Source organism: Chelonia mydas, chromosome 3, assembly GCF_015237465.2.
Source record: "Chelonia mydas isolate rCheMyd1 chromosome 3, rCheMyd1.pri.v2, whole genome shotgun sequence".
Taxonomy (NCBI): Eukaryota; Metazoa; Chordata; order Testudines; family Cheloniidae; genus Chelonia; species Chelonia mydas.
The window spans coordinates 24099858-24171946 of NC_057851.1; positions in this window are offsets into that span (position 1 = coordinate 24099858).

Genomic DNA, 72089 nt, shown 5'->3' on the forward strand with positions numbered 1-72089 from the left:
GCAGTGAAAGGTTTGGAAGGAAGACTGACACAAAGGGCTTACAGAGAATGAAATGCAGACCCATAGAGAGTAGAGCAGATGCTTTATTTCTGGAGCTGAATCAGCATTTCCTAGGCTTGATGTAATTGACAAAGAAGGTCCTCTAAGACCATCACTTTTTAAAGATGTTTGTGCTCACTCCCAAGATTATTCTATTGCCAGCAGCAGACCAGATTGTGCCCCAGAGACTTTCCATACATGAATTTCACCTCTCACTTGGAAAGGGGCCTATGTTACTTATACAGCATCATTCCTCTGTAATGGTGTTGTCTTCCCCATCACTTTTTAAAGATGTTTGTGCTCACTCCAAAGATTATTCTATTGCCAGCAGCAGACCAGATTGTGCCCCAGAGACTTTCCATACATGGATTTCACCTCTCACTTGGAAAGGGGCCTATGTTACTTATACAGCATCATTCCTCTGTAATGGTGTTGTCTCCCTTTGGTCCCTTCTCAACACGAAAGAAAGTCAACTTTCAAGCCAACCTGTGCTTTACAGTTCCAATCTGAGGCTCTGTATTCTGGGTTGGTGGCCTTCTTTCCCGAGGTTGCTTTCCTCTAGTGATGTGGCTATTGTGGGACAGAAAAGGCAAAGTTTCTAACAGTGTTGCACAAACTTAGTTCCTGCATCTTTTCTTTTCAGATGGAGAGTAAAGAACCCTTACAATCATCCCATTTTAAGAGGGAAAGTAAAGATCACTCAGACAGTCTGAATAGAAAAAGTAAATGGTTTCTAAATCACTTCCTGCTGCAGAAAGGTAACAAAACAGAGTATGTAGACCCCATTTTCATGAAAAGGAGAAACAGACTGTGGTCTTTAAGCAAAACAAAGCTCAAAGAGGCACCTCAAAGAGGTACTTGCTTCCTTGTGTGTAGCAGGTTGACTGGGATTAGGCCCTATCACATCAGCCACACTATCAGAGGCTCGTTCACCTGCACATCCAGCAATGCCCCTCTGCCATGTACATTGGCCAAACCGGACAGTCTCTACGTAAAAGAATAAATGGACACAAATCAGACGTCAAGAAATATAACATTCAAAAACCAGTTGGAGAACACTTCAATCTCTCTGGTCACTCGATTAGAGACTTAAAAGTGACAATTTTTCAACAAAAAAACTTCAAAAACAGACTCCAATGAGAGACTGCTGAATTGGAATTAATTTGCAAACTGGATACAATTAACTTAGGCTTGAATAGAGACTGGGAGTGGATGGGTCATTACACAAAGTAAAACTATTCCCCCATGTTTATTCCCCCACCCCCCACTGTTCCTCAGACGTTCTTCTCAACTGTGGAAATGGCCCACCTTGATTATCACTACAAAAGGTTTCCCCCCCGGCCCCCGCCCCCCGCTCTCCTGCTGGTATTAGCTCATCTTAAGTGATCACTCTCCTTACAGTGTGTATGGTAACACCCATTGTTTCATTTTCTCTGTGTATATAAATCTCACCACTGTATTTTCCATTGCATGCATCTGATGAAGTGAGCTGTAGCTCACAAAAGCTTATGCTCAAATAAATTTGTTAGTCTCTAAGGTGCCACAAGTACTCCTTTTCTTTTTGCGAATACAGACTAACACGGCTGCTACTCTGAAACCTACATTATTTATAGGTTATCTCCATATGCAACGTAACACAAGTACAGTTAACAATACAAAATCCACAGCAACACCGAGTCCTGACCACTGCAGTATGGTCCAACATCTGAGCCACCACCAAAATACTGCCTCTCCTCCTTCGACAGGGTCACGATCTTATGTATCCAGGTGCTGGCAGTTGCAACAAGCTGCCCCTGCAGGTTTTGTGTGCTTTTGTCCATATCATAAGTCCATTGAACGTTCACAGAGAAATGCGATATTGTCCAAACCAGCTTAACCACTTGGTATGGAATCAGGCAGTATGCCCTAGTTTGATTATTCACAGCAATAAGATTTACAGATCCATTTGTGCACCAAAGTCCAGATAGCAGCTTGTAGGTGTGTGTAGTTTGGTTATGGGCTGGTGTAATTGTGTCCCCAGTAATATGTACATTACTAGCAAAACACCTTATACACAGTACACCCAATTGTCCATCCCTTGCATAGGCCATTGATCCTGGTCCTCCATAGCCATAGGAGAGGGGCACATCCAAACATCTTCTCTTGATTTACACTATTTTACACACCCCTCCATTGATTCCCAGTGAGCTCCTCCCCTTCTCATTATTTCCATAGGGCTTGTGGGGACCACCTTAGTTGTCATTCCATTTCCAGGTACCATGGTAGCTATTACACAGGTGCTGGCCTCCTAGTTGAGCATTTTGCATTCCCATACACATCTCCCCACCAAGGTCAGCCTTTTGAAGCCATCCCCCACCCATGTCATGAGGTTTTCTGTTCATTGAAACACAACAATTCTAGCAACAAGACAAACACCACAGACAAACACAAAACGTAGATCCATGGTATTCTGGGTTATTCTTCTGCTGGTGCCAGCTTGCTTGTAGAGTGTCTGAAAAACAAAAGAAACAATTTCCACCACCCCCTAGTGGGGACAGATTATTGCTTAATAATAATAATACCACTTTCTTTTACAAATGTCCCTGCTAATTGCAGGAAAAACAGAAGAATTACCTCCAGGCTGTCCTTATTTTGTTCTATAGTCAAGCTAGTGAATTACCCCACTCACTTGTCATTTATGAAATTCATGAGGTGGTGTACCTCAGTTTCCCCTCTTGTACAACTGACCAGGTTTGCAATAGTTTCTCTGCTGTACCAAGCATTAAGTTTATTCTCAGGTAATAGCTGAGACACAGCTTCAAATTTTAGCACTGTACGTACACACATTTTAGGGTTAACCTGTTCCCCTTATTTTCAAGCTTGACTTGGTTTTTTCACCTCCCTTTCCTGGAGGGCCATAATCTGAGTCTTCTAGTAGCTTGTTTGCTGATCAGATGTATTCATTATTTGCAGCTCCTTTGTGCCCATCAGCTAGGTAATTTGCATTTACACAGAGGCTTTCTAGCTTGCTTTTGGATCCAAAGCTATTAACAGCCCAGAGACTGTCTTAAAATGGACACATTCCACTTCCTCTAGAATTCTGATTAGTTTCCACTTTTGTCTCCTGCTCTGAAACACACACAGATCTGAAAAAGAAAGCACAACCTATTTTGGCTCCTTTTAGAGCCCTAATAGGATTTTAAATAAGTACCATGTTTTGTTTGCTTTTTTTTTTTTTTTTACCCCTTCTCCAATATACACTGCACACGTCCTGGGAAAATGCACATTCCTTCCATAGTTTAACCTCCATAACATTATATTAGCCATATTAATTTTGCACAAGGTGTAACTGCCTCCCCTGTGCCCACAGAGTTTTCATGCACACCCACCAAAAAGACAACCTTTACAGACAGGTCTGAATGTCTATATCCTAACAAGAGTTAATTTAGGACCTGATCTAAGTCCCATTAAAGTGAGTGGAAGCTTTTCCATTGACTTAACTGGGAGTGGGATCAAGTCTGTAAGGTAAAATTTCTCTCTCCTTCTCATTTTCTGCATTCTAATTTATATAATAATGTTGAAGTACACGGGGCGATAGACAAACTGATTGTTGAATCTTCTTTACCACAGGCTGGCTTTATGGTATCAGTGGGTCTGACCTGTAAACCATTCACTCTATGTGATGAATGATGCATACCAGAGACACAGAGTGCTTAAGGAACAGGGCTCAACATACAATTTCCTTAGCAGCTCACTAAGGATTATTCAGAGTAATTAACACACTTTGGTCCAGATTCTGATCTTAGTTATGCTGCTGCAGATCCATTCACTTGCAGAGCTCCATTCACTGGTCCAATTGAGATCAGAATGTGGTCCAACTTACTGAACAAACATACATGAAACAGCATGTCAAATCAGCATTAGAAAAAAATGATTTTTAAATAAATGTATCTTGATATAGCGGGGTTCTTTGACATGAGTGGCTCATTCCTCTCTCAGGCATAGCAGCTAACATGGGTCAGGCCACCTGGGGAACAGTTCTCAGCTTAGATCCTCAAAGGTATTTAAGAGTCTAAGGGAATTAGGCTCCTAAATACCTTTGAGGATCTGGGCCCTTCTGGTTGTCATGCAGAGGGATGCCTGTGCATGACAGAGGACACCAATTCACCACTCCTTTATTCTTCTGTCCTGGTCTACAAGATGGAAGCCAGCAGCAGCACTGCACAAGGGAAAATCTGCTGCTCAGCCTGGGGAGGGCCAATGTCGAACTGCTCTCTTGCCCATTAGAGTGAAGTAAGTCACACTAGGTGATCGCAATGGACTTGTCTAGCCTGATTATTTATGAAATGCCATCACTTTTACCTCTGTGTGTTTCTATTCATGCTACTTTTTATTTAATTTCTTTAATTAAATTTTACATTACATTTAATATAATAAAAAAATTTAAACTGTTTGGAAAATGGAATTTTCACTGAGGAAAAAAATTGACATTTCTTAAGTCCATTTCTGTTTGGAATCAGAACAGAAAGCCAGAATATCAAAAAACATTGATAAAAAATACCAAAGAGTTTTCATTCAGAAATGTCAAAACAAAACAAGGTCAGCGTTTTTGCTGAAAATGAAATGACTCAGCATGCTGAAATGACACCTTTTTGTATTGAAATGTCATTATAAAATGGAACTTTTTTGTTTAGATTCTCCTAAGTAGAAAAAAAATCAAAAAGTTTCCTTAAACTCACCATTTTGGATGGCAATTTGGATGGCATGAAAATTTTGGATGGCAATTATACCACATTTTCTAAGAAGAAAATTTTTCATGCAAAAAATATCAGATATCTTTAATAGTAATAATTTATTTACTTAGATTTAAAATAAAAATGCCCATTCAAGGTTCTAAACACCTTAACATAATTAGTTAGACAATAAATCTAATGAAATTGCACCTCAGTAGCATTAAAGTCATTGGTTCCATAGGAACTCAGCCAGCCAACCACCTATCCCAATCATCATCATCATTACTCTCTCAAACTGATGTATTTTTCATTATACACTGAAAGTCACCAAAATCAGGCCATTTCAGACAAAGGCCACAGCAAGCTCCAGAATCTTGGAGCCTTGATTGAGAAAGCCCTGTCTTCTGCCACTTCTGTTTTTTAATTCAGGGATCCAGTTCAGGTTCTCCTGCTAACTGCACCTGTGGCATTAATTTGTGGGAAGAGAGACAATCTCTCACAATACTTTGCAATTTAAAGGAAGTTTCAGTTCATCTAAAGATTTCAAAGCACTTTACAAGTGTAGTGTCCCTATTTTATAAAGGGAGAAATTGAGGCACAGAAAAGTTGAGTGATTTACCCAAAGTTACGGAAAAAGCCAACTAAGCCAGGAACAGAATCCAGAACTTTCCAACCCAATGCTTTAGTCATGCATTGATAATGCTGCCCAAACTTTACCTGCCATAACTTGGATTTAAACGTGAGCTGTGAAAAAACATGTTAATACCAGATTGCTAATTAGGAAGGCTGAGAACATGCAGATGTGATTATCACCAATTCAACAGTGATTGCAAATATGATCATTAAGAACTGTGTTCATGTGAGTGTCTGTCTATCTTCTTTGCCACCCGGATCAAATTGTTTCCAGAATTGCTCTAACCCAATTAAAACTCAGCAACGGGTCGTTCAAAAAGTATGCTTCACTGGTGCCAGCCCTGATGGGCATTAAAAGGGATGTGTAGCTAGGACCCTTCCAGTGGGAGAAGTTGCCCTCAGCAGGAAGATCTCAGGTTTCTAAATTCAATTGTTTGATACTATAGTGATTTAAGTAACACAAAACTGTAACTCAGTGTATAGGGAATTTAGAGAGTATGTAATACTGCTAAGCAGTCAAGGATAATTATGGTCAGTGAAGGTCAGTATATATGGTAGGTGAGAGATCAGCGTAAGAGGAAACTAACCTTTGTGGTTTTGTAGCTGACGTGCTACTTAAACCTTGCTCTGGTTATTGTTTGGATCCCAAATAAATATATTGCTTTGTATTATCTAAGGCTTTAAACTGACTTTTACAGATTGTCGGTTGGAGTCTGAATATTTTGTCAAGGATACTTTAAGAAAGAGTCATTGTGGAAAGGGCACAAATTCATGTAAATACAGGAAACAGATGTTCAAGTCACAGAACATTTTAAACTCCAACATTGTACTGTAAAATATCAAAGAACTGTAACCTTTCTGCCAGGTAATATGGGCAGCAACAAGGGTGAGGTTCACAGTTTCTTGAGGTCCACTTTAAGAATAATGGTTTGAGCCCCCATGCAGAGTACCACTGGTACTGCTGCTCTGGGAAACGTAATCAAACAAGGCCTTGCTCCGGTCACCCTGACTGGGCAGTTCTTCCCCGCTCACAAGTACAGCTAGGCAAAATTTTTCAGTGAAAAACATGATTCGGGTTGACCAAAATTTTTTGGTGAGTTTGTGTTGAGTTTGGTAAATTGCTTTGGGTGTAAAACAAAACAAAACAAAAATCCAAGAAAGCTGAAATGTTTTGTTTCCATTTTTTTATTTGAAATTATTTTTATCATTACATTTTATGAAAAAAAATAAGGAAAAAAATCTAAGAATAAAAAAAAATGTCTGTTTTGAGTCAAACAAGATGTTTCATTCTATCCAAAATTATTTGGTTTTGAGTGGCTGAATTTTTTTAAGAAAAGTTCATTTTTGGGTTGACACAAGATAATTATTAATTTTTATTTATTTAATTTTTGGAATTGCCAGTGACTGAAAAATCCATTATTCGCACATCTGTATTCACAATCGCTCTTGACATGTTGGAACAACAAACTTGACTGAAGGGAAAAGGAAGTTAGACAATATCAGGGTTGGAAGGGACCTCAGGAGGTCATCTAATCCAACCCCCTGCTCAAAGCAGGACCAATCCCTAAATGGCCCTCTCAAGATTTGAACTCACAACCCTGAGTTTAGCAGGCCAATACTCAAACGACAGTGGGAGCGATAGCACAGTGGTTTGAGCGTTGGCCTGCTAAATCCAGAGTTGTGAGTTCAATCCTAGAGGGGGCCATTTAGGGATTGGTCCTGCTTTGAGCAGGGGGTTGGACTAGATGACCTCCTGAGGTCCCTTCCAACCCTGATATTCTAAGAGACTATGAGGAGCTCAACATTAAGAAAACTCACTTGCAAGGAATCTATTTAACTTCCCTCCTCTCAGTCTCCAGATGTGTTGAGTGTTCAGTTCTACACTGCCGCTGCTGTTGTAGCTAATCAAGGGGATCTGCTTTGCAGGTCTGGTTGGGACCTCTCAAAAGAGAAGCTCTACTTTGCTCCTGGTCCACTTTAGGGTGACCAAACAGCAAATGTGAAAAATCGGGATGGGGGTGGGGGGGTAATAGGAGCCTATGTAAGAAAAAGACCCCAGTATCAGGACTCTCCCTATAAAATCAGGACATCTGTTCACCCTAGTCCACTTTGCCTTCTTCAAGATGCTGGCTCTTGTAGTTGTGAACCGAAAAATACCAGGGCCCTGGTCAAAGTCCTTTCCTTTTGGAGTCAGAGCTCTTGCCATAAAGTAAGAAAGCCTTTTCCTCCTCTAGGCTCCTGCCTTTGTCCATTCTCCACTATGCAGCTGTGTGCAAAACTAGGGTCTTGGTTAGGGTGACCCATCACCCAGGGCATATTTAACATGGTTCTTTTTTACACAATATGGATAACTATCTTTCATTGTCCCTACACTCAAAACTTCAATAAATTTTAACCAGAATGATCAATTTCACGGTAAAATGTGTAGCAAAATATAGATGCAGCATGTCTCACTCTATCCTTTTCCCTTGACACCAACAGAGGGGGATACAGAGCTCTATCTCTCAGAGCCTCCACCATCAGGCTTATATTGGGCATGAATTTCATTTACACTAAGATCCTTTTACATTGTTCTGACAGACTAAAGGCACCTGAGATTCCATTTAATGGTAGCTGATGCCCGTTTTAAAGTTCCTTAACTCTGCCAGAATGGTGCAAAGTGGTCCTAGAGTAAGTGAGAATCAGGACCAGAGTATATGTTATGAAAACTGGTTTGAAGGCTTGACACATGTCCAACTATCTCTCCAATGGTTTTGACTGGGATGCTGAGTGGTTCCCTATTTTTTTCTAATTGTTTTATATTTTAAATAACTGCCAAGAAACATAGGCACTTACCTGCATCTTCAGGTGCTTAAATGCCTTTAAAAATCTGGTCCTTAAAGCCTGGGCCAGGCCTCTTTATAGGTTTAAATAAACTGGAAAGGGCGCTTGTCTCTAACTACAGCCCTTCCAGAAGTGGCACACAAACCACAAAGACCTGATCATATAGAACTGCCATAGAAGAGCCAACACCTCTCCACTCCTTGCTTTTGCTGCCTTTGGGGCTTCCCCATCCCACTTAACTTTCATTTGGTTCCTTCCATGTTCCTCAGCAGGGAGCATCAGGTACTATGATCTTACAAGCAAACAGAGTGGCTGTTTCTGAAAGTGCTAGTAAGCAGCCAGCTCATTAGCACTTTTAGGGGAGGCCTGACCTCAGATAAGATTGGAATAACTTGCCTTTTGACCGTTTTCCAGAAAACTTTAAAGCTGGTGTGGGGTTTGTCTGTGGGGAATGGAAATTTCATGTTGCGTCTTCCAAAATGACACATGGACAAGAAGATGACTGAGGTTGCTAGTGCTGCTGGTACTCTAACCAAAGGGGATGGGGGAAACTAGACAAGATCACTCTTCCTTCCAAGCCTGGGGCCCTGTAGGTATCCTAGGAATGTTGGTTTCCTTCCAGAGAAGCTGGTTCAGTTTCACTTATGGTGGTTTAGTTCCCACTGTCATCACTCTCCCAGTGACAGTTGCTATAGTGAGTGAGAAAGTACCTTGCCTGGTTTTGCTTACTAACACAAAAGGCTGTCTGTCTCCTCTGCAATTTGGCAGGAAGCCCTTCAGCACAGGATGATGTGTAGCTGCGTGCTCAGCTCACTCCGGACCTCACTGAGCTTACTGGCACATTCCTGGAGTAAATGAGCAAGTACAAGCGATGCTGATTGGTCATTTTCCTTAGAGGAAACCTACAGCAATAGCTGCACTTGGCCCATGTGTTTTACCAGCTGTCCTCCAAACAGTTTATAGACTTCACACCTGCTGAACAACAACAGCAACAAACTCCATTCATTCAAGCCATGTTTAAAACAACTCAATGGACTACCAAAGATCCCTTTTAGAATCCCTTATAAAAGTTACAAATACAAACAGGTAAAATTTTCTGACGTGACTTCAGGCCCAGATCCTCAAAGGCATTTACCTGTATCTCAAAGATACTCAAAGGCATTCAAGTGCCTACCTCCCTAAATATCTTTGAGAAATTGGGTTTTAGGAGTCTAACTCCTACTGACTTTCAGAGACACTTAGGTTTCTAGGGGCCTACATCAATTTTGAAAATCCAGTGTAGGCTCCTAAATCACTTAAGTACTTTTGAAAATGTCCTACCTTTCAGTCTGTGTAGATTGTTTCAAAGAAAAAAACAAATCTAATGAAGAAGAAGGAAGTTTTTCCTTCACATTATGAAGGACTTGAATTCATTAGTACTATAATACTTAGCTTTTATATAGCACTTTGCATTCATAGATCTCAAAGCACTTTACAAAGGAGGTCAGTATCATTATCCCCATTTTACAGAGTGGGAAACTGAGGCACAGGGAGGGGAAGTGACATGCCCAATGTCACCCAGCAAATCGGTGGCAGAGTCAAGAATTGAACCCAGGTCTCTCAGGCCACACTGCCTTTTTTTAAGTAGTTTAATTTGCAATATTTCCACAGAGGGCATATACTGGAAGACAAGAAGATGAACAAACTTACAGTTGGCTTCCTTCTGATTATTTTACTCTAAAACCCATGCACAGTCATGCAGATAACTATAGTTAAGGTTATTTCAAGGACTCTTGTTCTAATCACTGTTTTCATAACGCAAAACTTTCTGAAATGTTCTCCTTTCTGGCTGAAATGTAACACACTTGATCTTAGCTGGGAAGTGACTTAGAAACATAAAAATAATAATCAGCCTTATCATCTCAGCCATTTGGGAGTTATGGTAGGGTGAAAAAGATATATACTTTACTAATGAGGCTGTCCATAAACTACATAACACCTTAGGGAGTGAATGGGTCCTTAATTCTGTGTGTTTGTTTCACTGTTACAAAGGGTGGGTCGGTGGGTCTTGAAAAATCACCAACAAATGTGTTATGTAATTTATGGACAGCCCCTATGTAAATAAAATGTTAAGATACTACAAAACTGACTATAAAGCCGGAAGTACTCAGCTAGGCTAGAAATCTACCAAAACCTTCGTTGGGCTGGAGCCTTCAATATACTCAGTGCCTCCGTAGCTGCAGAATGCATCCAGCTTCTGTTGTCTTCATCATAGAATATCAGGGTTGGACAGGACTTCAGGAGGTCACCTAGTCCAACCCCCTGCTCAAAGCAGGACCAATCCCCAGTTTTTGCCCCAGATCCCTAAATGGCCCCCTCAAGGATTGAACTCACAGCCCTGGGTTTAGCAGGCCAATGCTCAAACTACTGAGCTATCCCTCCCCCCTGCTTCAAAGGAGGAAGGCATCTCGAACCCTGTTCTCCACTCCCCTAAACATCACAATTCTACCAGATATATTAGGGTTAGATTGTGCTTTAAGACACAGACCTAAGCTATGGGTGGGGCATAAGTTGCACCATAGCAGGAGGAGTCCTGGGATGCAACTTCTAGAAAGGACTAAAAACAATGGAATTTCCCTCCTGCAAAAAGCTGAGGGTTTTTTGTGAAAAAAAAAAAAAGTTGTCCTGATTATGGATGAAAAATACAAACCTTGAAATTTTTGGTGGGACAGAAATTCTGGAAGATTCCATTCTGGGAGACAGAATTTTTCAGTTTGCTGGCTGCCCACCTAAAAGGCTGCCATCAATTTCACCTACTGCCTGTAGGGAGACCATGGCTCTGTGCCTCCCACCACTTCCACTGCATGTTGTGATCCTCTGGCAGTCCACCTGGAAGGCTCTTGTCAATTTCATTTTCTCCCTGCTGGCAGAAACGGAAGTTTGCCTGCAAGAATTTTTTTTTCAACAAGAGCATTTTCCTTCAGAGAATCTTTCTGACAGAAAATTCCATACTAACTCTTGCAATTTCTCACCCAGTCTCAGCTGGGCCCTGATTCAACAAAATACTTAAGTCCATGCCTAACTTAAAGCACCTGAATAATAATTAAAGATGTGCTCAAATAGTTTGCTGAATCAAAATCCTACTGAGCTCCTCCATGAGCTGCTCCATTTTAGGACTAAGATTAATTTAATTTAAAAAAAAAATACGAGTCACATTCACCACTGTCCCTGAATCATTTGCATGTTTATCAACAGTATTGCAAACCTTGAGTTCAATAGTCTAAGCCTGTTCATTAATATTGTCTCTGGACACAGACCCCAGCAATAGGAATCCCTCACCCTTGCCATCTCTCCCTGACTCCCTTGCTCCAAAAGCCCTGCTCCAGAATTAGCTCAGATATCAACTGAAATGTTTCTAAAAGTTTTGTTTAAAATCTCACCTACTAGATAATCTCTTACATGCTCTTGCTTCCTAATGGACAACAAAAAGAAAGGAAAGAAAGAGAAGGGAGGGCGAAACTTGTCCTTGATTTGCAGCTCATCATTGAGGGCTTATCCAATGCAAAGTGTGATTACATTGCAACGATTCTGCGGACTTAAAACGTTTATGTTTAGGCACCAAAAGAAACACATCTGTAATGTGAAGGCCATTGACTGAAGATCAATGGTTATGTCCTCGGATCTGCAAGCTATCACCGTAAATACGGACATGCAATGTGTGTAAAACATGACCTTAAGGATTCCATCCAGGTCATCCAAATTATGAACCCCTACTCAGTCACCATCAACAATCTGACATAAATACATACAAGCCACCATCAATAAAATATCCATGTCCATCGTTACCACCACCAAGCCATTCTATCATTCAAGTTGGCAATTTCAATAGCCACCATAGCCTGTGGGCCTATAACAAAAATGACTGTGCTGGAGAACAGCTGACATCCTGCGCTTTCACTGAAGACCATCACCTCCTCTGTGTTGCCAAAGACTGTGGCATATTCAGGTTGGCCCAGTGGAGGAAGTGGTACACTCCTGACCTTTGTTTTGTGTCACACAACATCAGTGGCCACCCAATATCATCCACAATGTCAGTTCTTGATGACTTTCCCAACAGCCCAGTCATGATTGGCATAGGCCTACAAGTTCCATTCATTCAATCCGTCCCAAAACAACACTGGAATCTACAGTTTGCTGACTGGTTCTGCTATGCAATGATCATAGAGGGCTTGATACACTGGATTCCACCATTTTGTAGGCCTACTAATATTGGCTGCCCAAAATTGAGCATCGCAAGGGACTTTAGAAAAGCATTCACTCCTTGCTGAACAGAAAAGAATGAGGCACTGTTCTGGCAGCATTCATTAACCTTTTTTCTGCATATGCTGTTGCGATTTTGGGGCTTTTGTTGAAAAAACTCCAAAATCGCAACAGCATATGCAGAAAAAAAGGTCAATGAATGCTGCTGCTGTTTTTAATTTTTGCTGGTAGCCAGATTCTGGGTAGCTGGTTAAGAGAAGGCCAGCACCTGGTCATAGCAGTTGTGAGCGGTTCTATATCGGGTCTGCTCTTTGGGGACCAGTTGCTCCACTTTCGGCTGTAACCTTTTGAAGTAGGAGCTGCCCCAACGGTTTATAGCAACTGCTAAGGAGGGAGGTGGCTTTTTGGGTCAGTGGCTTCTTTTCAGTTTGAAAAATGGCTAAGATCTTGGCTACCTTCCAGTCTTTTGATATTATGCCAGAAGAGTGGATGTTGCTGAAGTTCTTCAGGCCTTCCCTGAAGAAGTCTGCCAGCCACCTTCTTGCCTTTGGACCAAGGTTCTTCAGTAATTCTGGACTATTTCATCCATTTCTGCTGCTTTCCCCCGAGATTCACTGTACACCTTGATGAATCTACCAACAAATCATGGAGATTGAACAACAGCCTCCCACAGGGATTCGTATTAGCGCCTTCATTGTTCAATCTCTATAACAGTGACATTCCAGTCACATCATCCTGTAAATTCATCTATGGAGATGACATTGTGCTAGCAATGCAAGTGTCCTCTCTGAAGCCCACAGAAAAGATCATGAACATCAACCTCCAGACACTTGAGATGTATTTCAAAGTAATACTGCCAACAGAAGCGCAGTGCTTTGAAAACATTTGTCTCTCCCTTCCACTTGAATAACCATGAGGCCAAAGGGCCGCAGAAAGGTGGACTTCTGTGGTCTGCCTCTATCGCGTGGCCACAATCCATGGTACCTTGGAGTTACCCTTGATCAAATGTTGAGCTATTGACAACACTCTGACAACACCAAAAAGAAGATAAAGACAAGGGTTAACATTATCCAGAAGCTCGCTGGCACATCCTGGGAAGATGATGCATGAGCTCTTTGAACGTCAGTACCAGCTCTGATCTCGCCAACAACAGAGTATTGCAAACCAGTTTGGTGCAACAGCTCCCACACCAATCTTGTTGACACTAAAATCAATGCCACACTCAGGATTGTTAGTGATTCATAGAATCATAGAATATCAGGGTTGGAAGGGACCTCAGGAGGTCATCTAGTCCTACCCCTGCTCAAAGCAGGACCAATCCCCAATTTTTGCCCCAGATCCCTAAAAATGGCCCCTTCAAGGATTGAACTCACAACCCTGGGTTTAGCAGGCCAATGCTCAAACCACTGAGCGATTCTCTCAATACGGTGACTCCCAGTTTTGGTAGGCATTATGCCAGCCAACATCAGGTGAGATGTTACTGTGATCTGGGAGAACAAGATCCTGGCCACTCTAATGACTCACCTTCGGAACAAGACCTCAGTTCACTGCCACTTTTCCAACTCCAATCCAGGAAGCCTTTCTGGATCTATGTGTCAACACTACAGGCCAATGGAAAGGAGGCCAGCACTCACTGGCTTGAAATGTGGGACACTTGTGAGGTTCCAAACAAAGACTTGATTGAAAATCCAACAAAGAAGTTCCAAGATTCTGCCTTCCCCATAGGCAGTGGATTGCATTCAACAGTATTCGGACAATGCACAGAAGGTGTGGATATCTCCGCCACAAATGGAAAAAAAAAATCAAATAATCACCAAATTGTCACTATGGTTAGGTACAAACCATGCAAAACATCACAGAGAACTGCCCCATTCACTCTCACAATAGTGGCACAAGGGGAATCCCCCTAGCTACCCCAGAAGCATTAGAATGGCTTTCAAATCTCAAGATTCAGTTATAATCCCAGACTGTGGCTTTTCAAATGCCATACAAAAGAAAGAAGTTCTCCCTTAACTGGGCCTCACTTTTTTTGTTCTTGCAATTATTTTGGATGCAGTTTAGGTCTTTTAGAGATCAATGGATTAGATTTGCAGTCAGTCAGGTATTCTAACAAATAAACTGACCTAAAATTTGAGAATGGATGGTCTTGTGCTTAAGGCACTGAACTGGGACTCAATTGCCAATTCTGCCACAAATTTCCTATATGACCTTGGACAAATCACTTAATCTCTTTGTGCCTCAGTTCATCAACTGTAATAGGAGATAACACTTCCTCTCCATGCACTCCTAGTCTAGTTAGATTGTAAGCTCTTCATGGCAGAGCCTGTTTTACTTTCTACACGTGCATTTATAGTACACTGAAACCTAGAGACCTTGATCTAAAAGGAATAACTAGGCATTACTATAATAGGCAACAGTAATAAACTGCATCCTCAATTGATGTCAGACACAAAACTAGAAATTTAAATATTGACAAGCAAACTTTTTTTTCCCATGATATTCCTCCAGATGTGCCTAGTGAAAGGGAGGATTCTGTGCAGCAGGCTCCAGTCTTATTTGCACAGGATTCCTGTATTTTGATTGAACATTGCCTGTGCAATTGTGATAGTTACACATGGGGCTGCTGCACAGCGATCCCTGTAGGGCCAAGTGTGGCACTGCAGGCACTCCCTGTCTTCATCCGCAAGTTATGGCCACCTCGTTGAAGCCTGGCCTCAGTCTGTAATGGTTAACCCAAAACAACAAGAATTTGGTGTCTGTGGCTTTAAATAAACAAAGACACCTTCAAAGGCAAGTGCTTAGCTGCAGCACTTGAAGGGAAGGCACTGACCTAATCCTGGTCCTTTTGGCTAGCACTGAGAAACTTGTCCTCTATCCCAGTCTTATCCTATACTGCAGGCAAGCTTTCTCATTGGCCTGATGGCTCCTGATTGGTCAGTGTCTCTTGCTGGCCTTCTAGGCCTATGTCTACACAGCATTTGGGAATGAGTGAGAGTGAGCCTCCCAGCCAGGATCGACAGACGGGGGTAGCGGGGCTCGTGCTAACGCTCTGAAAATACTTGTATAGGTAGTGCTTTGAAATTGCAGCTTGGGCTGGAGCTCGGGCATCACCCTCCTCCCGAGATTTCAGAGCCTGAGATCCAATCCATATTCAAAGTGCTAGCTACAGAGAAATTTTTAGAGTGTTAGTGTGAGCCCCTCTGTCAACCCAGGTTGGGAGGCTTACACCTGCTCTCTCAAAAATGCTGTGTAGATGTACCCTGGAGGATTAAGTCTTGTTGTTTGCCCAGTCTAACTATGTTTTACTTGAGCATGGGGATGTCAGGGGGCCGGTGCCTCAAACCAGGGGCAGAGAAGGCTGGTAGACCCTGTCACAGTGAACTAATGTCATTCTTACTCTGCTGACATTTTATCATGGACTAAATCCCCCAAAAGCATCATTATTGGAGATATTATTATTATTGCTTTGGAAATTAAATTATTTTCAAGAAGACGTTATGCACCTTTACAATAAAAGGTATCTTAGGGACCCAAATTAGAATGTCAAAAGAAGTGCATGAACCCCCCTGAGGATAAAGCTGATAGCTCAGTCCTGCATGGCAAGTACGCACTGCCATTACCATTTAATAGCAGGCCCAGATCTTCAGCGGTATAAAGTGTCATCACTTTACCAATGCAACTATGCTATCGTACACCAGCTCAGCAGTTGGCCCCTACTCCTTTCTGGCAGATTGCCATGCCTCAGAACGCTCAGCACGGTTTCTGTACAGGGGAATTCTGATAAAATACAAAGGCCTCTAGAGCTTTTATTAAAATGTGAGCAAAGAATATTCTTTGCACATGAAGACAACGCCTTTTTTTAGCACATCTGAATATTCTCTAGACACGCATTGTAGAAAGCTAGAGATACAGCAGGGGGCATTTAAGTTTTTAATGACAAATAAAGGAGAGCAAGCAAGCACGGCAGTAGCTGCCTCATTATTAATGAAGGTTACTGTGTTTAACACCATATATATGTACTCTATTGAAGCCAAGTTTGCTGCAAATACAACAGTTCAGCCCAAGAAAGCTTCAGCCTATAGTTCTGTTCACAGAACCAGAACTCAGGTAGGCACAAAGACATTTGAAATGCTATTCATGTGTTACACGGTGTTTACATTTTCAAATCATTTCATTTCACTGGCACTTCCACCATTTAAACTGGCAATCACTCCATAAGCCTGGTATTTGCGCGAGCGAAGAGGGAACAGCCCAGGCAACCAAACATGTGTTAGGTATACATCCTCTATGCTCACTTATAACCAGACCCAATGAAGTACTTGGAAATCATTTGCCGTATAAGCAAGAGTGGAAGCTATGGAGATGCAACTTAAGCTCCATGGTAAGGTACACTGTGCCTGGTTCTCAGCAGATATATTCCATCATTTTAACAGTAGTGACTTAGTTCTTGAGAAGTCAACCAATCAGACAAAAACAGTTTAGAAAAATGGCAGTCAGCAAGAGGACCTTAGAAAATGATGGTAAAGTTAACCTCAGAAATATCTTACCTATTTCATTCTCTAATCAGACAGAGGGGAACTATTGAATTTAGATCCAAGGCAAAGACAAGTTAGTAGCAGTACAGAAGCTGTTCCTCATCCCCACTTAAGAAAAAGGAAGCAATTCGGGTAGCCATTTGGCAGAAGGTAATACTAACAACTGCAAATATAGCAGTGTTATGAATCGGGAGTGAATTACTATAAATGAGTAGTGTAATCTGGACTTAAGAGGTATTTCAAGAAAAATAAGATCAACTCATTAAAAAATGTTGTGTGTACATAGCAGCATAGTATCTAAGAGTAAACAAATATTGTATGTTCAAACTCCCATGCAGAGTGGTCAATGATTTGGCTATGGGAAACAGACATATTTGGCAGGTCCAGACCTCAGCTATTATTGGCAGCTACTGCAGTATAATTCACTCATGCAGCTCTCATGCTCATTTTGCTGTTAGTGATTTCAAGAACAAGAGTTACAACTATTGGCAAGGTCCCCATCTAAATTGGAGGTGAAAAGGGAGCCAGCCCCTCTATTGAAAAAAAACCTAAAAGACAGATACTCAATAGATGTATCTGAATACAATTCCACTGATGTCAAGGGAGCTGTGTCTATATACATGAACTGAAGTTATGGCCCCCATATGTCTATATTTTGTGGATGTTTCCTAGTCTACTGAAGGTTGGCAACCTCCCTTGGCTTCCGCCAGTGATTCTAGTCTTTGTTTTTATTCAGAGAGTTTGCTAATGCTTTTATGATACCACTTTATGAAAGGCCTAACCTGGCCTGGCATGAATCTTTTTTTGGCTATTTTCCTGCCTGCCTACTACTATTCTGTTAGTTGCACAGATGTATCTTCCTTGCCAGTACATGGTACGTGACTATTACATTTAAAAATTACAAAAATTTGTGCAAATATGTTTGCACAAAAACTGTAGGAAATTGTAAATTAATTTTCTTTGCATTCACGCCCATTTCCCACATATTTTCTAGCAAAGGAGTCAGGAATGTTCGTGGAAACCTTTAATTTTCAGCGAAAAGCAAAATTTGAATTTGCATTCAGAGGTATTCACAAGAGAAGCCTGACTCAGAAGTTATATCCTTGCAATGAGGGAGCAGAAACTTACCACGTGGTCTATTTGTGGAATCAAAATTAACCAATACAACTTACATCTTTAATACTCAATATTTGCAAACAACGTGAATGCAGACCAAGAATTATTCATTGTAATTATTTCATGAATAATCATGATGAACCATTGTCTTTGGGACATTTGCAGAAAGGAGAAAAAATGTGTAACATTGTTCATAAATTGTTCACCCATCTGTTGTACAAGCGATTCCTTAGAGCACATATATCTTTTCTCTCTGGCTTCCCAAAAAAGTACAAGCATCAGCTGAAGTAACAGCAGGTTGCTATAAGTCTTCTGACATAAAGCGAAAGCATTACACATACACACACACACACACACACACACACGTGCCCGCCCCTCAGTGGAGTTACACAAGAGATGGGTTAGTCCCACAAGTTTGGTTTTCTGTTCTGGATTCTTAGTCTGAGTTTTGTTTCTTCCCTTTCCCATTGAAACCTATTTTTTCTCCCATTGGAATTATTATTCTGAATGTACAAGTTTTAAGATTTCTGGCAGTCTTCTAAAGCGCATGGATTGCCATCATTTTGGCTTACACCGGGGACCAGACCAGGAACTTACCGGGATGAATACATTCATCTCCACAGTTCACCTAAAAATCTAAGTAGGGCTGTGTGAATAACAGGTTTTTCAGTTCACTGGCAATTCCAAAATATTGAAAAAAAATGTTTTGCGTTGAATCAAAAACTTTTTTTTTCTATATTTTTGGTTAATTGAAAAGTTTTTAAAAATTGTTTGGGATCAAATGAAAAATTTCATTTGACCCAAACCATTTCATTTAGATCATATAATTCTGAAGGGAAATTTCAGAAGAGTTGTTGTGAATTAAAATAAGTTTTGTTTAGAAAATGTCAAAAATGGAAAGAAAAAAAAATAGGGTTTTTTTTTCTGTCCAAAACAATTCAGTGAAATTGACATGAATTTGCAAAAGTGTCAGCAAATCTCCCTTTTACTGACAAAAATGTTTAGGGTTAAAGAGTTTTGCCCAGCTTATGTAATAGACTCACATCCTTCTTTGATGAAGCACTTGTAACAAAACAGTGACCAGGGGTTACCCTTGCATCTTTGACTAAAACTAATTTGGCAGAATTTGATTTTTTTATAATTTTGACAGTGTCAATGTTTAAGCTTTTTTGAGATTGATTTACATTTTCGCAGTTGCAGGAAATTCTGGTGGAGGCACAAATTTAGCTAAACGACAGTAGATGTAGTTTCAAAAAGTTAAAGCTTTAAAAACCATTAGAACACACATTGTCAACATCCCATGTCAAAATACACAAAGTAGATATCCTTAATCAACAAATCATACCTGTTTTTTACGATTCATTCACTAGTCTCTTCGTAACAAGCCTAACTCAAGAGTCTAACTCACTGGATTTTAACTCTAATAAGCTCCCAAGCAGCACTTTTCTTACTTTGCCTAGCTATACATTCGGATTAGTATTGATGGATATCTTTTTTCATCAGTTTGTGTGTGTGTGTGCTGAAATCAACATTATTGACAAAAATCTAATCCTTCCAGACCTAACTATAACAGAAGGCTGGGGCAGGAGGGGGTGTCCACCTCAGTAATTTTTCTACAGTTGATTGTTATTTTTGGAATTTGTGGCAGCAACTTAGCCTTGTCCTTGAAAGATTCTAAGCCGTTCAGTTGTGTCTTGGTGATGCCAAGAGAGAAGTCTCAGTAGAAGGTATAGGAGTAAAAATGAATGAACCAGAGCCAACAATAGATGTCTTGAATGGTTGCTGCATGCTCTTGCCAATACCTCTTGTCTCAATGTCACTCATTACAAACAAAGAAAAAAATCAATGCCAGGAGCTCACAGCAAGTGTCCCATTAGATTAGAACACTTGTTCCTCGTTGGAATTTTGTATAACCTTTGATCATGCTTTGTTTGCAGTGAGAACAGCAAGCTTCAAGCTCATTGTTGGGGTACATGGTATAGTGATTCCAGACAGGGGAGGAACACTTGGGTGTTAGACAGATCTGAAAACAGCCACTGGCAAGTTTAAATGCTGGTACACTCACAGCCATTAACAATTAAGTGAGAATTTTTTGGCAAGACAAGTTAAGGCTCTGCACAAATCTTTTTCTGAGCTCACTTTTTGCAGTTTTCACACCCCCCTCCTTCATTCTGCTTTTCCTGGGAGACTCAAAAAATCCCAAGTCAGATTGCCAGATCCCAATAGTTCTATTTCTCAGTCAATTCCAGATTAAACTGCAATGAATTCACTTCCTCAGTGGAGTAAGTTACATGGCAGAAACCTGTGGCATCCTCTTCTCATCTATGTAAGTACATTCCATTGAATTGGAGAAGATCTTGATTGACAAGACTGAGAACATAAAGGAAAATGGCAGATTCAGAGACCTGTATTTAATTTATTTATTTTATTTGGCAACTAACTTCACCTTTGGACCTGCAAACTCTTGCTTTCTACTCTAGATAAAATTTAGCATCATCAAACAATATCTAATATTTGTAGGGTTACCTATCTGTGTGCAATCCAACGTCATGAGTAAAATATTTTTAGAGCAAGAATTAAACTTGTTTGTGTCTTGCTGATATTTCTACATTGGCATTGATATTTTTCCCCAGGAGAATAATCTAGTCACACAAAAGGAAGTGACATAAGTGATTCAAAGGCTGATTGGTGAAAGTAGTGTTAGCCATTCTCCTTTATGGCCTCAGAACAGAGTTGGATGGGAACTTATCAGAAAATGCCAATTAATAAAAAACAAAACTTTTCATGGGGACATACCAGGTTCAACAACATTTTGGAAGGACTTCTCAGGTCTATGATGGAATTTCTGGTTGAAACCAGAGAGACCAACCCCAAAAGTCCACACTCATTAGGACACTACTAGGATATTGGAGATCCAGGGTCAAGTCTCTGCTCTGCCTGATTCAGATCAGGAACTTGAACCTATGTCTTCTACAACCCAAATGAGCGTCAGAGCCACTGATCTATAAAGTCAGTCTTTTTCCGGCCCCATGACTAATTATTTATACAAAGTTCCAACGAGATTGAGAGAGACTGGCCTCAGAATTACCAATAGCTTGGTCCCTTTTCATGGAATGGAAAAATGTTTCCCACCTAGCCATACCTTAGGCATCTGGCCTTTTAAACAAAAAAAAAAATCTAAATATGTTTTCCAGATTCCTTGAACAACAAGAGCCTTAGGTCAAATGGAACCATTCAAGTTAAAAAATTCACTAATGTATTTAATAGATTTATGGTGAAAAAGAATTGTGATTTATTAACCCAGACACTCTATAATAAGGGTACATTTATAAACTGCTTATAAAGGATTAATGTTTTAATTAATAGGCAATCAATTGTTCTAGATGCCAACAGATCAATAGGTTGCTTTCAACCATCTTCATTACCTTTGACTGGTGTCCTTACAACTATCTATGCTTCATACTATTCATACCTGTGATATAAGGTCTATTCATCTTTTATTAACTCTTTGTAAAGGTATCCTTGAGGTAGAGTGTGACTCTTAACCCTAAACCTAAAGTTTTCCTAGATGAAGAGATACCAGTGCTGTCCTGCAAGCCATATCCCAGGAAGGGAATAGAATCTCAAGGCAATTTCTACTGGATGTACTGAGTAAGCTTCAAGATAGACCACAAGACTTACTAACTGTGAGTAATAAAATAATTTTAAAAATGTGGAGTCCCTCAAAAATCCATGGAATTTTAATCCACAAGACTGAACTCAATAAATATTCTGGTGTCAACATCTTCTTTATAATGTGGCTAGTGAGTTCCTAGAACTGATTGTACTTCTTGGCTCTAGTTTTCCTTCACTGGCTACAAGAACAGGCACAAAATAAAAGGAGATTGCTACACCACTTCTAAAAACAGTTTGGGTTACCTCAAGGACAGTTGGACCCTGTATGGAATAGAATTCTAAAAGTTCATAAAGGTGCTATGAAAATAGAGATCTACACATCCCTATGCTATATGTATTCTACTTGTACAAGGCATGCATACAGCACATATGCTATACTCTGAAACAATCTTCGTTTTCCTTTATTGTTAGACTTTGTTAATAATTTAAATTAACTCACAAGAAGTAAGTCAACTATTAAAATAATAATAGAGCCCTGTAGGACTACAAAGTTATTGCTTTAATCCTTGTCTTTCCTTACATCTCTTCTTTTTATTACCGCCACCCACCTGTTTCTCATCATACTGAAATTTTTAGAAGCAAGCTCTTTGGGGCAGGGATCGCATCTGTTCAATATATAAAAGTTAGCTGGAATTCTAAGGGAATGTTTTTCAAAGAACGAGCCAGTTGGACTGGATTATAGAAAGACTCACCAAGACTTTGGTCCAAATTCAGAATGAAGCCTTCTTTGAAGTTTCCATAAATTTGGCCAACTCCTCTTCCTTTGCCTAATGTCAGTCATGACCAGAATCAAATACCAAAATATTACAACAAAGGCTACTTTTGTGGCATATTCAAATCAGCATCCAAATAGGAAATGCTTGAAATTTCACACACATCAGAAAGTCTGATTTTTATTTTATTTATTTAAAACCAAAAAGGTTTTGGGTAAATGCAAGGACCTAATAAGCATCCAGGCCTTTATATGCTTCTGTAAAATGAATTAAATCTCTGAGCAATTTGTGATTTGCTCATTACTAGTCTGTTCATGTCTCGCTGTGCAGAAATTCACAGGCAGCCCCATGTCGTACAAAATGGAAATGGGACTAGCTTTAAGAATAAACGGACTTTCTAAAAAAGTCACAAAAGACTGCTTCCTTGTAAGATGAGGGATAGGTAGTTTGATAACGGACATACAGCACTGCCAGCGTAAGTTGTAGATCCTTTCAAGAGTGACCTTCACTTTGAAGGACCAAGTGCCTGTGCAGCTGTGTTCTCTTTTCTCATCTCTGTCTAGCACGTGCTAATGAATTTTCAGTGAGAACATTATATTTACTAGCATTGTCATAGCTAGTGAGCTATTTTAGTTCTTCAATAACAGGAAGTGCAATTTAAAGCCCAGAAGATTTTGGAATAAATCTCTTGGTTAGCTAGATAATCCATGAATTACAGACTTCTTACTTAGCATAAACTAGAACAATAGCACCCAGAAGTCTGAGTTCACTGGAAATTAAATGTCATTTTATATGTACTGTGATAGTACCTGGACGCTCATTTAGGGATCAGGGCCACATTGTACAAGGCAATATCCAAACAAAGAGAGTCTCTTCCCGAGACAGTTCACAGTCCAACTTTGCAACTGGAAGACCTACGTGGACAGGCAGATAAACAGGGGTTGTGGACGACAAGGGAGCAGTAGAGAGGGTCATGTTTCCATGTCTGTGGTAACATCACATATTTAGACAAATACGTTCAAATACACTTAATGCATGGGCAAGAACTGATGATGTGAGCTGTCCGCAGTGTTTAAGGTGCTGGTTCAGGGGACTACGGCAAAGCATCCCTGAGGGTACATCTTCACTAAAGTTAACTTGAGATTTCTACAGTCAAGTTACTCTTCCTGAGTTAGCTGAGCTTGAGTGAGAGAGACTGCAAAATGACACTTACATTGCTGTGTCCACATTGGTGCTGTGTGCTCACAAGACTGTTGAGGGCACATACCTAGGTTCTTAGCTGGGCTGCTCTATGAATTCTTTCCTCGGGAATTGTGGGAGAAGTGTTTTTTCCTTTCTGGATACATGGAGGAATGGGAGCAAGGCTAAGTAGTGGCCCTATCCTGTGTCCATACTACAGAGTGGTCATGCTAGCAGCTAACAAACTGTGCTGACTCCAGTTTTGCCTCAAGCCAGCCAACTTGAGTTAAAAGCACCACCACACTCAAATAAATCGTGTATGTGTGTGGATGGGAGTCGAGTGAGGGGAAACACTCAAGATAACTTTGCAAGCAGACACAAAGCCACATTTAATACCTCTTCCCATCACCTTGCTGGCACAGGGAAGCTTCCCCTGCAACTCCTCAGGCTAGTCACATCAGGCACTCCTTCATTCCCCTTAGCGAGCTACAGGCCTCCCCCACATGTAAGTGGAATACAAGCAGTCCCTCCACCTCTACTGGCCCTGGCTGGTAGAAGGCATCTGCTAGTCAGTTGGGTGCCAAGGCCGGAGCTAGAAGGCAAGGAAAGATACACAGCCAGTGATGAGCTGCCAAAATCTTAACAACCGGTTCCCTCCTCACCCCACGAGGGGGTCGTGGCTCACCCCCGCCCCCAGGACTCCTGCCCCATCCAACCCCCGGCGTTCCTTGATGCCCCCCTGGGACCCCTGCCCCATCCATCCCCCTGCCCTGTCCCCTGACTGCCCCCAGAACCGGGCAGGAGGGTCTTGCGGGCCACCGTAGTGGGTGCCCACCCTGCCCCTAAGAGCCAGAGGGACCTGCCGGGGGGCGAGGTGGGGAGTCCTGGCATTGCTTACCTGAGGCAGCTCCCAGGAAGCATCTGGAAGGTCCCTCTGACTCCTAGGGGCGGGGTAACACAACTAGAGGGGGAGCAGGAGGAGCAGCCGCTCCCCCCACTGATCATATCAAAAGTGGCGCCTTAGGCACCAACTCAGTGGGTGCTCCGGGGCTGGAGCACCCATGGGGAAAATTTGGTGGGTGTAGAGCACCCATCAGCAGCTCCCCGCCCTGCGCCCGGCCCCAGCTCACCTCCGCTCCTGAATGCGCTGCCCCGCTCTGCTTCTCCCCTCCCCCCGCCCCCCGGTTTCCCGCAAATCAGCTGTTCACGCGGAAGCCTGGGAGGACTGAAAAGCAAGCGGCCGCTTCGCCCTCAGGCATGGGGAGGCGGAGGCAGAGGCAGAGGCGGAGGCAAGCTGGGGCGGGGAACGGTTCTCCTGTGCCCCCCAGGTTACCTGCTGCGGTGTGGGCTGCCCTCCTCATGGCCCCCCCCGCCCCAGCTCACCTCCGCTCCACCTCCCTGGGCCTGAGTGCGAAGCCGCTGCTTGCTTCTCAGGCTTCCCCTGTGAACAGCTGATTCGCAGGAAGCCGGGGGGGTGGGGGCAGAGAAGCAGAGCAGGGCAGCGTGTTCAGGGGAAGAGGCAGAGGCAGAGCAGAGGTGAGGTGAGCTGGGGCTGGGCGTGGGGCTGCCGGTGGGTGCTCTGCACCCACTAAATTTTCCCTGTGGGTGCTCCAGCCCCGGAGCACCCATGGAGTCAGCACCTAAGGTGCCACTTTTGGCCGGTTGTTAAATTTAGAAGCGGGACAACCGGTTCTAAAAGGGCTTCTAAATTTATAACCAGTTCTAGCGAACCTGTGCGAACCGGCTCCAGCTCACCACTGTACACAGCCCTGACATGACAGACAAGCTACAGCTGAAGCACCCTCTCTAGATCTCCACCCTTTGGTAACCTTTGAATAGGACTGTCCTAGAAGGTTATTAGGATTAATATAGTGTAGAAACCATCCTTAGTTTTATTTATAGTTAAACAATATACTATCCTACGGGTAAATGGGAAGTGTGATATTGTCCTATACTTCGCTGCGTGTTGTGTCTTGGTGAATTTGGGAAACAGAATTTCTATGTAAAATTTAGAAGTCAGTCAATCTCTTAAGTCTCGATAGACCAACATCCCTAAACAGACCAGTGCAGAGGGCAATGGAAGCCAGGACTTGGGTTCAATTTCCAGCACAATTCCAGGCTTCCTGTGTGACCTTGAGCAAGTCATTTCACCTACCCTGGGCCTCAGTTCCCCAAATGCCAGTAACACTTCCCAACCTCATAGAAGGTTGTGGGAATAAAGTCCATTAATGGCTGATGGGCTCAAATACATCGATGATTAGGACCATATAGGCACCTACATAGATAGGTCTAGTTATCATTCTATAGACAGAACACTGAACATAATCTGTGCCATCTAGCTGTCTGACAAGGTTTTCCCAGTACATGACTGTCGAGACATTACAATAAGAGTTGTAGAAATAGTAAAAAAAAAAAAAAACCCACCACACTTATCTGACTCCAGTTATTCCTTGTTACAAGATGCAGTGATATGCAGTTAGACAGGGACATGCAGCTATCACAAAACATTTCAGAGTCCTTGACTTGTCATTGTCCCTTTTGAAGTACTCATTCTCCAGCAGTAATGTGTGCACCATCAGAATTCTGCCCTTCAGTGCACCACTGTCAAACTTGGGGTGCATCTGCTCCAATATCATGGCATTGAAAAATTTGACAGAGAGTTAATCGTCTCTTGATCTTCATGTATTTCTGCCATGTTTGACTGACCGTGAGCTTCCTGCTACTTTCAGGGTTGTATAGAAACATGATCCCTTCCCTCATGAGCCCTGCACTTGCCAATTTTTACCTTAGTATTGAACAGTTCTTTCAGCATTTGCAGAAGGAGGTTGTACATGGTCCTCCTCGAAATTTATTATCTAACAAGCAGTTACTGGTCCCCCACTTATTGGATGGTTTGTTTTCTTGTGTGTTAACACTGATCTGAAGAGTGGATCACTTTCCACATAATTGAATGCACCTCTAACCTGGATTAAATCTCAATTTCCTAAAAATGCTTCTGAAATCAAGAAAGAATTGGGCTTGCTGAATGTGGCAAAGTTGATCAGGGTCTGGTCTACACTGATTCATAAAACAGATGACTAATAGAGTTGTTCACCATATACTATGGTGATAAGGAGCATGACAGAAAGAGATGCAAGTCCAACATAGTACAGGCAAGTAGGTGCTGTTCAAACTTGCCAATCTTTCTCTGCCAAAGCATCTCAATTCTGAGCCTATAACACTTTTGGTATCCAAATATTGGCCTCTTATGTAGCCTGTCACCCAGGAACATTTCAGCATGACTGAACAATTTGAGGAATTTTACATTACAATTATTTCCAAATAATGTTCAGTTTTACCGTTGTTCTCTAGAAGGCGTTGACCAGCATTCACGTCATACGCCTTATCAGTACTCGGGCTGGGCCAGGGAAGCTAATGATCCAACCAGCAGACCAGATTTGGTGATGAATCCTGGTCATGTGCCACCTGAGGCATACTGCACATATGCTAAGATTATTCCCTGCATGCGTGAAAATATTTTCCTCCATAAAATCTGGTGTATTATTTCAATAATATTATTTTAACCTATTCTGCATCATGGAGAAAGAGTTGCATTGGTTGTCTTAAAGTTGGGACAAGAGGGTAGTTTCAGAGTTTGGGTACCGATGTAGGGACTCAGAATTCACAAGAGGATAGCCCCAAGCTTATTATGGCAGCTATAAGAGACCAAACCAATCAAGGACTGCCATCATTCTATGGATAACGAAATTATGCATAAGATTAATTGGTAACATCAGGTTAATATTTCTATATATTCTTAATATATTAACACATGCCCTTCTTATTCTCCTTGTCAAGTAAGGGGCAGGGTATAGCTGCATTAGCCAAATAGCAGCATTGACCAAATTGCTCTTGGGTTGATGCAAGTAGAACTAGCAAGGCTGGACTTTGCTCTCTGCACACGCTCAGCTGTACTGGCTGGCACAACTCCATGTACCCATGTGGGAGGAGCAGTAGTCCACCTCTCCCTTCCATACAAGCCAGCAGTATGCAATACTGACAGTCCCAAGTGTTCAACAATCATGAGTCAGGCTTCCCGAAATGGTGGGAGTAGCTTAAAATGTGGGATTTCTTTATTTGCCTTTTGGTTTGAGTTTTCAGAGTTCACTCACTTCACATTGTCAAGCTTTTTTCTGCTACCAGCAGGGTGTGACAGAATGTACCTGTGTTCACACCCTACACATTACTGTAATAATTTTGTGCAAGGCATGTCTTGTAAGGTATTATTTGAAATCATCCTGATAAAATGTGTGGCAAGATTATATGTAAAGTTATAACATTGCCCTGTATAATCTTATCAACGCAGGTTCAAACCCCACAGCCCTGCCCATATTGAGGGTGGCAAACAGCTGTGTCATAAACAAAGGAATGTGTGCTCTTCTTAATTTGTATTTAAGCAGTAAACAGAGTCATCAAGCAGGAAGGGAAACACAGAAAGCTCAAACAGGTGAGAAAAAGTCAAAGACTCTGTGTCTCAGTGCCCAGTCCGAAACTTTTTTCAAGCAAGGGATGAAACTATTAAAAGGAGGGATAAACACCCCAAGGCACCCCTCTCTCTTTCCCTGTCCATCACATTCATTGCACCTAAAGCAACAAAGAAAGCATTCATTGGACTCTGGGGAGGGGGCCATGATCTACAGGATTTGGTCAGTAAGACTACTGAAATATGTAGTGAGAAACTTTGCTTGAATCTTAGAGTTTATTAAGTTAGGTATTAGTAAACATCTTATCTTTGTCTTATAACCATTTCTGACTTTTATCCCTCATTACTTGTACTCACTTAAAATCAGTCTCTTTTTAGTTAATAAAACTTGTTTTATCTAATCTAGGGTGTGTAAATAGAAGTGCCTGGGTAACACCATTTGGGGTGACAAGTTGTGTGCATATTATTCTCTTAAAGGAACAACAGACTTAATATACTTTGTGCTGTCTAGGAGAGGGCTGGATAGCATAGGACATACATTTCTGGGGGGAAATCTAAGACTGGAGAGGTGTTAGGGTCACGCTGAGATATAACTGAGGCTGGTGAGAGCCAGAGTGTAACCCAAGTGTGGCAGACAGGCTGCAGCTACACACAGATACTCAGGGTGTGGCTTGCATGCTGGAAGGCTGTTTATGAGTTGTGCAGGTGGGAGGTACTTCAGCAAGGTATTGTAATGCACCCAAGGGGGCAGGGCTGACACAGCTGCTCATTAGTCTGGATTGTACCCTGGTATGTCACAGAGGTTTAGAAACTTTTTTTCCTCAAAAGCAATTCCAGCAGGTGGGGCTTCAATGCCAAACAACAGCACTTGTGAGAATTGGCAACACTGAATAATAATAGGTCCCTGCAGATGACAAGGGATATGCGAAGCACACTAGGCAGCTTTTGCCATTACTGTTTCTCTGCAAGCTTTAACTGATTCTGTGCAGTCTGTTTAGGAGCACAAGGCTTTGGTTTGTTTATCCATGCTGGATCTTTGCACTTCGTGAAGCATATCCCTTGACATTTTCTATAGGAACTTTAATGCATTGTTATTTCTCACCCTTTCCACACTAGTAGATTTTTAATACTTCCCACTTCACTTGAATCCATCTCTTCCTTGCAGTCTCCTGCCTTTACACTACTGAGGTTTGGGCCCCTGCTCTTTACAGTGCAGAGTTCTAGGTAAAGGCAAACAGCTTTCAGAACCTCTTCAATTCCCCCACCCCACTGCCCCCACAGCTGGAAAAGTACCAATTGGTCACCCGGAGACCCCTATTAAGAGTATTATCCACTGACAAAATTTAACACCTTCCCATACCTATCAAAATATCCCCATGGCAATCTGCTCTGGGATACTCATCCAAACAGAATGGTTACTGCACAGAGAAGCCCATGCAATGTCTATTTGCTGTAGAAGGTTAAATAAATAAAGATCAATCATTGTGGAGTGCATTATTTTGTGATTTTTGACTCTGGACAATTTTGTTGTCTAAAACTGTCCAACCCTTTTAAGGACTAGTTTGGACTCCTATGGAGCAAGAATTCATGACTTTCCGTAGTTTACACAACCCAGAGGTCTACATTTTTCCCTTAATCAGAGGGTGCAGGATTTGCTAGACAGACAATACATTGTGGTGCAACGTCCTGGATTTCCTTCAAGATTCTGTAAACTTTGCTTTATCACAAACTCAAACTTGCCAGAATTCTGAAGCAATTTTCTCCAAACTTTTAACAGCAGCAAAACCATGCCTTTAGTGTCTGAACATTATCCCTTTAAAAAAAAAAATGGTCTTATCATAGGTAAAGATTCCTCAATTGCAAGGCAAGATATTAAATAACTGACACCATGAATGCCAATGGCTAAATGTTACAGTCAAGTTTCTGCAGACAAGTCCTTGACTATGGATACTTTATACAGGGAAAATCAGGTTTGGATTTAGAGAGACATGTAGTAGAACCTTCATGATCATAAATGAAAGTGAGGCACAGATGTAATTTGATGCCAGAAAAGTAGTTTTGCTTTCTGGTCAAACGATCAAGGACTCCCATTCCAGGACAAACAAATGAAGTCCAAGTAGGGCTGGATTAACCCATCACTGGGCCCGCAAACATACACTCCTTGGGCCCTGCCTTCTAATATGGCATGTCGGTGAGTGAAGATTTCAGCTCACGGACAAGTCTACATACATTTATATATTGGGGAGGAGCTTCAGAGCACCATTTAAAGTGGGGGGTGGAGGAGGAAAGGGGAGGGAGTAGGCACAGATTTGCTCTGAAACATATGGTAGGGTTCTGTGGCTATGGTAGAAATGTGGGGGTGCTCCAACTCAAGCACCAGGTTGCAGTTCCTCCCACTCAGGTTTGGCCCAGCTGCCCCAGGCAGTATCTGTTGCCTTAAGCAATATATGCTGCCTAATGGGCTGGATCAGTCCCTGCCTGCTTATAAGTGGCTGGGCCATGGCCCAGGTGGCCACAGCTTATGATTTTGGCATTCCCCCAACAAGCATGGGTGCTAGGAATATGCCTAGCTTGCCTATGCATTAATCTGGCTCCAAGTACAAGAACTATTTTTTTGTGTATCACTCTTACGTAGGACAAAGTATTTCTTCATCCTCCCTCAGGGCCATATACAGGTATTGAAGTGGGAGTGGGGAGAAAACAGTTGTTCCAAACTCTGGTCACAGAAACAGGTTTCACTTATGAGCTACCACTCAATTGGAGAAAGCAGTAGAGAGGAAGGATCCGGTGGTTAGAACACTCACCTAGTTGTTGGGAGACCCAGGTTCAGATCCATGGGCTCTATTGGCTATTCAGGTTATTTGCCCTTAATGGGGCTCATCTTACTGTGGGACCCTCAGAAGTTCCTGTACTTTGCTAGATTCCATGGACTTGTTTCAGTCTTAAAATTAGAAGAAAAAAGTCTGTGGTGGTACTCTACCAAGTCCACCATTGATGAACTGCACAATTTACTGAGACTAATAGATCTCTATTATGTGCTTTTCACTCTCTTAAATGCTTTAAATAAGTGAAATCACTAACACTAATATTTAAATCACCACTGGGAATCAGAGTTGGCACCCCATTGAGATGAATGGGTCAGTTTATACTATTGAGGTAATGTTTCAGGTTCCCTACAAACAAATTTATAAAATCAGAGACATGTATGGCTGGAAGGGACCACTAGATGTCATCAAGTCTAGCCCCCCCACATTGTGGGAGGACCAAATAAACTTAGACCATCCCTGACAGATGTTTGTCCAACATATTTTTAAAAGCCTTCAGTCATGCAGATTCCTCAACCTCCCTTAGAAGCCTATTCCAGAGATTAACTACCCTTTCAGTTAGAAAGTATTTCCTAATATCTAACCTAAATCTCTTCCTGCAGATTAAGCTGATTGTTCTCAATGTCCCCTGAAGACAAGACATCTATCACCATCCTCTTTATAATAGCCCTTCACATATTTGAAGGCCATCAGCTCCCACAGCAGTCTTCTCCCCCCCCCCCAAAAAAAAAAAAACTAAACATGCCAAAGTGTTTTAAAAACCTTCTGTAGAAGAATAAAATCAGAAATATCATTTCTGATCCACTTTCATCAAAATTGCCTTCCAGCTTTAGATTAGATTATGATCAACAGGGGAGAAGTTGGTAGCCAGTCTAAAATGGCTGTCCCCTACTTACTTCCTTCACTTTCTGGAACAAAAAAAAGTGTCCCCCAATACATTCTAAGAACTTACTGAACATTGTGTTTTACTGTATTGCTTTTCCAACAGATGACTGGGTAGTTAAAGTCCTCCATTTCTATTATTTATTCTAGAAATGCCTTATCCACCTCCTCTTCCTGATTCGGTCATCTATAGTAGACCCCTACCGTACTATCACCCACAGTTTTTACCCCTTTTATCTTTACCCAGAGACTAACAGGTCTGCCTCCCACCTCCTTCTGAGCCTCAGAACAAGTGTAGATATTATCTATGTATAACGCAACACTTTCTCCCTTTTTACCTGCCTGTCCTTTCTGAACAACCTATAACATACCAGTCATGAGACTTATTTGACCAAGTCTCTGATGCCAATTAAATCATAATTTAACTTATATACTAATTCTTCCAGTTCTTCCTGTTTAGTTGAGCAGATTACACACTCACACACTCTTCCTCTTGTTGCTCCTATGACCCTGTTGTAATTTCCCATGTTCCCTGAAACATCTAACCACCTGTTAAGGTTGCCTTTTCTTATACTTACCTGTGAGCTTTTGTCACCCGCCCTTTTTGAGCCTAGTTTAAAGCCCTCTGCATTAGGTTGCCAAGTCAGTGTGTGAAGATGGTCTTCCCCTTCTTGGTCAGGTGGACTGTATCTTTTCCCAGAAGATCTTTTTCCGGAACAGCATCCCATGGTTGAGGAAGCCAAAGCCCTTCCATCAACACCAGCTGCAGTCCCACATTCCCTTCAGCATGTGCATGTCCCTGCCTGGGCCCTTAACCAGACATCTTACATAAAAGACAACTTAGACTCTGGAGGAAAAAAGGCAGTAGTTAGAAAGAGGTGCTAATATGCCTTACCTCCCCAATCCCAGCCCAGTTTAAGACAGAACTGAACTGTCTCTTCAACAACATTGATACAAGCACACCCATACTTCCTTCCAGCTCCCTGCATGTCTCTCCCTTCTGAGCCACAGGCCACCCATTATATAATCCTGGCACTCTAGTAACATGCTTCTAACTTCTTGGTCCTAAAGAGCTGAGACACACAAATATACAAACTGGTGGCACCTCTTAAAAGGGCAAGCACACTGTTACAGGTCTGATTCGGATCTCAATTGTTTTACGCCAGCATAATTATTGGCTTCAAGGAAATTTCTACTCATTTACATCAGCATAAGTGAGAGCATAATTAAGACCTAGTTAGGTTGGAATCCACTTATGGGAGAACAAAACAGGATGTCTGAACAGCTAAAGCTAGACATTGTCACAAAGACACTGCCCACAGTCAGGTCTGTGCTGTCTCAAGAGCACCTTAGAGAGGGAATTGTGGCTCAGGGTGCCACAATTCCATTCTCACTCCTCCTTTGGACCCAGTTGGTAGTAATTCATCTGGCATTGGACAGCAGTAAACTACTACCCCTGTTCCCCTCATACTGGCTCAGCTGTGCTGTCCAGCAGGTAGCAGAGCTGAGCCAAGGTTATACCTCTTCTTCACACCACCCCAGCTGCTCTAAAAAAAATAGGCGTGTAATCCTGATTATTTCTGCCCGCCTGGACATAGAATTTGTATAGGCTACAAGGGAGATGTAGGCCAGCCATGGAGCCCATAGGGGACATGAGGTACCAAACTACAACTCTAATGAGGCAGCTGAGGCAGCTCAGGCAGACAAAACATTTCAATTTGGTTCCACAAACCAATATATTTTGATTTGGGACAATGTGACCTGAAATTAAGGTGACCATATTTCCCTATGCTGAATACAGGACACCTGGTAAAATTACTCATATTCAAGCAAGTTCAATGGCAATCAGAACTATGCAATTCAAACATTCAAATGGACATTAAGTTGACTGAGCCCCTGTTAAAAAGAAATACTTTGTAGTTGGATTCTTTTTATTTACCTTCTTTCTTTAAGGCTTTAGGGTTCACACACAGAGAGGTGACACACACACACACACTCCTGTACACCTCTCTCACACAGGGATTTGACTGATCAGCTGACCCACCCGTCCCTGCCCATGCCTGCCTGGGCCCCTGGGACAGACCCACTTCTCCTGGTGCCTGGCACTGCGTCTTCCCGAGGCAACAAGGGGGGGCATGCAGGGTCACCTGCCCACCCCAGATTTCTGCCAGGGTTCACACCAGAATGTGGCTAGCAGCAGCCTTTCAGCACTGTGTGAGAAGGAAGAGATGGGAGCTGACTCCCATTGCAGGGGAGGAGGATGGGCAGGGGAAGAGATGACCTGGCCCTTTGCAGAGCTGCTGGGAGGGTGGCTAGTGAGCAGGGAAAGAAGATACAGGATTAAAAAACTGGCAAATTAAGTCAGGACACCTGCAGAAGCACTCAAATACAGGCTTGTCCCTTTAAAAATGGGACATCTGGTCACCCTACCTGAAATAAGTTTCTCATTTCAAGCTTTCATCAGGAAAATCAAAACATTTCAGCAAAAAAGTAAAAAAAGTTTCCACAGAAAGTTTCAATTTTGCACAAACTGCATGTTCTATCAAAAATGTTTGGCAGAAAAATCCCTATAAAGATATTTTCCCCAATTCCCCCCACCCCCATGTCATCTCTTTATGCGGGGGAATAAAACTGTCTTTTCAATAGGTATCTAGGAGGTGGACACATGACCTTGCTCAGATAATCTGCCTGTCTTGCATTTCATTTCTTTTTATAATTCCCAGGAAATCTAATGGACCATCAAGTCTGAAATCCAGACAAGTGGAGCTTCCTTGAGACAATTTAAGCTTCCCGAATGTTCATAGCTATTTCTTACAATTTCAGCTTAAATGAATCTGCCAGAGATTTGTAAAAACAAAAACAAGCTATTTGTCACATGGTTTCGGCTTTGTCCCCATTCTATGATTGCCAGATGCTTGCTTTTTTTAAAAAAAGATATGAATTTTAATGATATCTAATTTAATTCCCTAGATTCAGGAATTTGATGTTCACCCACTAAAGAGCCCATTTCATTCTTAGTCTGGATTGATCTTTTACTTACACAACACCAATTTTGTACACCAACATTTTCAGGAATATTATTCCCCTCCTTGTAGTTTGTTCTAGAAATCTCTAGCACCGTACTGGCTTCCTTTTAGATACCTTGTTAAAGTGTATTGCTCAGCAAGTCTCTGCATTTAAATCCTCCTCCTCGTATTCATCTTGAAATGCAACTACGATTTCCAAAACAGACAGCTACCCATCATCACCTTGGACTTCTTGATTATTGCTGTGAGTAAAACTAGGTTTATTTTCAGGAGGTACCTGTTTACATCTGTTTTCATGAACCACAGGGAATATTTTCCTTCCCTCTGTTGCTTAGAGTCTTTCTGGTCACCAGCTGTATAGATCTTTTCCACTTGGCCTTTTTTCCACTTTTCTACCTACATGGCCCAATTCAAAACGATGACACATTCCACTCTGATATAAACAGGCATTGAGTTGTGACTGTTTTTCCCCCCCCCCCACAGAAAATGTTCCAGCACTTTCACAAGCTCAGTCTTGCCATTCGCTCTAATGTGATGCATGCTGAAGTTGCTGCCCAGCAGTGTCCAAGAGAATCTAACTAACTGTACGTCCTGAGCCTTTGTGCTCAAACCAATTGTTAATGCTTTTTTGAGCATCACATTTTCTCCTGACAACAGGAAACTCAAGACCGCAACAGGGCTATTTAAGGTCCTTCCAATAACGTACAGCTTATCCATCCCCCTCCATGAGTGGTTTTCTTGCCTTTGCCACAAATTTCATTTCTTCTGAGAAACTGAGGGGATTCCATTTCAGTTTGAGATGTTCCTTAACAATTGCAATTACAATTCTCGAGAGTGTGAAAATTAAATTATGATGGGCCAAATGCCAAAAGCCTGACTCAGGACTAATGTGTTGTTAAGGCACAATCCTACTTCAGGTGAAGTACAGAACTGCTCTTATGAGTAGGGATCACTGGCAGGAATTCTGTCTCTGGTTTTAAGTTAAGTTTTATATTATGGAACATTCTTCCTTGGAAAACCTCCTCCCCCATTCCTTGGAGTTTTTAAAGCCCAAACACAAGTAAATGTATTGTAGGAAATAATCATGCACCAGCAGGGAGATGAATTGAATAATCCAATACAGTATGTCCTTTTATTAAATCAGTGCATGTTTATTTCAGCTTTGCCACCTTTCAGGCTTAACATTGTCAATTCAATTTAACATTTCCCTGCCTGAGATGTCAGGACACAGTTTTGATCTCAGCTGTTTACTGAGAAATTATATTTGCACTAGCTAGGTAAGATATAGCATCAAGGCTTATATCTGTAAGTGATTCTACTCTCACAGGGAAAAAAAAGGCAAGATTGGGACCATAGAAGAAATAAGCTTTAAGATGTTTGACAGCATTTATGACTGATCAAAAATAATTTTTGACATTGTCTACAATCAGCTTAGCATGTGGGTGCAGGTGGGTTGCTACATACAGGAGGACAGACAAAAAGGTCCTGATGGTCCCTTCTGGCCTTAAACTCTAACTATTTGAGTTTTATGCAAAACATTCATACTAAATTTAATATACAGCTATTTATATGAAGACCTAATGGGTGAAATCCTGACCCCCTTGAAGTCAACAGGAGTTTCAACATGGACTTCTAAAGGGCCATGATTTTACCCAGTCTAAATCTCTCAATATGACTATACTTGTGCCTTTCTGGATTCAGAATGCACTAATCCTCTACTTAGCAAAATAGTCACTATTTCAAGATATATAGTAAAAGAGGTCCTGACTAGGTTTTTGTATCTATTTCATTTGCTAGCAGTAGACCTCAGGGAGATGAACTGTAAGGAAGAAAGCTGGTGTAGCACAATAAAGTATAGCTTTAGGCCCAGATTGTGGAATCTGTTGTGTGGGCAGACTGCTTAGTAGGGAGATGTAATTGTGTAAAATTTTTTTTGTATAATGTGTTACACCATAAACATCTTTAATGCTATTATGCCTGTCACAAGCTGCCCCTCTCCCTGGCTACCAAAGGGACTCACTGCCACCCCTAAAGTCTCTTGCCAGGCAGTTAATTTCTTGTATGTAGGGGGAAAAAGACAAAATCAGCCCACCCTGATCTACAGCTTCCAGGGTTTTCCCCCCCTTTACCTGTCACATGCTGCTCCTGCACCTTGCAGCTCTGACTCACCAGCTCTCTTCCCTCTAGGTGCCCACTTCTGACCTTAATTGGGGTCAGCTTTCTCTCTGAAAGGGCAGTACCACTCTGTGAGAGAGCCAAACCAGAGCACCTAGCTACTGGCCTGAGTGGGTAGTGCAGAGTCAAGGACCAGTGAAAAGAGTTGGACCAACTTCTTCCTGGCCCCCCAATGGTACTCTCTGCAAGCAAACCAAATCCCTGATCCTGCCATACTTTAAATAATCAAAACACCTAGTTCTCATGGCACTTTTCAAAAGGAGGTCAGGGTCATCTCCATTTTACATATGGAGAAACAAAGGTATGGAGAGGTGAAGCATATGAGTATTCCAATTGAAGTCAGTTGGACTATTAATGTAATTAAAGTTTAGCATATGCATATGTTTGGTGGGATCAAGGACTTTGTTTGCTACCAGGAGGCTTAAGCCAAAAGTCAGGATTGCAACCATCTAAAGATCTGGAAGGAGTGACCCCAATTCTGTCATATCATTACTCTTGAATTATTTTAAAGTAGTAGGAGGATCCATCTACCTTAGGTATGTATGAACCATCTGCCATTCTGCTAGCTAAATACTGTGAAATTAGCAAAGGATTACAAATGTTTCAGTATGTTGAGGAAAAAGAAAATAAAGCTTTACCTAGTCAGCAGCTGTTCCCTGGTGAAGTGAAGTTTGCAATGACATTTGAGCATCATGTCCTTGTTGAGCTAAAGCATTCTGCGGTTCCACCAGATATGGTTCTGTCAGCCACAGTAGGCACTACACATGACTTGTTTCCCATGGGAACGCTATGTTAAATTACAAGAGAATTATGGCAGAGAAACATTAGTTCTGTTATCACATATGACCCAATCTACTTCTCTTACACCTTACTGAAATAAGGTCATACTGTATATGGTCCCCTTCACATAATTCTTGATGTCTCCTGCATTCAAAATAGTACCACACAATAAAAAGGGGGGAAATACAGAGGATCCATGAAATTGTATATTGTAAAAACTAGAGCCCAATGTCAAGAGAAAACCAAGTCGACTAGACAGAAACCAAGATAGAGAGACAGAATATATAGCTACACATCTCCCTCTCCATACACATTCTCTTTTCACACCAGATTTACACTAGTATAACTGACTTTAATCATATTCCTGATTTCCACTAGTAAAGGAGATTCAGGCCCATATTCTGATATTATGTTTTTACCCCTTCTGACATCAACAGCACCATCTGGTAAGTGGTACCAGATGTTCAGGGCCTTGCAGGTTGGCTTTCCTGTGGAGAAGAAATCAATGATGCAGATTCTTGGCATATTCTAAATATAAACTTTATTTAATTACACATATACCGATCAAACAGATATATAGGCAAACTCTTCTTTCAGGAATCTCAGCCCAATACCAGTGTCTGGTTCCCAGGAAGCAATACTGCCTCAAAAAAAAAAAAAAGACTAATTGGAGAACAAGAGAAAAAAATTTTCTGCTCCTCATACAGCTCCCTCTACCCAGAATCTTGTATAACAAAACTAATATGAGCATTTCTTCCAAAACTAAAAGCTTCCATACATGCTAAGAAAAATAATTTGGACTGTATAATCACCTGTTTTAACATGCCATAACAATGCATGATGGCTTCACTCAGGAGTTTAGAAATGTCCTCAAAAAAGCTGTGGTGAACATGAGCAGTTTATTTTCAGGGTGTTGTTGAAATGTAGTTTTTACTAAGGACTCTCAAAATAGCCACCAAATATTTCATCCTGTGGCCATTTTGAGAACACATTTGAAAAATTTCAAGGAAGGGACCAAAAAAATCCACACAAGAAAAACACTAGATTGTACAATGAATGCTAATTTTGCTGGCAGAAACCATGTTTTGACATTAGCTTAGACATCTGGAGATGGAATCCCACTCAGGTGGGAATCAGTGGAGAGCCAGTGCTATGATGAATGACACCAGCTGAGAATCTGGACCGTAGTAACTTTAAAAAATATATATTCACATGAGTGGTACATGTTACACATTTCTGGTTTGTTCCATGGATTAAACAATTCCTCTGAATTCCTTATGCCATGTCATAATTGTTAACCTGGACAGCAAGGCTGAGAGCCTACCGGAAAAGCTTTGCAGGCTAGTTACAGTACATGCCTAGCATGGAGAGAGTAAAGCCTTACATGCCTTCCCCCCCCCCCCCCCCCCCGCACGAATAGGTGAATACAGGATGGGTTAATTACCACAAAGGGTTAAATATCCAGTCAGCTTGAAGAACTTGGCAGGTATGGTCCATAGCTATATTGATTTATTCAGTGGCTTAAGCTTGTTTGGCTAGAGCAATGTCTTGCTTTCTCCTTTTTTATAGCTATATCTGGTTACTTGTTATTTTCTATCAGAGCTGCTCTACCAGTGGACTGTTCATGAGTACATTTCAACTGGTTCTCTTTTGCATCAGTGTCCACTATGAGTGCTGCTCCTGTCTCTCAAGTGTATCTCGTTGCAAGGGTTTCCACATGTCTTAATCCTGAAGTGCCTTATGCTCTGCACAGATATGATGGCCTCCTCGCTCTGATGTTGAAAAGTGCTTTAAACTACAAATAGCAAATCATGAAACCGCAATTAGAGAAAGAGTTAATTACACTAACACGAGGAATCTCCCAGCACTAAATTTACTTCACTAAGTTGAGTCCCCCTTGTTCTGGGGTTCTTGTCACACACTGCATCCCATATTAGGGCCTCACCAGGCTCAGAAGTGTAGTCTGATCCAAAGCCCACTGAAAAAAATTCCCCTTCAGACCTCTAATGGTGTCAAGTTGCAGTGGGGGAGGCTTAGGTTGGATATTAGGAAAAAAATTCACTAGAAGGATGGTGAAGCACTGGAATGAGTTACCCAGGGAGGTGGTAGAATCTGCTTCCTTAGGGGTTAAGGTCAGGCTTGACGAAGCCCTGGCTGGGATGATTTAGTTGGGGATTGGTCCTGCTTCGAGCAGGGGGTTGGACTAGATGACCTCCTGAGGTCTCTTCCAACCCTGATATTCTATGATCCTGCATAGGATTATAGTCTCTAATTCAGTTTAGAGGGCAAAGTCAGAGTAAGTGGTTTGGCCTGATAGGATTATCAGCTGACTTGAATAAGAGGCCCCTGTGTCACTTAATACTTAAATAGTCCTTAACATCTGTCCTTGGATATGGAGAAGCAGTTCCATTGATTTCACTGGAAATCAATTCCTCAGCTGGTGTAAATTGTTGTAGCTACCTGAAAATCTGGAGATTTACACCAGTTTACGATCTGGCCCACACTGGGCACATTTAGAGTCAAATTCAGTTCTCAAAACACTTAAGAAAAATCAGAGCCAAATTCTGCAACTTCTACCAACTTCAATGCAAACATGGGTGTGCGAGGGCAGAATCTGGCTCATAAGCTGGAATGTAAAGATGCAGTGTCTATGCCATTCAAAACTGAGCATTTAATACCAGCAGTAGTTAAATTTACTGTGGTATTTGCAGTATTTCCGAATCTAAGTCTAGGGAATACAGCAAATTCCATGGCAAAGATAAATACCTCAGTGTAGTAAATGGCCATTTTTTAATGGCACACTGTACACAGGCTCCAGTCTTTGACTTTTCATTCCCCACAGTTCCATAGACTATTACAGAACTTCATTCATGATTAAAATGCAGTGTTTCCGTAAACATATCATGGCAGAAATGTAACTCTAGCTGAAATATTCTTGCAGGAGGAATAGTCAGTCTGGTAGCAAATTAAGCATACCAAACTGTATTTAGCATGAATAAGCCAGGCTACACCTCTTGGTTTCATACCAGTCTGGTGGTTATAATAATTTATAATATGGAAAACCTAACACCACTGAATAAGATAAGAGGATTGAGTAAGAGGACTCATTGATTATATAAAGCACAGCCAACATATAAATGCTAAGGAAATATTCCAATAGATAGTGAATTTGAGTTATGATGGAAATTTGACCTTATAATGTATTTGCTAGACTTTGGTACTTACAATTCTTTTGCATACATCCATTCTATCACAGTCAAGCATTTGCCGATGATCCACTGAATAGTCAATTATCCTGATGTACAAAATACAGAAAGGCTGAGGCTGCAATTGCACACATCTATCCAAAGCAGACTTTAGTTTTTTTGCTAAACACATAATCATTGCTCAGAAAGCCAGCCATTCTCTTCAAATCCTGCAGGGACAGACTGACATCTCAAAGAAGCTGTTTCCTGCAGCTTTCAAGCTGAGGGTGGAAAGGTTAACTTAGTTTCATTAGAATTCTTGACTCTTTGGGTGCAGAGAGCCTGATTATCTAATAGAATAAATACCAAGTCAATAGATAAATTGTAACATGCCCTCTGCAATATTTCAGTTTCTAATAAAGGAGGGCAGGAAGGGAAGAACAGAATAGAAGTTATAAGGAAGACATTTGGTCACATGCTGTTAGAAACCTTGGGGCTAGATTCACAAAGGGACCCTTTCTCTGGCCCAATGACTTCACTGTGGATAAATACTTAAATAGTCCTTGAGCCAGAGAGAGAGACAGATACACAGAAAGAGACAGGGACTCTGTAGTCCAATAGTTAGAGCAGTGGTCTCCAAAGTTTTTGGATTGCGCATCCCCATGGTGCCGCCGAAGAAAGGAGGGGGAAGACTTACTGCAGGCGTGCTGCTGAAGATGGGAGAGGGGAAGACCTGCTGCCGGCATGCAGAGCTGCCACTGAAGAAAAAAAATGGTAGAGTGCTGTCTGGCAACACTCCTCCTGCTGTGTGCCCCCGTGATCCTCTGGTGCACTGCCTGGCCTGCGCGCACCCCACTTTGGAGACCACTGAGTTAGAGCACCCACCAGAGTCTTCCACATCCCAAGTGAGTGCTCTAGCCACTCAGATATAAATTATAAGGTGGCCACCTCCTCCTATGGTCATTTTGTGTGGAGTGAGGCAGGGGCCTAACTCATTCCCACAAGAAAGTATTCGGCACCTAAGCAGCAGGTGCCTGTTTATGGATTACTATTCAGAGATAAGTGCCTACCTTGGAGAGGGGGGGTCCTTAGCATGAACCACTCTGGTCATGCTAAGCTGCTAGTTTAGACAGCTCCCCATCTGGCATGTTGGCTTTTGTGGCTCACATTCTTACACACCTATCTCCCCATGTTCATTGGATAGGGAGCCTAGGTGCCTAACTCAGCTTTGGGGATCACAGGGTTGTTCCTGGATTTTCAAGTTAGGTGCCATGATGCTTTGTGTTCTAATGCTAAAGTCCCTTTGTGGATTCCACCCTGATTATACAAACAATAAATATATCTTCACAACACCCATGTGAAATGAGGGGCAATTATCCCCATTTCACAGATTAGGAACTGATACACAGATCAAAGTCGAAAGTATCCAATAATTCTGGGTCTTCAAACTGAAATGAGGAGGATCCAATCTATATTTTCAAAGCACAGTTCCCATTTGACCTCAGTTGCAGCTAAGAATTCTCAGCACTTCTGCTGCTAGACCACAGGGTCTAGTCAGGTACCCAGAAATCAAGGAACACAAATAATGGCCACCTGTGAAAAGTTTGGTTTAAGTGACTTGCCTAGAATCACACAGGACTCTGTGGTGAAGGCAGGTATAGAATTCAGTTCTCCCAGGCATTATTTAGTTGCCTTAACCATGAGAACATCCTGTCTCAAAGAAGGTTTATGGGAAGTTCAGCTTACTACTAAGACTCTGTAGGAGATGATCATATGCAACTGATGGGATAAACCAGCTTTACCGATACACATGCTAATATGCTGCAGCTAGAACCCCCCTTCTCATCTTTCCATAATCCTGAACTCATGCTGTATCTGAGATTTGTCTTCATTTCCTAAATCAGAGCTATAAGTAGTTTAATGATAATAAAAAAACCTGAAGGAAATTCAACATGCTCTTCCTAGGATTTGTTCTATAATGAGCTAAGTAGTTTTTAAACATATCAGAGCTGGTTCTATTGAAGCTACAGCATATATAACTTCCAACTGAGCAATAAACCTAAATACAAGGGGACAGATCCTCAGGAGGTATAAATCAGAACAGCTCCAGCTGATGGAACTACACAAATGTGCACCCATTGAGGATCTGGTTGAAGAACTCTATATCTGAGGAAAATAACGTACACTATTACATCATTAAAATGGGTAAGTGATTGAATGCTAATTAGTAAACCAGTTCTTCACTCAGCTGTGTAAAAATAGCTGTTTCCAGGATAAGTAGTCCATTTTATTTTAATTCAGTCAATCAAAAAAGAGGTAGGTTCATAAGCAATAAAAACTTTAACAATTAAAAGAAAAAATCTAAAGTGACATTATGTCAGCTAAAGAACTTCCTAACACCACAGAAATGAAGACCCTGGCCATTCAGCTTCCTCCTCCTCAGAGGAAGCCACACAGAATGTTGGGAGGGGAATTATGTGTGATAATGCATAAGACCAACAGCCATGCTGAATTGGATGTTAATGGGATAGTAAAAAGCCCAGGGGAACATGCATCCCTTGACACCAAGTGGCTCAGTCTGTGCTTCTCCCTGAAAAAGCAATGGGTTTGTTTACATGCCCTGTAGCTCAGCAAGATAAGGCTCTGTCAGGCCAAGGAAACGTGGGAGAAGGAATTGAATTCTAGAGTTGAGGGCCTTCCATGGAGAAGACCAACTCACAATCCTGCAGACAGACATTTTGACCCAGATGCACAAAAGGACTTGGGTATTGTGATTCTGAGTGTCACAACATTTATCTTTCAGGTACTTAGAAAATGACACGACCACCACCACAAATCAACAAAGTGTGAATTAGGCACCTATGTTTCTATACAATGAATAGGGAGAGACAGGCACCTTAGAATGCAATCCACAAAACCAGCCCATTAGGTGGCTCCCCACCTAAACAATCCCATGGGAGATGCTCTTGAGGGGGTGTGTCCTAAGCCTTTTCCCTCTCTCAAAGTTCACTGCTTAACTCTAGACTGCCAGGAGATGCATATCTGTTTATGATCCATGGACCAGAGGATAACTGGCATTAAGGCCACCTAAATAATCTGTGGGGCCTAATCTGGTAGTGGCCACCTAACTTCACATAAAATAGAAGCAAACCACCCTTATAACCTTCAGCCCAGTGGTTAGGGCACTTACCCAGGGGCCCAGCCCGGGTACAGGGGGAGGCACTTTGTTATCAAGTCCCCACTCTGCCTGATGAAAACGAATTTGAACTGGGATTGGCCATTTCTGGTGAGTGCCCCCAACCACTAGACTACAGAGTCATTCCAACTTTCTCTGGCCCAATTAATATTCAGTGACTCAATTTTGTGGAATAACTTCCATCAGCAGGATTGAGAGACCCCCATGTTAGAATATTCTTTAGCCCAGTGGTTAGGACACTCAGCTCAGAGTTGGTGGATCCCTGTTCAAATCCCTTCTTCTCCTCAGGCAGAGGGGGGACTTGAAATGGGGGGTCTCCCACCTCCCAGCAGTAGCGGAGCTGCGGGGCAGTGGCCGGTCTCCCACTGAGCAGAAGTGGCGCCTTTTTAATCTTTTGGTGCCGCCGAAGACCTGAAGCGAGTAAAGGACTTGCCGCCGAAGACCCAGAGCACTGCTGGGTGAGTACAAGCAGCTGGCACCTTTTTTTATGTCCGCTCCACCTGGCTATGCCATTGCCTCCCAGGTGAGGACCCTAACCACGGTACTAGAGAAGGAGGTCCCTCCTACTTCCCTCCCCTGCCTGCTTCTGTTTGTTAATGTGGGGCCTAATCCAGTAGTCAGCCTCTGAGGACACCCACTAGGTTGGCCTCTGCACACCTATCTTCCTTGCTTTGCCAATTGCTCTGGGGCTTAGCCAGGGGATAGCTGTCTGGCTACCTAACAGCAGGAAGCAGTACTGATGCCAGGTCACAGCTCCTGGGGAACTTTTACTGCAGAAACTTACATGCCAAGCAATTTTAGGCATCTACAGGATTAGGTGGCAGCCTGGTGGGAGTTTCACAAATCACACTGAGGACCTTTGTGGATCCCACCCTTAGAGACTAATCAAAAGCCTGAGATCAATGGGAGATTTCCTATTCACTTCAGTGGACTTTAGATCAGGTCTTAAAAACCATCAGCTGCAGTATTTGAGATGATCCCAACAGCCATGGAATAAAGTCAGTTATTGGCAGGTGTGAAAGATGCAAGTTAAAAACATTAAGGGCTTGATTCCCCAAAACCTTGCACCTTGTGTAGTCATTGATTTCAGCAGGACTTAGGCAATTCCATATGCCCTCGCAGAATTCCACTGAGGTCTCCACACAGATGTATGACTACACCATGGATCCTTTTACACACTTGGGGCCTACGTTTCCTGTTTGGCCTCTTTTCAGTCCTCCCCCCACCCCCCAGCTATAACAATGAATTTTAAAAGTCTGAAACAGTTAAGAGGTTAAATTGTGGAACCCAATAATAAAGTACTCACAATAACTAAAATGGCAGCTACTTCTTCCCCCCCCCCTCCCAATTGTTACCACTACTTGATTTATACAAGGATGAGAGATTCTCATTGAATTTGTATTTCATAATTTGTTAGCAAGTTCTATCCACTAGGTGGAGTGTGTTTTAAGGGATACAAACACCAAAAACAACATTTGGAAAAAACCACGATTTTTTTGACAGAAATCTGTTGGAAATATTTTCCTTAGTCTTTAAAAACAAAGTAATTAAAACAATTGTTTTCTACAGTTGAAATGTTTCCCTGCAACGTGGAGAACCTGAACACAACTCAATGGGAACTCATGTGCAAAACTGAATGTAAACAGAAGGGAAACTAGCCATTTTAGATTTCCCATTCAAGCAGAATCAATCATAGGATTGAAACAAAGCTAGCTGATTTTATTTGAGCCATTTCAATGAAATTTAGATATCTGAAATTTTGAAAAAAGTCTAAAAAATTATTAACATGTTTGAGAGATTTTTTTCTGTTTTTGACCCATTACTTGATTTTTTATTCAAAGTTTTGACATTTGAATAAAAGGAGAAAATTTTGAAAAAAACAAACCAGGATTTCCCCCTGTAACAGGACTGCTGCTTACCGAGCACCCCCTCCTGGCCCAGGGTGTCTCTGCAGGCTCCCCAGCTCCATTGTCCTCTCTTCAGGGCCCTTTAAGAATTCACAAAAAGAAAAGGAGTACTAGTGGCACCTTGGAGACTAACCAATTTATTTGAGCATAAGCTTTTGTGAGCTACAGCTGACTATTTTCCACTGAATACATCCAATGAAGTGAGCTGTAGCTCACAAAAGCTTATGCTCAGATAAATTGGTTAGTCTCCAAGGTGCCACTAGTACTCCTTTTCTTTTTGCAAATACAGACTAACACAGCTGCTACTCTGAAACCAACCTTTAAGAATTCAGAGGATCTCTCTGGTTAACAATACCCCTGCCTAGAGCTAATTTACAGTTTGCCCCAAGTCCATTCCAGCAACACAAAGGAGAAGTCTATACTTAGCTTTAGCATTTTCTCTCATCTCTTCAGGGATCTTCTTCCATCCTGGTCTGATCTCTAAAACAGTCCTTCCAGCTCTCCTTCATTAGGGCTCTGAAATACACTTCTAAACACACTCAGGGTTTCTCACCCCCCAGGAGCCTCCTGCTCCCTAGGTTTTATACTCCAGGCTCTCAGGTATAATGGACCTGTAAGAGCACACCCCCATTTTTTCTCTCTCTTCTTCTTCACAGGGTCCAAGGCTATAGCTGCAGCCCTCTTCTGCTCTTTATAGGGAATTGCCTGACTTCCTGCAGGTGGGGCTCATTCCAGGTGGTTTGGCTCAGCCCCAGGCTCTCCAGCCACCAGGGTAAGCTCCCCTCCTACACCCCCAATGTGTTGTAACTCGTTCTAATTTAAAATGAAAAGAAAATATAGGAATAAAATATTAAGAAATACATAGATTTTTTAAAATCTAGCCATTTGAACACTCAGGTGCTATTAGTAACACATGTCATGATTGTAAAATATATATATTTAATCTTTACAGTGTCTAATTTTTTATTCCACTCTGGCAACTTTTCTTCCATATTTCTCTGTAGGTCAGAACATTATTTCTGCTGTCTCCTCTCTGGTAGTTAATTTTTATAGCACTTCACAAATATTCCCTAACTTTTGTGTCTAGAGAACATTACTAACTTGGGGAAAATAAATTGTACAAAACTGGGTCTTACAGTCAATGCGAAGGGATGATCCTGGAAGGTGCTGAGTCACACTTCTGAGAGGTCCTGAGCACCCCCAACTCCCACTCACTTTGGAGCAATTTAGGGGCCCCAACAAGAATACTAGTCACCTTCCAGGAGTGGGTCCCTAGGCACAAATTCAGGAAAGCATACTTACTCAGGACAGTACTTAAGCTTGTGCTTAACTTTATGGCAATGGGATTTAAACCTATGCGGTAACTTAACCATGTGCTTAAGTCCTGTTCTGAATCAAGACTCTAGCCCCACAGATATGGGCGGTGGGTGTCGTGGGGAAGGGGAGGCTCTGCCTCCCCAGACAGCTTAGCATGGCTCCGACCCAGGCCAGCATGCCTCCTGCAGGGACTCGGGGCTGCCAAGGCGGCTGGTGCTGGGCCGTGCTGCCTGCCTGGTGCTCTGGAGCTGGCTGCCCGGAGCCCTGGGGCTGGGGGCATAGCGACAATGCTGTCCAGACGCCTGAGCACCAGGACAGGGGGTCGCCCTGGCTGGGGGCACGGCAACCGCACTGCCTGGCTGCCTGACGCACCAGAGCTGGGGGTGTTGTGGCCATGCTGCCCAGGGTCTGTGGGCATTGAGGCTGCGGCACACTGGAGTTGGTGCCTCACCCCTCACCCTCCTGCCCCCGGCCATCCAGCGCTGGGGCCAGGGGGCCGTGTTGGTGGTGTTTGGGGCTCCTGCGGGGGAGGGGGAGATAGAAGAGGAGGAAGGGAGAGGGGCACCAGGGGAGGGGTCGGGAGTTAGCCTCCCAAGGCGTCCTGGTCACTGGCCGCTCATGACCACAGACTAGTGGTTTCTTGATGTATGGACATCCTTTAGAGAGGTTACTTTCATGGGAAGAAAAACACTAAAAGGGTAGGTGTTTCTCTTGATCAAGCAACACTGAGTTGGGTCACACTGTGGATGCAATAGTTAGCTTTGAATCCGAGTTATAATGCATTGCCTGGGACTTTATAGCACTAATGGGGTTGATGTGCTGTAGGGAATAGAAAAATGGAGGCTCTGAAGGGGAAAGAGTGGATATAAAAGGAATGAAAAATCAAGGGACAACTCCATGTGTATTAAACTTTTTGTTAGAGATGAAAAGTTTAAACATTTTAACAAAAAACAGGCCACTCTGTGATTTCTTTACACCAGTGTGAGAACTTCAGTGTTCTGATACCTCTTAAAGTATTTGATGAGAGACTAATAGCCTGACAGGCTAACACTTCACTTCCTTCCAATTAGGAGACTTTAACATCAAAGCCAAGGTCCTCCACTCAGCAAGGGCTTACTTGAATGAATTATAGAAGAGAATAAGTCCAGTAGTTTCTTGTTTTTTTCCCTTGTGGAGACACAGTCCGGCATAGGCTTTAATAAGACGTTTGAGGTCAAAAGGTTCAGGTCCCTCACTGTGAACACTAGGAAACTGCCAGAGTGTTTCAATATGTGTGGTGTTTGTAATGCAATCAGGCAAAGCTGAAAACTCTATTACAGAATGTCATGAGGCTGACTTCCTTTTGGAGTGCTCTTGTGTATAGTTAAAAGAAAAGACTATGAGGGTTTTAGTACACTATGAATCTTCAGTGTTGCCATTTCAGTGTGCTGAAACAAATAATGCCTTTGCCACCATTAATTTTGGCCTACAGAAGTAGGTGAAGATGTTGCACCCTTAGTTGTAGTGTGTTTAGTTATTATGGTACAGGAAAGATCTGTAGTATGAAATCATGACTGTTTGACCTAGTATGTTATTTCACTTACTAGGTCAAAATCTTCTCTTATCAAATACAAGAAAACAGAAGATCAGAAACTGTTCCACTGTTATTTACCTGATTGCAAAAGTTAAAGCATAACAATATTCCTTAGAGACAAGAGAAGCCCATTTTTGTGAACAAGACTTTTTTATATGCAAAATATATTTTCTCTGTCATGCACAATGGCTTGCTTTATTTTCTGTTTTCTAAAGGTCTTGGCCTCCAGGCTAGAGCTGTAAGTACTGGGACCGTACACATACACACACGCACACACACGCACACACACGCGCGCGCGCACACACACACACACTCTCAATGGATTTAATTTGTGTCATCTATAGGTGGTTTATAATACAGAATCTGCTTACGAGTGCACTTTAAAACTTTACAATAAAAATAATGGGGAACAAGGAAAAACTTTATACAAATAGCATCCTACTCTTGTGTCTCCCATACTAACAGAGTGCGTCTCTTTGTCTCCTCCTAGTGTCTAATCCTCATGGAAAGGTTTATGAGTCTAGTAATCCTTCTAACTAAAAGATCATGTTTAGCTCGACCAACAAAGGCTCATGCTCAGAAATCAGTCATCACAGATAACCCACCCATGGGTGTGGTTAAATCTGAAAAAAGTCCCATGGGGTAATTAATGGTTAGAAGAGGTTAACACCTCTTGTATTTTATCCAACACATGGGACCTCTAGCATTACAATGCTTCCTAAAGAAGGTTGGGACATTGTTTCAGCGGTAATATTGTCATCTACTAAATCAACAATACATCTTTCTGCATCACCCAAGGTGTTCTTGGGGATGTCTTAATAGACCTGACTCTTTCCTAGCTTCTGAGATGGGATAAATGCACAGCTTGTGGTGATATGACTGTGGGTCATCTTATTCACTACCATTCCTAACCATTTAAGATTCAAGAGTGTTTAACATCCCAAATAAGTTATTTAGAATACTGCTGGTGTCAGTAATATCAGACAAGAATACCATTTTCTTTTATAAGTCCAGCATACTTCAAATGGCCGCTTATGTGATTCTTACCCAAATGGTGATAGACCAATACCCAGTTTTATAATTGCAGTGGTCTCCTTCCTTCAGGCATCATGAACATGTATACTGGGGAGCACCTCATTCTGATCTCTGGTGTTGGGGTCTTGGCCCTTCTGTCAAGAAAGCCTTCACCCAGGAGGTTGATAACTCATAGTTCCTGCACAGTTCATCATGGACAGAGAGGCACCATCTGTGAGATAACTTATGCCAACTCCATGAGAGGCCTGAGACTAAGTCTTGTAATTTAAACCAGCATTCTATGGCAAGCTGGTATAGTGAAAAGAGCGTGGGCATGAACTAGGGTGACCAGATGGCCCAATTTTATAGGGACAGACCCATTTTGGGGTCTTTTTCTTATATAGGCTCCTATTACACTCCCCCCCCCCCCAATATTTCACATTTGCTGTCTGGTCATCCTAGCATGAGCTCTCAGCCTCTGGTGGCAGCCTGCAGCATTTTAAGATCTGAGCTTTAGAACTTAAGTAAAATGCTTTTGTGTAAGGCATCCTGAAAGTCACAAAGGTGTGGATCACTATGACCAAATTACTGGCTTGCATGATGAGGCAGGCTTCTTTATGTCATCTCATGAGAAAGAAGATTTTTTCATGGTTGCAGCTATTTGAAAGTCCAGCAGTAGTGAGGAGCTCCAGAGAACATCAAGGCTACAGACCGCTTTGATGTGGGGTGAGGGTATGAGTGAGGTGTAGCCCAGTGGGATAGCTTGCCTTTATTATATTCACTTCTTTGCATTATGTTCAGCAATAATACAAGAAACCTACAGGCCTGGATCCTGTAAGACATTAGCTTCAGCAAGTTAGCATAAGGCTTGAGGCCTATGAACTTTGAACAGATAAACTTTGCACAGATAAATGGCCCAGTGGAACACCCTAAGTATTTTGGGAAGTGAAAATAGAGTTTAAGAGGAAGTTCTGACCACAGAAGTGTCCTGGCAACGAACTGACGTACATAACAGGTACATGAGATATATCTAAGGCTAGCCTGCTTGCTTGCCTATATATCTTTTCTTATAAATTTATTATTTTCTTATGGGCTTTGATTATTTGTTTTATTATTATAGGTTTATAGGTTTATATTAAAGGCTGTAATGCAGGGGACCTACAGGCCACATACTGTATGTTGAGCTAAGTCAAAGTTAGCATACATATGTTTGGGACCTTTCACCTAGATAGATGGTGATGAGCTAAAGTATAAGGTCCATATGTGGCTGCAACCTTTAACATCGAGGATGCATTGAAATAGGTTGGCATAGGGGGCTTCTTAAGTTCATACTCTTTTAAACTTAACAGGTACACCACAACTTGGAACTTGGAAAGAACCAAAATAACCAGTTAGGACAGAAATAACAAATGTGATACCTAATCACAAAAGGGCCATAGTAACAAATTGACGAATATGATAATAAATTGGCATTACTGATATACTAACCTATAGGAAAAAAACACTCCAAAGTTAGTAAGGTGAGAAAATACAAATAAAGAAAAGGGGGAAAATCCCCTACTAAATAAGCATCAAACATAATGGCGTCAGCATAACATATAATAAAAGTGGCATCCCAGACTAGGAGCAGTAGGAGAAGCAGATGTAGTCCTTGGGAGGTGCCAGAATGATGGCCACTGGTGATGATGGGGAAGGTGATGGTGATGAGGAAGACGATGGCTAACATTTCAGGTTATTCTACAAAGGATGGTGTGAGTATATGGATGTGCAGATGTACATTATGTGGTATCATTGTCTACCTTACTAAGTTGGGGTGTTTGTGACTGTGCTAAATGTATTAATAAACTATAGTTGTAAATATAAAAGAGTTCTTATAGTACAAGAGTTGCAACTGTGCTCCTTGCGGTTCCCAACCATATCATAATTTAAATCGTACTGGGCCTGATCTTGGGATAAGAACCTGTCAACCCTCAAAGTAATAACTGGAATTCTTAAGTAATCAATATAATTAATACATAATCTAAAGACTGGGCAACAGAGGTCAGGTGATAGGAGGATAGCTGTCTTCAAAGTCATTCCTTTTACCCACCAATATTACCTCTATCTTGCTAGGGTGCAGTGTCAGTTGGCTGTCTTTCGTCCAGGTGTGATCTCATCCAGAGACTGGTATGGTTGTGAGATGGGGCTCATCATGTCTATGGTGAAGGCAGGTATCGTCTGCATACTTCTGGACTGTGAGACCATGACATCTCACAGTTCCCCCCAACTGCATCATGTAGATGTCACTAGGTCCTGCTGAGGAGATGCAGATCCACTCCACCTACAAGGCTGGCCGCTAGGGAACCCAACTTGTGCACACAAATGAATATGCAAAAGTATTTGCATATTTTCCATATGCTCAATATTTTCACTATATCCACCAATCCTTAAATATACCATACACTTTAGGTACACTGCAGAAATCCTTGTGGTCTTTGGATACACTGTCAGATCCACATCCAAGTTGTCCTGAAGAACTGAAAATAAATGAGCTGTGCACAATGATAAGCTGTCCAGGAATTCGCTAAGATGGAGTTTTGGAGGTACTAGTGTACCATGGAAAGTTAAATCTAAATAACTTTTACATTATCAAGTGATTGCCATGCAATTATGATAATAAATAACAAGAATAATGGCTTATCTAGCTACATATTTATGATAGACCAGAATGTCTATAGCACCTTTGCAATAGGTATACTGCAAGAAATCATATTTTCACAACCAAAAATATAACATTATTTGTTCCTGCTTCAAATTTTGCTTTTCAGAAATGAAAGGTAGTTTTCCACACGCAGCTCTTTGTACGGTATTTTGCATTTTGGCAAAACAGATTATCAGATATTCTGGCATGTTATATAAACACAGGCAAATTAGGCAGATTGATTTTGTCACACATAAACCTGCAAAACAAAAATTAATCACTTGACACAGCTCTAATCAAAGGGAGTCCATTTGATATTATTAATGTGAATATCGTAAGTATGTCAAAAGGATTTGCACAGTAATTCAACCTTAATTAACCAGATGATTATTTTAAAGTGTTATCAATAAATCTCCATTGCAGGAACAATATTAACCCAATGAATTCTGCATACAAATTACGAAATCCTCTGTAGAAATACCAATGCCTGCACATGCAGTAAAATAATAAGTGAGTCTCAGGAAGCTTTTTCTTGACTGCTTGCAGTAGTTCAAGTTCAACACAAAATCATCCTCATTATTATTTATAGTTTGTTTTCATTTTCATACTAATCTTGTTATGCCAGAATCTCAGTCTTATTTTAACCTACCAGTCCTCATGAGTGAAAGGCAGTATTCATCATGCTAAAAAATTGGACATTAAAATATCATTTTTGAAGTTCAGTGAAATGATTTAATAACAATGTATCTTCAATTTTCCTAAATGATTTAAAAACCGTAATGCTCCACAGGGGGCTGCATCAGCATCATAATGAAATGGGACAGTTGAGATTGCAACCTGCTGTGTGAAGTTCTCCCCCATGTACATAGCAGCATGACAGCTCCGTCTTTTTTCCTCTTTATCTTTCTGTTCCTCTACAAGAACTGGGTAATATCCCTGAACTCAGGAATGTCAATTGGTATCTCACATGTCCAGCTGGCGATTAATTTTCACAGAGTAAAGATCAGGTACTTTGTAGAGCTGAATCTAATGTTACAACCCAATTGTGAATGCTGCTAAAAGAAGATTCGATAGGCATCTCCACTAATTACTGGATGGTTAATATAGACGTTAACTGTTTACTTCTTTATTACTACCAAACTGGCCAGCATGGCAATCATAAAAAAATAGGTATGCTGATGATATCTGGTGATTTAAAATTGATTAGAACAACAGACAGCTGTAGGAAATAAAATAAAGGAAAGGAAAGCATTGCAAAGTTTGTATAGCAGGAATTAACCCCATGAGCATCTCAGCAACTCAGTGTCCAACTACGGTCCTTACATTTATAAGTAAGTATATCCATTTATTCATATCTGAATATCTGTGACATGAGAGTAGAATTTTCAGAAGCCTACACAATCCATTGCTAACTTTGAGCACTCCAGCAGCTGATCTTCCAGTAATTGTGAATACCAACCATCCAACTCCTGACTGGTCGTCCTGTACTGTGATGACACTCTACCATTCCTTCCATAATAACTTTCTCAAGATTATTTCCATTTCTACGCCTAATGTGACCAAAGTAAATAAGTTTCTGTCTGTTCATTTCTGACATCAGGGTCTGCTTTTCTTCAATAATATTTCTAATGTATTCATTCATCTTGTTTTCCATCCAGGAGACATGCAAGAGTCTTCAGCAGCACCACATTTCAAAAGCTTTAATTTGCTTCTTCTTGGCAGCATTAACTTTCTACAATACACATCCATAAATCACTATAGGCTTTTCACCAGTTGTACCTTCATACATTTTGAGATACTACAGTTTTTCCACACTTTCTTAAGGGAGGCCGTAGCTGAGTGAGCCATCTTTTGCCCTGGTCTACACTACGAGTTTAGGTCGAATTTAGCAGCGTTAGATTGATTTAACCCTGCACCCATCCATACGACAAAGCCATTTTTGTAGATTTAAAGGGCTCTTAAAATCGATGAGGGGATTAGCACTGAAATCAACATCGCCGGGTCGAATTTGGGGTACTGTGGACGCAATTTGACGGTATTGGCCTCCGGAGAGCTATCTCAGAGTGCTCCATTGTGACTGCTCTGGACAGCACTCTCAACTCAGATGCACTAGCCAGGTAGACAGGAAAAGCGCCGGGGACTTCTGAATTTCATTTCCTGTTTGGCCAGCGTGGCACAGGTGACCATGCAGAGTTCATCAGCAGAGGTGACCATGGAGTCCCAGAATCACAAAAGAGCTCCAGCATGGACCGAATAGGAGGTACTGGATCTGATCGCTGTATGGGGAGCGATGCTATCAGAACTCCGTTCCAAAAGACAAAATGCCGAAATATTTGAAAAAATCTCCAAGGGCATGAAGGACAGAGGCTATAACAGGGACCCGCAGCAGTGCCATGTGAAAATTAAGGAGTTCAGGCAAGCCTACCAAAAAACCAAAGAGGCAAATGGCCACTCCAGGTCAGAGCCCCAGACATGCCGCTTCTGTGATGAGCTGCATGCAATTTTAGGGTGTGCCCCTACCACTGCCCCACCCCTGTACGTGGACTCCTGCAAGGGGGGATTCTCACGCAACAGGGATGAGGATTTAGGGGACGAGGAAGAAGAGGAGGAGGAGGAGGAAACCATTCTCCCTGACAGCCAGGAACTGTTTATCACCCTGGATCCAATACCCTTCCAACCCTCCCAAGGAGGGCTCCTGAAGACTTGGGATGCATTCGCAGCCAGTACAGATACTGGAAAAGTCTGTTAATGTGTCTGGGGATGGAGCAGAAATCCTCCAGGGACATCTCAATGAAGCTCTCCTGGAGGTACTCCCAAAGACTTGCAAAAGGTGTCTGCGGAGGGCAGCCTTGTTCCATCCTCCATGGTAGGACACTTTACCATGCCAGGCCAGTAGCACGTAGTCTGGAATCACTGCATAACAAAGCATGGCAGCGTATGGTCCCGGTGTTTGCTGGCATTCAAGCAACATCTGTTCTTTATCTCTCTGTGTTAGCCTCAGGAGAGTGATATCATTCATGGTCACCTGGTTGAAACAGGGGAATTTTATTAGGGGACATTCAGAGGTGGCCATTCCTGCTGGGCTGTTTGTCTGTGGCTGAAAATAAACCCTCCCCACTTTCAGCCATGCGGTGGGGGGAGGAGTGAAGCCATCATCCCAGAGAATTGGGTGTGTGTGTGTGTGGGGGGGGGGTTAGTTGGGTTTGTGCTGCATGTTAACATGAAAACTGAAGCCCCTCCTTTTAAATGGCCAACCCATTTTAAATGGCCAACCCAATGGGTGCTTGGTATGGGAAATGAGGGTGCTGCTGTTTGAAACTATTCCCACATGTTATGAAGGTTAAAGAAGCCAAAAGACTGTGGCTTACCATGGCTTCCTGCAAACCAAATTCTGTTGCCCAGCGCTGTGTGTGTGATCTCTCATACCAAACCGGCAGGCCCTCAGTATAAGAGGCAAAATGCGACACTGTACCTAAAGCATATGTACTATGTAATCTTAACAGCTTTCACAGTGAAAGAGTCTACCCATTGTGGCTTTTTAAATACTACTCTCCCTTTTTTCCCTCCGACAGCTGCAAATGTTTCAACGCTCCCCCTATCATCTCCGTCCCAGAGGCTAGCGCAGATAAGAAGGTGAAAAAAACTCACTCGTGATTAAATGTTCTCTGAGCTCATGCACTCCTCCCGCATTGAAAGAACTCAGCAAAATGCATGGAGGCAAGCAATGTCAGAGGCCAGGAAAGCAAAAAATGAATGCGAGGACAGGAGGAACGCATGAGAGGAGAGGTGGCGGGAGCAAGAGGAGAGGTGGCGGCAGCATGATGAGAGGAAGCAGGATACAATGCTGAGGCTACTGGAGGATCAAACTGATATGCTCCAGCGTATGGTTGAGTTGCAGGAAAGGCAGCAGGAGCATAGACCGCCGCTACAGCCCCTGTGTAACTGCTCACCCTCTTCCCCAAGTTCTATAGCCTCCTCACCCAGACACCCAAGAACGTGGGGGGGGGGCCCTATGGGCACCCAACAACTCCACCCCAGAGGACTGCCCAAGCAACAGAAGGCTGGCATTCAATAAGATTTGAAGTGCAGTGTGGCCTTCTCCTCCCCTCTTCCACCACTCCACCCGGTGCTTCCCTTCTCCCTCACCCCTCCCGGGCTACCTTGGCAGTTATCCCCCTATTTGTGTGATGAATTAATAAAGAATGCATGAATTTGAAACAACAATGATTTTATTGTCTCTGCAAGTGGTGATCGAAGGGGGGAGGTCGGTTGGCTTACAGGGAAGTAGAGTGAACCAAGGGGGTGGGTTTTCACCAAGGAGAAACAAACACAACTGTCACACCATAACCTGGCCAGTCATGAAACTGGTTTTCAAAGCTTCTCTGATGTGAAGTGCTCCCTACTGTGCTCTTCTAATCGCCCTGGTGTCTGGCTGCACGCAATCAGCTGCCACATGATTTGCCTCTACCTCCCACCCCACCATAAACATCTCCCCCTTACTCTCACAGATATTGTGGAGCACACAGCAAGCAGTAATAACAATGGGAATATTGGTTTCACTGAGGTCTAACCGAGTCAGTAAACTGCACCAGCACACTTTTAAACATCCAAATGCACATTCTACCACCATTCTGCACTTGCTCAGCCTATAGTTGAACAGCTCCTGACTACTGTTCAGGGTTCCTGTGTATGGCTTCATGAGCCATGGCATTAAGGGGTAGGCTGGGTCCCCAAGGATAACTATAGGCATTTCAACATCCCCAATTTTCTGGTCTGGAAAGTAAGTCCCTTGCTGCAGCTGTTCAGACAGACCAGAGGTCCTGAAGATGCGAGCGTCATGTACCTTTCCCAGCCATCCCACATTGATGTTGGTGAAACGTCCTTTGTGATCCACCAGTGCCTGCACCACCATTGAAAAGTACCCCTTTTGGTTTATGTACTGGCTGCCTTGGTGGTCCAGTCCCAAGATAGGGATGTGTGTTCTGTCTATTGCCCCACCACAGTTAGGGAATCCCACTGCAGCAAAGCCATCCACTATGACCTGCACATTTCCCAGGGTCACTACCCTTGATAGCAGCAGTTCAGTGATTGTGTTGGCTACTTGGATCACAGCAGCCCCCACAGTAGATTTTCCCACTCCAAATTAATTACCAACTGACCGGTAGCTGTCTGGCGTTGCAAGCTTCCAGAGGGCTATCGCCACTGGCTTGTGAACTGTGAGGGCTGCTCTCATCTTGATATTCTCGCGCTTTAGGTCAGGGGAAAGCAAGTCACAAAGTTCAGTGAAAAAGTCTGTTGTGCCCTGGTGCTGCTGGCAGCAGCCAGTGCAGTAGGTCTGCAAAACTGGTCATCTAACCACCGCTTCTACTGCAACTCTGCTCTCCTGCTCTTGTCTTGATTGCTGCAGATTAAGCCCATTACTCCTTATCCTACCTTCAGTGGACACAGAGAACAATTGATCACCATCCTCTTTATAACAGACCTTAACATATTTGAAGGCAGTTATCAGCTCCCCCCTCGGTCTTCTTTTCTCAAGACTAAGCCTGCCCAGTGTTTTTAACTTTTCCTCAGAGGCCAGGTATTCTAAACCTTTTATCACTTTTGTTCTCTCCTCTGGACTCTCCCCAATTTGTCCATATCTTTCCTAAAGTGTAGCAACCAGAATTGGACAAAATACTCCAGCTGAGGCCTCACCAGTGTCAGGTTGAGTGGGACAATTATCTCTGTGTCTTACATACAATGCTCCTGTAATACATGCTAGGATGATATTAGCTTTTTCACAGCTGCATCACACTGTTGACTCGTATTCTGTTTATGGTACTCTATAATCCCCAGTTCCTTTTCAGCAGTACTGCCAGTTATTCTCCATTTTGTAGTTGTGCATTTGATTTTTCCTTCCTAAGTGTAGTACTTTGCACTTATCTGTATTGAATTTCATCTTGTTGATTTCAGACCAACTCTCCAATTTGTCATGGCTGTATTGATTTCTTATCCTGGACTCCAAAGTGCTAGCAACCCCTCCAGCTTGGTGTCATCTGAAATTTCATAAGCATACTCTTCACTTCCTTATCAAAGTCATTAATGAAAATTTTGAATAGCAGCAAACACAGGACTGACCCTGTGGGACACCACTAGATACACCCTCTCAGTTTGACAGCAAACCATTTATAACTACTTTTTGAGTACTTTGAGTCTTTCAACTAGTTGTGCCCTCATCTTATAGTAATTTCATCTAGCCTGCATTTCCTTAGTCTGATTATAAGAATGTCATGTGGGACTGTATCAGAAACCTTACTAAATCAGATATATCACATCTACTGTCCCTCCCCTATCCACTAGGCCAGCATGTATTAATTAAGTAGGTGAGTGTGTGCTGGGATGAGGGAGACACTTATGTAATTATACAGATTTACTTATTTGAAGATGGGCCATATATTAAATTAAATGAAACCCTATTTTTATTTAATTGTAACATTAAGATTCAATATGTATTCTGGCTCCATATGCATTATAATTAAGGCTATGTTTTAGTCACGGATATTTGTACTAAAAGTCATGGACGGAGCATGGGAAGTAAACAAAAATTCACGGCCTGTGACCTGTCCATGACTTTTACGATATAACCTTCACTAAAACTTGGACCAAGGGGCCGTGGGTGCTCTGGGGGGCTGTCTGGGGGCACCATGGGGGGGGGCAGGTCCCTTGCTGGTGCTGGGGGGGAAGTGGGTGGCAGCGTGTGACCCAGGGCACCCAGTGGTGCACAAGTCACAGAGGTCACGGAATGTCATAGAATCTGTGACTTCTGTGATCTCCATGACAGACACTCAGCTTTAATTATAATTAATAACAATTACCAAACTTAATTGAGACACCAAGATGTGCACATATCTAAAGGTCTGATACTGCAATGAGCTCAGTGTAGGCAAAGGGGGTTGCCCATTCTGGGACCTGGCCCATGTGTGTAAATGTATGATTGTAACCCCTTTCTTTCTTCACTGATCCCGTATGAAGTATTAGCTCACTTCTCTCTCCATATTCTCCCAGGCAGGGACTGGTTATGTTTATTTATTCTACAAAGCAGTTTTAAAATAATAAAAGAAGTTAAAATAATATGTACTAAGAACTGGACACCAAGAATTTGCGAGAGAAAGTGGGTGGCGTATTCTTGAAAAATTGGATCATTCATGTTTTAAACGACAAAAGTACCAATAAATCCTAAAATCATTCCTGTGAAAGATGGTAATATTGTCCTTCTACCATGTATATTAACATCTAGAACAAAGCCTGGTAAAGGAATTTACAAGGTTTTATAGGCAAATTCTGACAGACATCTGGAAATAGGCATAGGTCTTGATCCAAAGTCCTTTGAAGTCCATGGGAGTCTGTGATAAATGAAAGGGGCGGGGGGCGGGGGGAAGGATAGCTCCCCTTCATGGACACCCAGACAGCCAGTTAGCTATAAAATCCCTATTAGTAGCTGTTCTCTACTTGCTTTTCCTGTAAAGGGTTAAAAAGTCCATAGGTAAAAGGAAGGGAGTAGGCATCTGACCAAAAGACCCAATGGGAAGGCTAGAACTTTTTAAAATTGGGAAAAAACTTCCCCTTTGTCTGTCTGTGTTGTTCTCATGGAGAGCATTGTAGCAATGTTGTAAAAAGCTTTGGGCCAGGTATGAAAATCAACAGATCATCCCGAGAAAATACTCATTTGAAACCCCAGATATGTAAGTAGATCAGGAAATGTCTAGGATGATGCAATTAGGTTTATCTCTTTTATTTCTTTATGGCTTGTGGACTCCTCTGTGCTAACCCCAGGTGCTTTTGTTTTGCTTGTAACCTTTAAGCTGGACCTCGAGAGAGCTATCTTGGTGCTTAATCCTTGTAACTGTTTTTTTTTAATCAAGCAAAAAGCCTAAATTCCAGATGTATTTTCTTTCTTTTTGTTTTTAATAAAATTTACCTTTTTTAAGAACAGGATTGGATTTTTGTGTCCCCAAGAGGTTTGTGCACATGTTGTTTAATTAACTGATGGCAACAGCTGATTTCCTTTGTTTTCTTTCACAGCTCTTCCCCGAAATGTGGGTGAAAGGGCTTGAGAGTACCCCACAGGAAGGAATTCCCAAGTGCACCTTCCTGGATTCTCAAAGGGGTTTTTGCACTTGGGTTGTGGCAGCATCTACCTATCCAATGTCAGAGAAAAGCTGTAACCTTGGGAGTTTGATACAAACCTGAAGTGGCCAGTATTAATTTTTAGAATCCTTGCAGGCCCCGGCCTTCTGCATTCAAAGTGCCAGAGTGGGGAATCAGCCTTGACAGAGTCTTTCCATTGATTTCAATAGGCTGCGAATCAGCCAAATAATGCTTCTTCTAGATCTTCTACACATGTGGTACCATATTCTGACTACCTACTGCCTTACAAACATCTCCTGCTAAGGACAGGAATAATCTATGTGGGCACTGTGAATAGGGGATATTGGCCATCATCGGGAGTGCTTACACATGAACACGTGGATCATGCAGCCACACCCAAGATTACACACCTCAACTCCTGTCATAGGTAGCCTGCAGAGTGGCCCATTTACAATGTTTTGAAGGGGTTACTCTGACTCTGGGGCGATTCATTATCTGTTGTACAGTGACAGTATTTGTCCCTGTGTGATTTAGTTCAGTTTTAAGATTTCTTCATTTTTTTCTTATAGTTCCTGTTATTCCTTGACTATTGCAACAACAAAGACATTTAAGACCATTATCCCAACACTGTTCCTATCACAACATACAGCTATATATTAAAATTCCAAGGATCGTTTCTTGGCCCTACTCAATTTAACATATTTATCAATGACTTGGAAGAAAATATAAAACCATCACTGATAAAGTTTGCAGATGACACAAAAATTGCAGGAATGGTAAAGAATGATGAGGATAGATCATTAATACAAAGTGATCTGGATTGCTTGGTAAACTGAACACAAGCCAACAATATATGCGTTAATACAGCTAAATGTAAAGTTATACTTCTAACAACAAAAAATGTAGGCCATAGTTACAGGATGGGGGACTCTATTCTGGGAAGTAGTGACACTGAAACAAGACTTGGGAGGTCATTGTGGATAATCAGCTGCGCATGAACTCCTAGTGTGATGCTGTGGCCGAAAGAGCTAATGTGATCCCTGGTACATAAACAGGGGAGTCTTGAGTAGCAGTAGAGAGTATTTGGCACTGGTGTGATGGTTGCTGGAATACTATGTCCAGTTCTGATAGCCACAATTCAAGGAAGATGTTGATAAATTGGAGAGGGTTCAGAGAAAAGCCACACAAATGATTAAAACATGGAAAACATGCCTTATAATGAAGACTCAAGGATCTCAGACTATTTAGCTTCACAAAGAGTAGGATAGGGGTGTCTTGATCACAGTCTACAAGTACCCATATGGGAAGCAAATATTTGATAATGGGCTCACCAGTCTAGCAGAAAAAAGGTATAAGATTCAATGGCTGGGAGATGAAACTAGACAAATTCAAACTGGAAATAAGGTATAATTTTTTAACAGTGAGGGTGATTTACCAGTGGAACCATTTATCAGGGGTCATGATGGATTTTCCATCACTAGCAATTTTTAAATCAAGACACAATTTTTTTTAATTCTCTAGTTCAAAAGGGATTATTTTGGGGAACCTCCATGTCCTCCATTATACTAGGCCAAACTAAATAATCACATTGGTCCCTTCTGGCATTGGAGTCCATGCATCCTTGATTGATCCTGGGGTTGATCCTGATAGATGGGAACATTTTGGGGGGAAATCCCCTAAAATGTTTCCATTTATTGCTTGTTACAAAAATGGCAGCGCATCACTCAGAATACTGTTCACTCTGGGTTGAAATTCACATTGCAAATTTTCACATATTTTAATCAAAAGAGACCTGACTCAAAACATCCCTGAACTTTGGGAGAATTCAGATCAGAAACCGGATTCAAAGTTTGTGGTTTGGAAATTTGGAAATGTTACAGTGCATCTACCATCTAGAAACACTTGATCAGATTCTTTACTCAGTTATTCCTGTGCAAATTGGAAGCAATCCCATTGAAATCAAAGAGATTCTTCTGGATTTGCACGAGTATAGTGGAGAGCAGAATCTGGCCCTATGTTTCAACTTCCTACCAGTTCCCTTCTTTCCTGGATATTGTCTCTGGCATTTCCTTCTCCTGACTTTATTCTGTCTCATTTCCAAAGCCTCCAGTTTCAGACTGTTTCAAACAGAGTTTAGAGAGGATTTGTATAAGACTGAAGAGAAATTTGGGGAGTTAATTTTTTGAGCAAACTGCGCACACTTGAAGGATGACAGTGAGAGGCTGGCATTGCTCAAGTGCTCAGCGAGCTAACTTTGATAATAATTGGATTTCAATGCAGTGGGTAACACACAATAGCATGAAAACAAGACTGCACAAACTTGTAGTAAACAATGCAACAGGAGTGAATGTGTTTATGGAGAGATACAGCACCTTCTATATGGACAACACAGAAGAAGGGGCAAGTCCTCCCACCCCCATCTCATATATGTTTGCTCTGAGTGTCAGCTATGATCTGTTTAAAATCAATATTGTCCTCTTGTGCACTGTAATCTAAAGAATTCTGCTCTGTGGTCTTGAGTCTAATTCTCCAAAAATCTACTCACTGCTGCAAGGGCATAAATATAGATCAACTTCATGGCAGACAAAGCCCTAAAGCAGGGAAACCAAAGTGAAAACACTGACACCAGAAGAGTTAGTCCAACTAGCCCTACTGAATCTGAGAACTGAATTTGTGCATATTGTGGACTACATAATACACAATATGCACAAATACACTAGCCCGAGGTATGTAGACTCCAAAGGCAGTCTTGTGTGATCAGCAGCACACAGCTGGCAATTTACCACAGGGTATAGGAGTAGCTATCTGCTAAGGTAAAACATGTTCAGGCCACATCAGATAAGGAAAACAACTGGTATGTTCACACCTGCTTAAATTGAAACTATCTGCTTAACTGCTGACACACAAACTACTCCCTTTATAATGTGACAGCAAGACAAATTCAAAGGAAACGGGGCTACAAGGCAAAACAGCTACACAGCACTAAATTGGATGATTCCTTTAAACTCAGATCAACAGGTTGAGGTCAATGTAAGCAACAGAGACAAAGGGAAATCCCTTGGGCATGATTCAAGAATTAAGAAGAAATGTGCTTAGCTGTTTATCACCTAAGTTTGACCCCCTCCTCCCCCCGCCCCTTCCAGCAATGTTTCTTTACAGTGAGAATGAACTGAAGGAACTGGCAGTGAATTAATATTTTGTTAGTGACACTGGCTCTGTTTCTGCCTGCATTTGATTAAAAGATGGAAGAAAGAGCCATGTGCTGAATCCTGCCCTGAGTTACACCCATGAACAGGTGTTGTGAATGCATATCTGAGGGCAAAACAGGGTCCTTATGTACTCAATGCCTGTTGTCACAATTCCTTCTAAATAAGTGAGTTTCTTCTACCCTCTGAACACTTCTGATGGATGCCAGTGATGGGCCTGATCCTGAAGAGTGCCTAGCACCTGCATCTCCCATAGAAACCAATGACAGATGCAGGTGCTCGGCATCTCTTAGAGTCAGACTCTAAAATACTAGTTGCCATGGTGACAGAATGTAAAGGAACAACAAAGAGCTGTTTACTGGTGAAACTTAGCAGGGCTCGACAAAGCACCACAAAACTGTAATTAGAGTTGGGCTGAAACATCTTTATTTCTGCAGAAATGAATAGGCAGTAATCTTGCCTTTGATGCCTTTTTTACATTGTCCCCTCCACCCCCAGTTTTAAATCGTTTAAAGTAGTGTGGGTTTTCTTATTGTTATTTAAAAATGTCTGAAAAACAAAGATTCAGAATTATACACAAATGATGTTGCCTGAAAATTATGCTTACACTATTACACTTAGCACTATTATGTACTTTGAGGTAACCTGGACCACAAAGATGCTAGATTTTGCCACTCTCTGTCTGTAGTTAAAATTCACGATGACTTTGGATACATTTTTAAATGCAAGGTTTTTATTTAATGAACTATAAAGATGACTGCACAGTCAGAACAGTAGCCTCCATTTGTTTTCATATTAAATACAGTTTGCTTTATGCCATCCAAACTTTTTCAGTTTTCTATATTATTATAATTGTGTTACGGGGCCCCAGGTGAAGACAGGACTACCCTGTGCTAGGCATTGCACAAACTCACAATAAGAGACAACCCCTGCGTGAAAAGGCTTACAATCTAATTAGATAAGACAGACAAAGGGTGGGAGGGGTAACAGAAGCACAGAGACTGAAGTGTCTTGCCTACAACAGATCAGTAGCAGAGCTGGAAATAGAGCCCAGTCCAGTGCTGTATCTACTAGACCTCGCTGCTTCTGTATGGGAGAATGTTGTATTGAAAATTCTTACCTATATTATAGACATTATCAGGAGGGAAGCTGAAAGTTTTGACAGAGAGGTAGGGAACATATGGGAATACTGTGTTTCATGGAGTGCATTCTGGGAGATAACCTAATACGACTCCATGTTTCTAAAACTAAACTGGCTCTTTATTAAAAGATATATATATATATATGTGTGTGTGTGTGTGTGTGTGTGCTATAACTGCACCTAGCATTCTAGCCATTGCACACAGACTGGCTACATGCTACAAATACATCCCTCCTATAACCTGTGTTCCTCCCTCCAAGTTCATATAGGTGGCTATATTTTTGTATCTGGAAAGACAATGGTGAAAATTTGGGGTTTTGAAGTCAACCATTCTTTCTGCTAAAATGGTTAGCAATTTAATCAATTAAACGTATTAAGTGCATTGCCATCTTTAGGTTTCAGAGTTAACAATCATTTTGTTCTAGCTCTGCTACTTTTGTGCCCTGTGTGCTCACCCACGAACAGTTCTGCCTCATGCAGGGAATGGGCATCTCCTGTGCATTCCTCCTAAATTCTGCCTGTGTGTCTCAGTACAGCACAAGTTTGACTGCCAGTTATGCTTTCATGGCATCAGAGGCAGGGGTATGATTTTTTTCTGAATAGAAGAAATTATTTCCTTTGAACATTCAAACCTCTGAACATATTTCTCTTCCACCTTGTTCTAAATCCACTGCCTTTGCTTCAGTGTATTGTGCCACATTGCAAGGTCAAACCCTATGAAATAATACAATGGTGAATTAGCAGCCATATATGGGAGAGAGCTTCTAGTGGAAAGAATACAAGACGGGGCCATATAAACTGCAGCTGATGTCAGCATCATGGATTTTTACCAATGCTCTTCACTAATTAGCTGCTACATGAAGTAAAATGTCTGGTATGCCCCAGGTAACTGTTGTTGTGAGGAGCTGGGAGAGATAATGATATCTGTTTCCTGCAATCATTTCTAATGTTCTCTCATCCCCATCACTCACCCTTTGTAATCAGCAGAAAACCTTCTCAAATGCATTCCTTTCTTAAAGGGACTATGGCCTTGCTGTATCTCTGGAGATAGAGAACTCCAGAAGTATTGATGCACACAGCTGCTGCTTGTTTTCTGATCACATTTTAGGATACATCATAAATATTAGGAGAAAGGAGGAAAAACATATGTACATAGTATTGTAAGAGAAAGAATTGCAAATGATCCCTAGTCTGTCTTCCACTGCATGCAATCATCCTCTGAAGTATTTCCCTTATGGCCTGTGACACTGCTTTATATATATATAGGGTGAAATCCACTCCATGCTCAAGTGATCCAGGACCAGAGTGAGTGACTGCCACACAACACATAGCAGCCACAGACCTTCTATGACAGATACATGGGATGCTGGAGCTATTGTATCTGCATACATGTGTTGGCCTCAGCCCTGGCTCACTGAGTTTGTGGTCTTCTGCACTGCCCTGTATAGGGCTACGTAGCACAGAAATTCTTTCTGTAGTGCAGTCTGTGTGCAGACACTCCTGCATGGCTGATCTTACCTTGGTACTTCCACATATCACGTGAGGTTTAAGTGATGTTGAAGGCCTTGCTCTAATCCTATGCACTATGGATGCATTTCACCATAATGAAGATGATTTTTATGTCACTTAGCAACATGACATCTGAAGCGAACTTCACAGGAGCAAGGAAGTTGTTTTCTCATTAGTTATCATTTGGCCGCAGGACCTGAATGTGCATAACTGTTAGCTATCAGAGACGTATCAGATTAGCATCAAGGCAAAAATAGTTTTTTGGGGGAGGGGGAGGAAGGGAAAGTGTCATAATTAAGAACAAAACCAAACACTTAGTGTAAATGTTCATTGCTTATGAATAAAATGAATCAGGCATATTATGCTTTGGCCCTGGACTACTGAAGTCAATGAGAGCTTTACAGTTCACCACAAAGAGGTCAGGATAATGCCCTAAAAGGGAAGTGGCTGAATATTCAGAAGGCCAATTATTAATTCCTCTTCAAGAAAATACATGCAATAAACCTTTCAGTGCACACTTTTGTTAAAAACCTCATTCAACTACTGGGGTCAAGAATTGCTTTCATATGCAGTCACTTCAAGAACTTAGTGAGTTCCATTAAAACTGAGCCAAATTTTCTCTGGTGCCCTGCCAGTGTCACTATATCCATTTACCCTCCTGCTGTCACTGTTAAGTCAGGCTATGAAAACTATTAGCAGGAATGTATTTCAGTTCCATGCCTCTGGTAATACAGAGTAGCAAAGTACTTGATCCTACTACTGCTGTCCCAGGCACTGGAAATCAGAGCTGACTTAGGGTTTTACTGATATGATTTTATTTCCACTTTAGAACGATCCTTAATATAGGTATCTGTGGCAATACAATACTGTATTTCTCAGAATAGTAACCAGGCCAGAAAAATAACACAAAGCAATTCAAAGGTTAAAAATATATGCTGAAAATACTACATTGTCAGTTTGTAAAACTGGGGAAAATAGTCCAAAGCACAGATATTCAGAGGTAAATAGAAACCGAGGAAGCAATAATATTGATGGATTAAGGATGAGAGTGGACAGCAAAACAGACATGAGTTTGCAATGCAGCCTTCAAAGGCCAGCAGACCTTTGGGCTGAATTTGCAATCACATCATTACATTGAGGCACAGCGCTGATAAAGGCTCACTTGGAATAGTGTGGTCAGTTCTTGGTTCCTAACTGCAGACAGACTCTGGCAAATAAGTTTGAATTCAGAAAATGGCCACAAAAATTATTAAGAAGGTGGAGGTTAAATTAAACGATATAAAATATATAGCTTGCCTCAGGTGGACATTGGCGCTGAAATCCTGGCCCCATTGAAGGCAATGGCAAAACTTCTATTGGTGCCAATACAGCCAGGATTTTGCCCTGAGTGTATAACAGGGTGACATGGTAACAATCTATTAATAACTGAAGTAAATAAAAAGCAGGGAACATTTAAAATGACAAAAGGGGATAGGAAAGTATAAGAATGATCCTGACGTTAAGTTCTAGGGCTGGGATTCAGGAGACTGGGAATCAGGCTTCAGACTCCCTGTATGACCCTGGATGTAGTTTATCTGTGACTCAAGTCCTCTTCTGTAAAATGGGACATTAATCCTTTCCTTTTGAGTTGTCTATTTAGGCTGCAGTCTCTTCATGGCAGGGACTGTCTCTGACTATATGTATGTACAGCACCTAGCATGGGGAGGGAGGGGGCACTCTTCTTGGTCATATGAATAATAATAATAAATAGTCGGTGTAACTAAAAATAGTGAGATAAAAGGAAGGATTAGTGAGAGCTATTAGATTGTAGAAATGGGGGAAGATTAGTCACTTGGGATGTTGAAAACTGTTGGACAAAGCATTATGAAATTTGCTGGAGGGAAGACTCCTGCAATGGAAAAGGATAGACTAGCTGTGCTAAAAGAAATCCCCATTTCTGTTTGGTGTGATTCTGTGTCTGTGTGCACTATTCTGACTGATAGATCAATGACAATGATTCCAGTAGAGCTTCTGAAAAAGTCATGTCTCAAGTCTGTATTTTCCAGCCAATGTCTCTAATTTAGAAATCCTGTTTGTTAGTACACATTTTTTTCATGCACCTGTAGAGATGCCCCAAATGACTCAGTCATTTCTATTGAATTCTGATCATGGAGAATTATTTAAAATGGGCACTGCTGGGTTGGGAAAGCCAATGGAATTAATACACTAGTAGATACAATATTTCAAAGCCCCTTTTTCAGACTACTGGCCAAATCCTGCATGCTGCTCCTTATTGACTTCCAGGATTTGGACCCACATCAACTGGAATGTTATAAACAAACACTCCAGCTTCTTTGTTTACAGTTTCCCTCCTTTTTCAAGTATGCCAGGATGAGACTGCAAGGCTAAACTCAAAAACCATTTTCCAGAAAGAAGCTGTTCTTACACGTGTGGCTGACCTCCAGAAAAAACTCCTGGCCTTGGAACAAATCCCAGATGTAATCTGGCCTACATTAGTTCCACCAGCATTAACATTTCTTTAATGAAGCCATTTATAGTGTAAACAGTTTTATTATAGCACTAAGCACAGTTTGTTGTCTGTGCAGTTTGGGTGAACCCAGAAAAAAAACAAGGTAAGAAAATATGTCCTCTAGATAATCACATTTTACTCCACAGTTTGTGTCAATAAATAGCCCCCACTTTTTTCGCTGTCTTACCTATCTCTCTCTGTCAGCTATCAATGGCTTGCTTCTCCCTAACGAATGCTGGGACCTCCAAAGTTCCCCCAGGCACACACAGATCAGGAAAAATGCTGAGATTTTTCAGTTCCCCTAATATCCATTTAGGATTATTGTCAGCATTTATAAATCTATAAGTAAAACTTTCTCTTGAGACTAATTCTCTTTGACGGTTAGTTGAGGTAGGTCACCCATCAGGGAAAATCTTGTTGGTCTATAGTACGGATGTGCCAGCTTTCATGCATTCTTGTTATTAGTGATCTTGATGTCTTTTTCTTGCGTATAGGATACAATTTCTATATGGTTCTTGAGTTTAAAAAGGCAATTCTTTTCTTTTTTCCCCTTTTTTAAAAATGGTAGCTGTGCATTTTAATGTTCAGCCCCATCTGGGTTCAGACTGTTTTAGTTGGGATGGGAATGAAGTACAAAGCTCAGATAACATATACAGATTAACACATAAATATCCGTATAGCAAAAGTGATACAGAAGGCCTGATTCTCTTTTACAGTGAGGCCCATTTACATCACTCTGGAAGTGTACAAGGAGAAGAAGTGGTTAGGGCACCAGTCTAAGGCTCTAGCAAAGCATTCAGGTAGTTTATTTGTGTCAGTTCTATTCTAGGTTCTTCTATAGTACTCATCGCCACAGTATCTGAGCACTGTCCCTATGGTGGAGAGCCCCATTTTGCAGGAGGACACAGAGATGTCAACCACGGTGTGACTGGTTGGATCACAGAAACCCCCTTGGGGCTGCCAACTGATGTGCCAAGACTACTTCTGCCCCTGCTTTCCCTGCCAGCCTGGGACCCCAGCATCCTGTCTTGTTAAGCCAGACATGCCAGTCTGCTCCAACACAGACCCAGGGTCTGAACCACGTGCCCCAAAGTTTCAGACTTAACTGAAAGCAGCTTAAGAATTGTTCCTGTCTTTAACACTCAGATGCTCAACTCCCAATAGGGTCCAAACCGCAAATGAATCCATTTTACCCTGTATAAAGCTTATACAGGGTAAACTCATAAATTGTTAGCCCTCTATAACATGGATAGAGAGATAGGCACAGCTGTTTCCCCCTTGCCCCCCAGGTATTAATACATATGCTGGGTTAATTAATAAGTAAAAAGTGATTTTATTAAATACATAAAGTAGGATTTAAGTGATTCCAAGTAGTAACAGATGGAACAAAGTGAATTACCAAGCAAAATAAAATAAAACACATAAGTCTAACCCTAGTACAGGAATAAAACTGAATACAGATAAAATCTCACTCTCAGAGATGTTTCAGTAAGTTCCTTTCACAGACTGGATGCCTTCCTAGTCTGGGCACAATCCTTTCCCCTGGTACAGTCCTTGTTCCAGCTCAGGTGGTAGCTAGGGGATTTATTTGTTCTGTTCCACCAACTTATATATCTTTTGGATAAGGCGGGAATCCTTTGACCCTCCTTCTCAATGAAAAAGCACCAGGTTAAAGATGGATTCCAGTTCAGGTGACATGATCACATGTCACTGTAAGACTTCATTACCCACTTGCCAGGCCACATGTATACAGGAAGACTTACAAGTAAAACAGCCATTTACAGTCAATTGTCCTGGTTAACGAATCATAGAATATCAGGGTTGGAAGGGACCTTAGGAGATCATCATCTAGTCCAACCCCCTGCTCAAAGCACGACCAATCCCCAGTATTTGCCCCAGATCCCAAACGGCCCCCTCAAGGATAGAACTCACAACCCTGGGTTTAGCAGGCCAATGCTCAAACCACCGAGCTATCCCTCCCCCAAATGAGAGCCATTAAGATTCCAAACCACCGTTAATGGCCCACACTTTGCATAACTACAATAGGACCTCAGAGTTATATTTCATATTTCTAGTTTCAGATAAAAGAGTGATACATTTATACAAATAGGATGACCACACTCAATAGATTATAAGCTTCGTAATGATACCTTACAAGAGACCTTTTGCATGAAGCATATTCCAGTTACATTATATTCACACTCATTAGCATATTTTTATAAAATCATATAGAGTGCAACATTACACACGGTCTTCATCCCAGAGTTTTAGGAGGCCTTTTAGTTACTCTGTGTATCTGAGAGAGGGGGGAACTAGAGTAAAAAGTTAGAGATATTTCAGAACACAGAGGGAGAAAAGGAGCCTTAGTGCAGAAAGGAGGAAGAGCAAAAAGAAAGGGATGCAAAAGAACGAACCATGAAAGGTCAGAGCTCACAATGAAAGGGGTCATGTGCATGGTAATCAGGAGCAGAAAGGATGCCTAGATTGACCAGCCAGAGCAGGTTAAAAGGCAGTCAGTCATGCTAATGATTATTAGGCCTTTGAGGCCTTTCAATGCTGTTGTGAGACTGAAGAGGAATTTTAGAATTTAAATGGACAAGAACTTATATTCAGTTTTTTATTGTGTATCTTCTCATCCCTTCTTGCTTTCCACCCTATTTTTATTCTGTTTCTTGGTCTCTTTTTTCCTCTCTCTCGCCTTTCCTTCCTTCTGTTGCTCTCCTCTCATTTCCTTTGGTCTCCTGTGCCTGTCTCTTTCTACATTTCATATGCCTAGAATTTATAGCATGTGAGCAATGGCTGCCGCCTGCAAACTGAGGCATGCATGGACATGTGACTTGCCCATGTGACTCCAAACTCCATCTTGCTGCTGGGATTTTCCACAGTAAGAACAAAGAGGTATCCTTCCACA